This window comes from Salvelinus sp. IW2-2015, linkage group LG8 (genome assembly GCF_002910315.2).
Source record: "Salvelinus sp. IW2-2015 linkage group LG8, ASM291031v2, whole genome shotgun sequence".
Lineage (NCBI taxonomy): Eukaryota > Metazoa > Chordata > Actinopteri > Salmoniformes > Salmonidae > Salvelinus > Salvelinus sp. IW2-2015.
The window spans coordinates 35,442,104-35,514,192 of NC_036848.1; positions in this window are offsets into that span (position 1 = coordinate 35,442,104).

Here is a 72,089-nt window from a genome sequence, read left to right on the forward strand (position 1 = left end):
TCAATTCTTGCTCGTACAATATGCATATATTATTACTATGGATAGAAAACAATCTCTAGTTCTTAAAACCGTTTGAATTATGTCTGTGGGTGAACCAGAACTCTTTCTACAGCGAAAATCATGACAGGACATGCGAAGCTCTGAAAAATAGTCTCTGATCTCGGATCAGTTTTAAGCTCTGTGTGTGCCTATGGATCGAATGAACTGCACCCGCCTTCCCTGGATGTCAGTAACCAATGAGAAGTGGAATGGCGTCTCTACGTGTTTCTCAGAGTTTATAAAAGGCAATGGAGTGAGATGTCCCTTCTTTTCGACGCTCGCCAGGACGCAAGGGAGGCACTCAGAATGGCATGCTCAAAAGCTCTCGTTATTGACCAAAGATCTATCCGTCTGTGATTTAATTCGATATAGGTGTTAGAAACATCATAACGAAGTTATTTGAAACCGATTTATATCAGTTTATGCGAGTATATTGCTATTTTTCGGAATTTCCTTAGTATTGCGTTTGAGGATTTGGACATGTGTGTGCCGTGTAGCTACGTTAGCTGCTAGTCCGAAGTTGAAGAGGTCGTTACAACAAAGCAACGATTCTTTTGGACAAAAGACACATTGCCCAAGATACTGATGAGAGCTCGTCCAAAGTAAGAGCTATTATATTTTTTATCCGTATTTATGTGGAAAATGTAACGCAGTTGTCGGCCATTTTTTGCGGCACTAGTCTGGCTGTAACTCACAATGTATGTCTTGTAACGTTAATTTTAAAAATCTAAATCAGCGGTTGCATTAATAACCAATGCATCTTTCATTAGCTGTCCAACCTGTATTTTTAGTCAATCTAATCGATAAATAATCGTAAACATAGGTGCCTTTCCAAGATGGCGCCGTCCAGAATGCATGCCATGTTTTGACAGATTACATTGCATAACCACGATTTGTGATGCTAAATATGCACATTTTCGAACAAACTCTATATGCATTGTGTAATATGATGTTACAGGACTGTCATCTGAAGAATTCTGAGAAGGTTAGTGAAAAAAGTAATTATTTTGGTGGCGATAACGTTATCGCCCCTTTTGCATTGATTCAATGCTGGGGTGATGTTAGCTCATGTGGTATGCTAAATAACGATATATTTGTTTTTCTGCTGTAAAACCTTCTGAAAATCTGAATTTTGTCTGGATTCACAAGATCTGTGTCTTTCGATTGCTGTATGCTGTGTATTTTTCAGAAATGTTTTAGGATGAGTATTTTGGTAATTGACGTCGGTCTCTGTAATTATTCCGGCTGCTTCCAACGCTATTTCAGATTGCAGCTGCAATGTAGAACTGTGATTTATACCTGAAAAATGCACATTTTTCTAAAAAAACATATGCTATACCAAAATATGTTATCAGACTGTCATCTTATGAAGTTGTTTCTTGGTTAGTGGCTATATATATCTTTATTTAGTCGAATTAGTGATAGCTACTGATGGAGTAAAAAACTGGTGGAGTAAAAAAAGTGGTGTCTTTTGCTAACGTGGTTAGCTAATAGATTTACATATTGTGTCTTCCCTGTAAAACATTTTAAAAACAGAAATGATGGCTGGATTCACAAGATCTGTATCTTTCATCTGGTGTCTTGGACTTGTGATTTAATGATATTTAGATGCTAGTATTTACTTGTGACGCTATGCTAGGCTATGCTAGTCAGCTTTTTCACTGTGGGGGGTGCTCCCGGATCCGGAGATGAGTACCAAGTAAAAGTTAAATCAGAACACTTGAACAAAATAACAAAAAGAAAAACGAACATTCTGTAAGGTAACTAAACTATACAGAAAACAACTACCACAAACATAGGTGGGAAAAAGGCTGCCTAAGTATGATTCCCAATCAGAGACAACGATAGACAGCTGCCTCTGATTGAGAACCCCACCCGGCCAAACACAAAGAAATAGAAAACATAGAAATAAAGAAACTAGAATGCCCACCCTTGTCACACCCTGGCCTACCAAAATAGAGAATAAAAACCTCTCTATGGCCAGGGCGTGACAGAGATCCAAAACATAGCCTACTACAGTGAGATTCAGCATGCACAGCTGTCTCGCCAATAACAAAATAGGCCTATACAGGCCTGCTTCAAACACAAAAACTCATCCATTCGCCATGAGTCAGCAACACGTTGTGATGTAGCAGATACACTAGGTGAAACAAATTCAACCCATGTGTCACGTCCTGACCTTATTTCCTTTGTTTAGTCTTTGTTTAGTTGGTCAGGATGTGAGCTGGGTGGCATTCTATGTTTTGTGTTTCTATGTTGGGTTTGTTGTTTGGCCTAATATGGTCTTCAATCAGAGGCAGGTGTTTGCCATTGTCTCTGATTGGAACCATATTAAGTAGCCTGTTTTTCACTGTTTGTTTGTGGGTGATTGTTCCTGTTCCAGTGTTTAGTGTTCACGTTACGGACTGTATCGTCTTCGTTCCTTTTTGTCGGTTTGTGTTTTTGTTCGGTGTTTAAAACCTCTTGCCACTATAGGGGTGCTGTTTCAACTTCGACATTTATCGTTCCCAAATTAAACTGCCTCGTACTCAATTCTTGCTCGTACAAATATGCATATTATTATTACTATGGATAGAAAATAATCTCTAGTTTCGAAAACGTTTGAATTATGTCTGTGGGTGAAACAGACTCTTTCTACAGCGAAATTCATGACAGGAACTGCGAAGGTCTGAAAACGAGGCTCTGTTCTCAGATCAGTTTAAAGCTCTGTATGTATCCTATGGTCGACATGAACTGCACCCCCCTTCCCCTGGATGTCAGTAACCAATGAGAATAGATGGAGTTTCTACGCAGATCTCAGACCTATAAAGCCCCAAGGAACGGAGGATCTCTGTTTTTGACGTTCGTCATGACGCAAAGCAAGACCTCAGGATGGCATTTTGAAACGCTCAGTTATCGCCTTAGATATATCCGTCTGTAATTTAATTCGTATAGGTGTTAGAAACATCATAACGAAGTTATTTTAAACCGAGTTATATCAGTTTATGCGAGTATATTGTGATTTTCGGAATTTCCTTAGTATTGCGTTTGAACATTTGGGCATGTCTGCGCCACATAGCTATTGTTAGCTGCTAGTTCCAAAGTTGAAGAGGACGTTTTACAACCGAGCAACGATTCTTTTGGACAAAGACATCTTGCCAAGATTCTGATGGAAGCTCGTCCAAAAGTAAGAGCTATTATATGATGTTATTCCGTATTTATGGGAAAAATGAAAAGGATTTGTCCGCCATTATTGCGGCACTGGTCTGGCTGTAACGCACACTGTATGTCTATAACTTAATTTAAAAAATCAACACAGCGGTTGCATTAATAACTAATGCATCTTTCATTTGCTGTCCAACCTGTATTTTTTAGTCAAGTTTACGATTATTATCGATTATTAGTGCCTCTCCAAGATGGCGCCGCCAGAATGCATGAAATGCTGCTACTGATCACATTGTATAACCACGATTTGTGCTGCTAAATATGCACATTTTCGAACAAAACCTATATGCATTGTGTAATATGATGTTACAGGACGTGTCATCTGATGAAGTTTATCAAGGTTAGTCCAATTATATATCTTTTGCTGGATTGTTACGATCGCTAACATTGCTGCTGGTAATGCGGTTGTGTTCTTGGCTTTTGTGGTAAGCTAATATAATGCTTATATTGTGTTTTCGCTGTAAAACACTTAAAAAATCTGACATATTGGCTGGATTCACAAGATGTTGGGCTTTCATTTGCTGTACGCTGTGTATTTTTCAGAAATGTTTTATGATGAGTAATTTGGTATTTGACGTTGGTCTCTGTAATTATTCTGCCTGCATCGACGCTATTTCAGATTGCAGCTGCAATGTAGAACTGTGATTTATACCTGAAATATGCACATTTTTCGAACAAACATATGCTATACAATTAATATGTTATCAGACTGTCATCTGATGAAGTTGTTTCTTTGTTAGTGGCTTATATATATCTTTATTGGTAATTATTGATGGCTACTGATGGTAAAAAACTGGTGGAGTAAAAAAGTGGTGTCTTTTTGCTAACGTGGTTAGCTAATAGATTACATATTGTGTCTCCTGTAAAACATTTTAAAAAATCAGAAATGATGGCTGGATTCACAAGATGTGTATCTTTCATCTGGTGTCTTGGACTTGTGATTTAATGATATTTAGATGCTAGTATTTACTTGTGACGCTATGCTAGGCTATGGTAGTCAGCTTTTTTACTGATGGGGGTGCTCCCGGATCCGGGTTTGGGAGGAATTAGAGGTTAAGTATTTCCCATTAAATATGGATGATATTCACACTGCATCTTGGTCCTCCTCTCTTTCACCCGAAGACAGTCGTTACACCATGTAATCAATTCAGCAATGCCAGTCTACCATAAACACGTTTCCAGTACGTACAGTCACATTTACAGCAATGAAAACCAATAGGCTACCAAGAAAACCAAAATAGAATGTAGCCTATGTATTTCTATGGTGAAACGTATCGATATGTAGCTATAGATGCGCTAAAGAGGTCAATCGAACTCGACCAAAACAATCGAATTGCCATTGAAATGCGTTGGGGAAAGGGGCAAGGGTGAACGATCCTGAATCTCCTCATTGCCCGCCAGCAAAATGTGCTTACATTTATATGTGCATTTCACACTATGTTGAGGTAAAAATCGAAGTATCTTCACCAATCAACTGCATTACAGTTAAAAACAACTTTGACTATCAACACAGATTTCTGTATGCTAGCTATGCTACCAGCTTATACGAACTGGAGTTAGCAGTCACTTCTTCTAAATCTGAAAAGGGACAACTTGTAAATGTTAAGCAGTGAAAACAGCCAAATATACTCAGATTTGTTGAATGTGTGCCAGTCTGCTCAATGGTACGTCTGCATTCCATTGACTCCTTCACCCAAATCTGACATAACAAAGTGGATATTCGTCAAATCCGGGATGATCCGTGATGATTTATGCAATCTAGTGTGATTAATTAATAAATGCCCGATTTTAGTATATTTTGGCTGGCAGGGACTAAAATAATAAACAGAGGGGCGTCATTTGTGTTCTTGCATTGTAATTATATTGAATTATGCTTATATCACGCTATACTACAATAAACATACAAGTTCAAAAAATGCTTTTGACCAAGAAGTGACAGGTTCAATGACACAAAATCTGTCTATCAGCACCATGGACAGCGCCCTACACAATTGTTTCAATCTTACCTTTTCAAAAGAGTTGCAGCTTCCTTGATGCTCTGTGGAACCTCCTAAGTAATCAATCATTCCATTCATGAGTTCTCTCATGTAGCTGTGGACGCCCCAAAAAAGTCAGTCCATGTTTCAGTGCAGTAAGCACGGTGGGCATAGTGGAGAGAGGCCCAGAGGATCGTTGCAGGATATCAAGTCGAGCAACATTAAACTCAGCTTCCACCAAATCTGTTTTGCATAGATCCAGCAGTGTCTTCATCTTTTTCACGTCTAGAAAGTAATGGCTCTCTGGGTCAAGGGCACACAGGGCCTCCACCAGTTGGCTGTTGTGTTCGCTAAACATTGGATGCTGAACTGTCGTTCTGACAGTTCACCAATGACAGCATCCAATGTGCTGAAGAACACTATTTTACACGCAGTGTCTTCTCCTTTGTCCTGATGGCCTCCTGTACTGTCCAGTGGATATAGTTTCACATCCAGTAGGATCCTTGGTCCCATCTACCTTCAGCGTGTACCAAGATTCTCTGATTTCATTAACTATTTTCTTAGTGACAATCTCACTCATGAGCGCTATGAATATCGTGTGAAGTGGATGTGGCATTGTGGGGTATGGTGCTAAACACCTTCTTTTTTTTTTCAGAGACTATATTCCATCACAGACAGAAAAAGTCCACTGTCCCCCTCCCCTCTTGACTCTATTGCATCCAATGTCCCCCTCAGTAGTTGCTGGTTTGAAACAAGTGCAACTGGTAGGAAATACCTGTTTTTGTAGGGTTTTTCTCAGATCAGCCTTTGGAGGTTGAGCAACAAACAGAGCTGTGTCCCTGTTGCGCAACACATTTAACCTCACCACAGTACGAAGTAGTTGTGGCACCTTTCCTAATCGTATGAAGTGAAAAGTTAAGAAAAAGTCATTATTTACAGCCCCTCAGATTATGTGGTTAATAGCATAAAGCATCCACCTGCAATACATCCCAGTAACTTAGACAGGTTAGGCCCCCTACCCCAAGGCGATAGTAAAAAAAAGACAGTTCTGCTTTAAAATAATGAAAAAATATTGTCAGTTTTAGGCAACAACACAACAGGCACAATTTCACAGTTCACAGAATAGTGTACTTTGCCCTACCTCACGTGCAAGTGTAGTCTAGCTTGAAGACAACCAATGAAAACATAGCAATAGAACCTAGCAGTCGTAGCATTTACACTATATGGTTTATACAAAAGTATGTAGACACCCCTTCAAATTAGTGGATTCGGCTTTTTCAGTCACACCCATTTCTGACAGGTGTATAAAATTGAGCACACAGCCATGCAACCTCCATAGACAAACATTGTCAGTAGAAAGGCCTTACTGAGAGATCAGTGATTTTCAACATGGCACCGTCATAGGATGCCACCTTTCCAACGAGTCAGTTAGGCAAATTTCTGCCCTGCTAGAGCTGCCCCGGTCAACTGTAAGTGCTGTTATTGTGAAGTGGAAATGTCTAGGAGCAGCAACGGATCAGTCGCAAAGTGGTAGGCCACACAAGCTCACAGAATGGGACTGCAGAGTACTGAAGCTGGTAGCGCGTAAAAGTCGTCTGTCCCCGGTTGCAACACTCACTACCGAGTTCCAAACTGCCTCTGGAAGCAACGTAAGAACAGTTTGCCGGGAGCATCATGAAGTTGGTTTCCATGGCCGAGCAGCAGCACGCAAGCCTAAGATCACCATGTGCAATGCCAAGCGTTTTGCTGGAGTGGTGTAAAAGCTCGCCGCCATTGGACTCTGGAGCAGTAGGAACGTGTTCTCTGGAGTGATGAATGATGCTTCACCATCTGGCAGTCCGACGGACGCATCTGGGTTTGGCAGATGCCAGGAGAACGCTACCTGCCACAATGCATAGTGCTGAATGTAAAGTTTGGCGGATGAGCAATAATGGTCTGTGGCTGTTTTTCATGGTTCAGGTTCCTTTAGTTCCAGTGAAGGGAAATATTAACGCTACAGCATACAATGACATTCTAAACGATTCTGTACTTCAAACTTTATCGCAAAAGTTTGGGCATGAAAATGCCCCCATGCACAAAGCGAGGTCCATACAGAAATGGTTTGTCAAGATCGGTGTGGAAGAACTTGACTGGCCTGCACAGAGCCCTGACCTCAACCCCATCAAACACCTTTGGGATGAATTGGAACGCCGACTGCAAGCCAGGCCTAATCAGCCAACATCAGTGCCCGACCTCACTAATGCTCTTGTGGCTGAATGGAAGCAAGTCTCCGCAGCAATGATCCAACATCTCGTTGAAAGCCTTCCCAGAAGAGTGGAGGCTGTTATAGCAGCAGAGGGGGGACCAACACCATATTAATGCCCATGATTTCGTAATAAGGTTTGATGAGCAGGTGTCCACATACTTATGGTCATGTGGTGTATCTCAGATATCACAATAACAAACAAACAAACAAAAATAGAGAATGACACCCATTGCTGTGTTCATAGAAGGAGTATGTATGAGGGCTGGCAGGGATTAAAATAATAGAAATAGTTAAAGGCTAATTAGGTCTAAATGTTGATTATTAACAGTGTCCGTTCTTATCTTTGCCCTACTATGTAATGTCAAACAACTTAAAAGACCACAACTTTAGATGTCCTCTCATTCAGGACATAAACATAAAGTCCAATTACTTCCACGGCAAGTCTTTGATGCGATTGAACTCACGGCAATCTAAAGGACAAAATGAGTCAGGTGTTGGTATGGAACGATCCTCTTCCAGAGCTAGTACGCCCTTTTTCTTCAACGATACCCCAACGTAATTTACTTTCTGAATTCGGCTCCTCTCTACTCGTTATCAAGTCTCTCCTCCTTTTGCGTCACTCCTGCCCATACACTCACTCGCGCCACCTCTCCCCAGGACCTTTTAGAGCCGGCCGTGACGTCACCTGGCTCCTAGTAGTCTTGCAAAGTCCCTGAACAGCACAGCAAAACCTCTAGATTCTGCCACACAAGGAACTCAATAATGTCCATAATTGCAGACAAATACATGCGATTTCTTGCCAGCTGCCCATCATTAAGAAGTGTTGACAGTGACACGAATGTTCCTAATAGCACTTTAAACAAATATTTCTTTCCGCAGTGCATTTAAAATGTTCTTTACTTGATGCCTGCCTTGCAAATCCTTTGGTACCATCAGTAGCATTCTTCCGATTAGAATACCTAGCTTGGGTGAAGGCCTTGTCTGCGTTAGCATTGGACCCAGCACAGAACTTTTGACATGGAAAACAAAATGCAGTAGCTATCTGCAGTAACCGATTACTCCAGCCACTCTCTTCCTATGAACCAGTTGCTATTAAATGAGAATTTTTGGACAGAAAACCTGTGCCAAGGGAAGGATTCTAGGCTAACCTGGGCCGGCTCTTTAGTTCCAAGATCATCAGGAACATCGCTCTCCTTCTCCTTCGTTTGGGTACTTTGACGAAGCCAATTTCTGATATCCATCGTGGCAGATTAGCTGGTTCGAGCTAGCTAAATAGGCTTAAGCTAATAACACTAAGGCTTTTTTCCATCTATAGCTGAGAGTATTTGACCCCAGCCTTTTAAATAAAAATCAATTATTACAGGCAGAGATATATCACATATCACAGCCTACCACAGAGATGAGATGAGAAGTGTTTTTTCCCGCTTTTTATGGAAACCAGAGACTCATTTCAGCCTGAGACTAATTTTTCTTGGCTCATTTTCTGTGAAGAACATGTAAAATAAGACATTTTCATTGAGTGCACACTGTGCAGCCCCCTACACATTTATATTACATATGTGGTGTTCGGTCCACTTCGATACATTGTCAAAAATTCTGTATTTTCCCACACTCTACCACAGCCAGGTGCAAACTAGGGGAGGGACACAACAAATTCATAGCTTTGCATGTATGACTCTTAACCACCGTCAATCAGTATGGCAAAAATAATCTCTGCTCAGAGTGCCTTAAAAATATTTTTTGCAAAGAGAGAAGATAGTGTGGAAGGAGCGTCTTTCACTTGGAAGATTAGGAGTCTGACAGTGAGTTGCAAGAAGAGGATGAGATTGACCCTCAGCCAGCCCCAGGACCAGCCCGTCAGCAACCAGCCCCAGGACCAGCCCGTCAGCAACCAGCTTATCAGCAGCCTGCAGGAAGAGAAATATGGATGTCAAAAAAATTGTGAAACTGAATGGTCTTCTTGCCCAAGGAATGAGCCATCCCACATGGCTGCCAATGTGATAAGGATGCAACCAGGGCTGACGTGGATGGCGGTTACTCATGTACAGGACATAAAGTCTTCTTTTGAAATGTACATCCCAGACACCATCCAAATCATTCTGATTGCATTAATTCGGAGGGAAGGCGTGTTTTTGGAGAGAGATGGAAAGAGATGGACCAAACTCATTTACATGCATACTTTGGGGTTCCTATCCTCGCTGGTGTTTTCAGATCCAATGGGGAATCGGCAGAATCCATGTGGGATACAGAAACTGGCAGAGAACTTTTCCGTGCAACAATGTCTCTGAAAAACTTACACATTATTTCCAGGATTATCTCCTTCGATAACCGAGACACCAGACCAGCTCGGCGGCAGAGAGACAAGCTAGCTGCAATCAGGTCAGTGTGGGACAAGTGGGTGGACCGCCTTCCCCTGTTTACCAATCCTGGGCCCAACGTTAATGTTGATGAGGCAGCTTGTGAAATTTAGGGGCCACTGCCCCTTCAGGCAGTACATACCATCTAAACCCACAAAATATGGAATCAAGATCTGGGCTGCCTGTGATGCTTTTTCATCATATACGTGGAACTTGAAAGTGTATACAGGGAAGCCAGATGGAGGAGCCCCTGAGAAGAACCAATTGATCCGGGTTGTCCTGGACATGACACAGGGACTCCGTGTCCACAACATCACATGCGATACATGTTTTACTTCGCACAAGCTAGGACAGGAGCTCCTCAAGAGGAAGCTGATGATGGTAACATCCTATCATAACTCTGAATTGTTAAGGTTAGGATTAAGTTCAGGCATTAACTCCAAATTCTTAAGGTTAGGCATTACTGTATTTTCTATTTATTTTATTTAACCTTTATTTCACTAGGCAAGTCAGTTAAGAACAAATTCTTATTTACAATCATGGCCTACCAAAAGGCAAAAGGCCTCCTGCGGGAACGGGGATTGGGATTAAAAATACAATTTTGAATGGCTGAATGGTTAAGGTAAGGGTTAATGTTTGGGATAGGCTTAAAACCAAAATAACTTTCTTTCATTGGATTCAAATTTGCAACCTATGGAATCAGAGGTAAATTCTTACACCCATCTCCTATCCCTGTCCACAACACCATAGTAAAACCGAAACATACCTGAAAGTAACAGCGCTCATTGTTGCCCCTAGTGGCCAGTTTCCATGTCATCTCCCTACGTCCTCAGATATGGATGGATCCGACGTCCTCAGATATGGATGGATGTCGAATAATGACTTGTTTCTCAGATAACCTGACAGTATCTTAAGATGAACGCACCAATTGTAAGTCATTCTGGATAATACCATCTGCTAAATGACATTTTTTTTTTATGTAAATGTAATTAAAAGGATTATCACAACACAGATTTACAGTGTCGTTTTGCTAGCCACAGAGTGAGTGGGTGTGGGTGTGTGTGTGTCTTGTGTGTGAGTGCACTGAGTGCATTTTACGCGTCACTCACCTCTTTGTGCTTGACTCGAGTGAGTCGGCTACAGCTACTCCAAAAAGTTTGACATCACCACATATGACTAAAGATTCAGGGATTGAATATCAATTAATTAAAACCTACAATGAATTGAATGCCAAATGTAATTATTTGTTAATATTCACTCATGGCTTGGTCAATTTCAAGTGTGGCGAATCATGACAATTATATTTTGCTTTTCAATAAATGTTTCCATTTCACATGAAAACTTTAATAACATTCTCACGGTGAGTTTGTCCCTGAACTCGGTGTGCTTTATCCTGTTGCCTAGGCGACACGCAAACACACACACACACAAACACACTTTCCCTCAATGTTGTTACCTTCTTACCGCGCGCGACATCATCACGTTTGATAAGCTCCTAGACAAGAGGAAATAAAATATACTTGACAGGAAGTTACAGGCAATGACTCAATTCACAAGGACTATATACACCATCAGCCAATGAAACGGCAGACTGTGGTGTCTATGTTATGCTGGCAGTACCTTGACAAAACGCAGATGGATCAATAGCCGTCCCAAGCTCAAGGCCCAATCCACAGATGACAGGAGTGATAACTATCACCATCAAAGCTGCAGCAGCGTCTTCACAGAAACAGACTTCATGATACATTGATAAGGCCTCCAGGCCATTCTGAGTGGATGAAACCCCCAGTCAATAAATTAGGCTGTCTGGTATGGTCTGAAAAGATTTGCGTCACAGGTAGATTTCAGCCATGATTTGAGCCCTGGCAATGAGATTGGAGCTAGCATTTTGTGTTGTTTTCTCTCCCTGGTTCTGAGAAATCCCACGCACCACGACTAAGGCAATAAAAAAAAGAACAAGAAAAATAAAAAGTAATTAATTTCCTGTGGCTGTCTGATGACGTACCTGTGGTGTTACTTGTCCATGTCCCTGACTGTGAAATGATTAGCCCACATCAGAGGAGCTTATTTTGGGGAGTGTGTGTGTGATTGTGTGTGTGTGTGTTTGCCCAAGCAAACTCTGCAATGACAGACACTGAATACAACAAAAAAAATCTAAAATCTCCATGCATCCACCCAGTCAGCGCTCAAACTCAGCTTGCAGGTTATTTGGAGGTCTTTTTGTCATATTGTGCAGTGTATTAGGGAGTGATTTTGTCAAAGGGCTATTTTGTAGTTACTTTCTGAGGGATTTCCTTGTATATTTTGGTTTCTTTGATATGAGAATCAAGGATAGAGTACTTGCCATTTTCAATTAGAAATTAATTCTATTCAATGTCCCGAAAGAGACGGTCTCATTAGGATTTGGACATTGGGTTAAACGCTTTCAAATGATAATTTGTAAGTTTATGTGATATTGCAGTGAAGACCATGGGTGAAATACACGAGTTCATTCATTTTAAATACTTGTGGTGCACTTGGTGTAGCTTGTCTGGTACAGTAGGTAGCCCAGCGGCTAAGGAGTTGGACCTGTAACCGAAAGGCCGCCTGTCAATACTGGACTAGGCACTGGAAAAAAAGGGGGGAGAAATTGATCTGGCAATTGGAGGGCTGCTGGACTCATAACATTTACATTTAAGTCATTTAGCAGACGCTCTTATCCAGAGCGACTTACAAATTGGTGCATTCACCTTATGATATCCAGTGGAACAACCACTTTACAATAGTGCATCTAACTCTTTTAAGGGGGGGGGGGGGGGTTAGAAGGATTACTTTATCCTATCCTAGGTATTCCTTAAAGAGGTGGGGTTTCAGGTGTCTCCGGAAGGTGGTGATTGACTCCGCTGACCTGGCGTCGTGAGGGAGTTTGTTCCACCATTGGGGTGCCAGAGCAGCGAACAGTTTTGACTGGGCTGAGCGGGAACTGTACTTCCTCAGAGGTAGGGAGGCGAGCAGGCCAGAGGTGGATGAACGCAGTGCCCTTGTTTGGGTGTATGGCCTGATCAGAGCCTGAAGGTACGGAGGTGCCGTTCCCCTCACAGCTCCGTAGGCAAGCACCATGGTCTTGTAGCGGATGCGAGCTTCAACTGGAAGCCAGTGGAGAGAGCGGAGGAGCGGGGTGACGTGAGAGAACTTGGGAAGGTTGAACACCAGACGGGCTGCGGCGTTCTGGATGAGTTGTAGGGGTTTAATGGCACAGGCAGGGAGCCCAGCCAACAGCGTGTTGCAGTAATCCAGACGGGAGATGACAAGTGCCCTAACAACAGTCTCATACTGTTGGGTCACTGAGCAAAGCCCTTAACCCTACAACATGCTCTCCATTCAGCGGTGCTGCACTGCAGTTTGACCCTGTGCTCCTCTCAACTGTGTGTCTGCGGGGGGTTGAGAAATGAAGATGGGAGAAGACATATTTCTGTTGTTCGCTGTAACTATGGTCAATGAAGTTGTATTGTATTTGAGAGGTCCCAAAAAGACTAACTCCTGCTCAGCTTCATGCCAACAAACATGCAGTGTATTCGGAAAGTATTTCAGACCCCTTGACTTTTTCCACATTTTGTTACATCACGGTCTTATTCTAAAATGGATTAAATCGTTTTTCCCCTCATCAATCTACGCACAATACCCCCGAATGACAAAGAAAAAACACATTTTTAGAAATAAAAAACTGAAATATGACATTTACATAAGTGTTCAGACCTTTTACTCAGTACTTTGTTGATGTACCTTTGGCAGCGATTACAGCCTTGAGTCTCCTTGGGTATGACGCTACAAGTTTGGGACACCTGTATTTGGGTAGTTTCTCCTATTCTTCCCTGCAGATCCTCTCAAGCTCTGTCAGGTTGGACGGGGAGCATCAAAGCACAGTTATTTTCAGGTCCCTCCAGAGATGTTTGATCGGGTTCAAGTCCAGGCACTGGCTGAGCGCCTCAAGGACATTCAGAGTCTTGTCCCGAAGCCACTCCTGCGTTGTATTGGCTGTGTGCTTAGGGTGGTTGTCCTGTTGGAAGGTGAACCCTCACCCCAGTCTGAGGTCCTGAGGGCTCTGGAGCAGGTTTTTTATGAAGGATCTCTCTCTACTGTACTACTCTGTTCATCTTTCCCCCGATCCTGACTAAATCAAATCAAATCAAATTGTATTTGTCACATACACATGGTTAGCAGATGTTAATGCGAGTGTAGCGAAATGCTTGTGCTTCTAGTTCCGACAGTGCAGTAATAACCAACAAGTAATCTAACCTAACAATTCCACAACTACTACCTTATACACACAAGTGTTAAGGAATAAAAGATTGTACATAAAGATATATGATGAGTGATGGTACAGAACAGCATAGGCAAGATGCAGTAGATGGTATCGAGTAGAGTTATACATATGAGATGAGTAATGTAGGGTATATAAATATAGTGGCATAGTTTAAAGTGGCTAGTGATACATGTATTACATAAAGATGGCAAGATGCAGTAGAATCTACTGAGTAGATGATATAGAGTACAGAGTATATACATATGAGATGAGTAATGTAGGGTATGTAAACATTATATTAAGTGGCATTGTTTAAAGTGGCTAGTGATACATTTTCACATACATTTCCATCAATTCATTATTAAAGTGGCTGGAGTTGAGTCAGTATGTTGGCAGCGGCACTTAATGTTAGTGGTGGCTGTTTAACAGTCTGATGGCCTTGAGATAGAAGCTGTTTTTCAGTCTCTCGTCCCTGCTTTGATGCACCTGTACTGACCTCGCCTTCTGGATGATAGCGGGTGAACAGGCAGTGGCTCGGGTGGTTGTTGTCCTTGATGATCTTTATGGCCTTCCTGTGACATCGGGTGGTGTAGGTGTCCTGGAGGGAGGTAGTTTGCCCCGGTGATGCGTTGTGCAGACCTCACTACCCTCTGGAGAGCCTTACGGTTGTGGCGGAGCAGTTCCGTACCAGGCGGTGATACAGCCCGACAGGATGCTCTCGATTGTGATCTGTAGAAGTTTGTGAGTGCTTTTGTGACAAGCCGAATTTCTTCAGCCTCCTGAGGTGAAGAGGGGCTGCTGCGCCTTCTTCACAACACTGTCTGTGTGGGTGGACCAATTAAGTTTGTCCGTGATGTGTACACCGAGGAACTTAAAACTTACTACCTCTCCACTACTGTCCCGTCAATGTGGATAGGGGTGTGCTCCCTTGAGCTCAATTTCGAGTTCTATAGCAAGGGTCTGAATACTTAAATTCTTGTTGGAAGGTTACCTTGTATTCAGACCCTTTATATATATACACTACCGTTAAAAGTTTGGGGTCAGTTAGAAATGTCCTTGTTTTTGTCCATTAAAATACATAAAATTTGATCATAAATACAGTGTAGACATTGTTAATGTTGTAAATGACTATTGTAGCTGGAAACAGCTGATTCTTTTACAGAATATCTACATAGGTGTACAGAGGCCCATTAATAGCAACCATCACTCCTGTGTTCCAATGGACGTTGTGTAGCTAATCCAAGTTTATAATTTTAAAAGGCTAATTGATCATTAGAAAACCCTTTTCTAATTATTCTAGGCGAGCTGAAAACTGTTGTTCTGATTAAAGAAGCAATAAAACTGGCCTTCTTTAGACTAGTTGAGTATCTGGAGCATCAGCATTTGTGGGTTCGAATACAGGCTCAAAATGGCCAGAAACAAAGACCTTTTTTCTGAAACTCGTCAGTCTATTCTTGTTCTGAGAAATGAAGGCTATTCCATGGGAGAAATTGCCAAGAAACTGAAGATCGCGTACAACACCGTGTACTACTCCCTTCACAGAACAGCTCAAACTGGCTCTAACCAGAATAGAAAGAGGAGTGGGAGGCCCTGGTGCACAACTGAGCATGAGGACAGGTACATTAGAGTGTCTAGTTTGAGAAACAGACACCTCACAAGTCCTCAACTGGCAGCTTCATTAAATATTACCCGCAAAACAACAGTCTCAACGTAAACAGTGAAGAGGCGACTCCGGGATGCTGGCTATCTAGGCAGGGTTCCTCTGTCCAGTGTCTGTGTTCTTTTGCCCATCTTAATTTTATGTTTATTGGCCAGTCTGACATATGGCTTTTTCTTCGCAACTCCAGTGTGCCTTGCTTTCAAATGAATTGTAGAGTTATGCTAGCTTACATAGTTATGTGTAATTCCTATTGGAATCCTGCCAGAGTGGGGATAGCCAACATTTTGAGTTTTTATTCACCCGTACCCTGCATTCAGAATGATTGTCAGGTTGGGAAAACTATCCTATTAGACTACCTAAACCATCTAAACTAGAACAACAATTTCAGTAATGGGTGCAATAGGTCCAAATAACATATTGTATTAGTTTAGAAAAATGTATGTTATTTATATTAGAGTAGCATTAGATTAATAAATCTATCAATGTATATGCAAGAAACAAAGATGTTGAAACAAACAATTCTAAAAATCAACCTGCAATAGAGCATGCTGGGAAATCTGATAATGATCGGTGTGGTTTCGGTTTAACACTCGGTTCTTCTAATCCGATGAGTGTTAGCTGAACACTTAGAGTTCATTTAAAACTGAATCAACACTAGAAATGTTGCACTGAAAAATCAACACTAGTTAACACTGTCCAATTTATTGTGTAGACAAATTCAGATGTAAGTTCTGTAGTGGTTCCCTCTCTGTCCCCAAGGGACCCACATATTTGTGCAAAGAGTGTGCAAAGCTGTCATCGAGGCAAAGGGTGGCTATTTGAAGAATCTCAAAGAAAAAATATAATATGATTTGTTTAACACTTTTTTGGTTACTACATGATTCCATATGTGTTATTTCATAGTTTTGTTGTCTTCACTATTATTCTACAATGTAGAAAATAGTCAAACTAAAGAAAAACCCTGGAATGAGTAGGTGTTCTAAAACTTTTGACCGCTAGTGTATGTGAGCAGAAATCTGAGCAGAGGGAGCTGTGTGTCAGAGATGTGCTTCTCATACCAAGCCATCTGCCTGGAGCCACAGATAAAAGGCTGGGCCTGCACAAAAACCTGCTGGGTCTGCCTCTGCTCTCTCTCTCTGTGTGTGTGTGTGTGTGTGTGTGTGTGTGTGTGTGTGTGTGTGCATGCGTGAGTGAGTGCGTGCCCTATATTTCAAGATATTTAATTGATATTTATTTGATAAGATAACTTTGCTGCATACAAAATAGTTAACAAACATTTTGGATAGTTAGGTCCACTATTGATGTTCTGTATGTCAATGTCTTTCTGTCTTTTAAGTAAACAAATCTAAGGGGTTTTATAACAAGACCCTATATCCTTCCCTCCAAATATCTATAGCCAGCATGTCTACACTGCACATTGTGATATACTCACCTAGTTAGGATCCAACCAGCCCAGTTACAATTTAACCAGGTTCACCTGTAATCATACTGGAGGAAACTGTATGCTATGGGAATCCGACCATGACAGGTAGTCACACACAACCTAGCACCTGCACCATGCGACAGCTGCATAATTAACAGCCGTAGGGGACAACCATTACTGTAACCCGCCCCCTTCCCTCACACAGCCCCCCTCTCTCTCACACACACACACACACACATTAGCATAGATTGCAGATGTTTTTAGGTCATATTATATGGTTATGAAGAATTCTGACCCCTGTTTCACTATCTCCTCCACGTGTGGAGCCTACTTCCTGGTTAACCCATTAAGAGGCAGACCAAGGGGACAGGAACACTTCTGCTGACTGTGTGATACTACAGTAGAACTAGGGTTGTAGATGCACGAGAAGCCGTCGTGGCACCAAAGCCACAAACACCTTTTATGATTTAATCTTAGTGGATAAGAATGCCACTACATGTTGCTTGGGGTGAGCTGGCTCAGATGTCATGGGAGATACAGTGGTTAAAGTAAATCCCATTTGTGAGTTATTTATTCATTTACTGAACCTCCTATGTTACCAGGTACAACAACTGAGAACACATTCTTATTTCCAGCAATGACCTTGTGAGATCACAGAGATGACCAAATGGATTGTTTATAATACCATTTGAACCTTTGTCTCCACTTCTCTGTACTCTGCAGTTCAAACTATGAGAAACTATTGACAGATTGAATGGAATCGAATGGACTAGGGGAGAGTTAGCTAGTTTTTCTACATTCTGTACTATCGGTGGTATTTCTCTGCGCTGTAGCCACAACGGCCTGGTTGATTGTATTTTGTCACTGGAACTCCAAGGGGAGTAGTTCAACCTGGAACGACTGACTGCTGAGGGAGGCAAAAACAGAGGAGGAATGGAGAGAAAGAGGTCTGGGTGTATCCACTAAGTGTGCATCGGAGAAAGAGAGTGAGTGAATGTGTGTTCTGTGCTATGAGGCAGGCAAGGAGGGATGGAGGGAGGAGAGAAGGGGGTAGGGATGACATTGAGACTGATCATCTGCCATTTATCATGTAACGGGGGACTCAATATAAATGTTCCTCCTCGACTGAGTGGGAAGATAAATGGCGTGCAGCCGGCCTGGCTCAGAGGGATGGAATTATAAACACAGCCTCAGGTAACACAAACACACTTGTAAATACTACATTAATGTCCGCAAGAACTCTACGGTCCGCAAAAACACACAAAAAAAAATATATATTTGATATATACTACAGTTTTCTTTTACTGCAGTAATTATACTATAGTTAACTGTAAATTCTACGGTATACTACACACAACCCCAAAAATATCTGCAAAAACACAATAGTGAATATTATACTATTTATGCCATACTAGAGTCGCTCATGGGCATTAGGGACTTTTTTGCATTAAGGACTCAAAGTAGCCTGTGAGGCAGCGCTGTCTCCCAGGCTAATGCTTAACTTCTTGACGCTAGGGGTCAGATTTGTTTTTATTTTTAAAATAACGTTCCCAAGGTAAACAAACTATTTCTCAGGTCCAGATCGTAGAATATGCATATAATTTACGGATCAGGATAGAAAACACTCCAAAGTTTCCAAAACTGTCAAAATATTGTCTGTGAGTATAACAAAACTGATTCTGCAGGCGAAAACCTGAGAAAATATAACCCGGAAGTGATGATTTTTTTTTTTAAATCTGTGTTTCCTGGCCAGTCTTTCTTCCATTTAAAGGGGTATCAACCAGATTCCTTTTCCAATGGCTTCCTCAGGCTGTGACCAGGTTTTAGACATAGTTTCAGGCTTTTATTTAAAAAAATGAACGAGATTTTTCAAAAGTAGTCAGGTGTCCTCTGAATAGTTCCTGCGCGCGAGAGGGGAGCTCTCCATTTTCCTTTTCTCTCTTATTGAATAGGTTACGGTCCGGTTGAAATATTATCGATTATGTTTGTTAAAAACAACCTGAGGATTGATTATAAAAAACATTTGACATGTTTCTACGACCATTACGGATACTTTTTGGAATTTTCGTAGAACGGAACGAGGCTGTAGTTTCCTCAACATAACGCGCAACCCAAATGGCGTTTTTTTGTTATAAAAGTAATATTTATCGAACAAAAAGAAAATTTGTTGTGTAACTGGGAGTCTCATGAGTGCAAACATCGGAAGATTATCAAAGGTAAGCGATTAATTTTATTGCTTTTCTGACTTTCGTGACCAAGCTAACCAAGCTAATATAAGGCTAACTGTTCTAGCATTGTTTGATACACTCACAAAAGCTTAGATTGCTTTCATTGCAAAGCATATTTTAAAAATCTGACACGATAGGTGGATTAACAACAAACTAAGCTGTGTTTTGGTATATTTCACTTGTGATTGCATGATTATAAATATTTTTAGTAATATTTTTGTATCTGATACGTTTCGGAATTTTCTTCTGCCTTTCAGCACCGGAACGAGGCTGTAGTTTTCTCAACATAACGCGCAACCCAAATGGCGTTTTTTTGTTATAAATATAATATTTATCGAACAAAAATAACATTTATTGTGTAACTGGGAGTCTCGTGAGTGCAAACATCCGAAGATTATCAAAGGTAAGCGATTCATTTTATTGCTGTTCTGACTTTCGTGACCATGCTAATTTGGGGCTAGCTGTTGTAGCATTGATTGATACAGCTTGGATTTCTTTCTCTGTAAAGCATATTTTCAAAATCTGACACGATAGGTGGATTAACAACAAGCTAAGCTGTGTTTTGGTATATTTCACTTGTGATTGCATGATTATAAATATTTTTAGTAATATTTTTGAATTTGGTGCCCTGCAATTCAGCGGTTGTTTAGGGAAATGATCCCGTAATCGGGATCTGTGCGCAGAAAGGTTAAACATCTCTGCCCATTCTTCCCATCATCAAATGTCACGACTTCCACCGAAGGTGGCTCCTCTCCCTGTTCGGGTGGTGCTTGGCGGTCGTTGTCGCCGGCCTACTAGCTGCCACCCATCTATTTTTCCTTTTTGTTTGTGTCTGTCTGTTTTGTTTACACCTGTGTCCTATTAGTTTATTTCGGTGAGTTTATTAACCTCTGCTGCCTGCTAGTCATTGTGCGGGATTGTTTGCTGTGGTTACTTTGTTAGGGGTGCGTGTCTGCACCACAGGGTTTTCTTTTCTCACGGCAGTTGTACCGTTTTGGAATGTGTTTAGGAGTAGAGGTTTCTCCTCCGTGTGTAGCGTTTATTTCCCTGTGTGTGGCGACCTCGTTTGGGCGTGTTCCCCCCCATGTTGTTGTTGAGTTGGGACTACTGAATAAACGATTGTGCCACTGGGACTTCCTTGCTCTCCTGCTCCTGATTCCTGCACCTCCCTCCTTCTAGGAAGCACGTAACCTCAAATTAAATTAGCAAACGTGCAAGCGTGCTCCATCAAGAACAACCTTTTTCTACAGTGCCATTCACTGCTAGCACCTCTAAAAGGTAAGCATATGGCATCCAAAAACACAAAAAAGCCATATTATACTGGCTAACATATAAAACACTGAAATGGCAAGACTATTTCCAAATTATACAGGCTGAAAAATACTGTAGATTTTTAAAGATGCTAACTTAGCTTTTTGAGAATAACAACTATTAGATTGATGACAATAATGTGATAGTTAATCATAATGGATTTCTGGAGGTAGTCCATTTAAAGAATAAGCAATGCAGTTGGTGAGGTAACAGCCATGGTGAGGTATGTGTTGGCCTCACACTTTCCAACATAATTGAATGGCAAAAGTCAAGTCCTGATAATGACAACATTGAATGTGCATCCATTTGCAACCCCAACATGAATTTACAAGACCTCAGTGTGAGGGAAATTAAAGGAATAGAGTGACAGCAGTGAATACAGAGACTGTCCACAATTGATTGCTGAAACATGAACACCAACCTGCCTTTGGGAAATTCATTTTCACAACCAAGAGAAGGAAAATACACAGACTACATGCATATAGGAAGAACATTGAAAATGCTGAACACAGAGTTGTAGCCATGCAATGATTTAGAGTGACAAACCTAAACAAGACAGCTTTGCAGACATATAGACCTGACTCTACATTCAAAGTTCACCCCCCAAAAAAGAGAGAATCTGCCTTTTAGAAAACCTCAAAATAATGGCAAAACAACAGTGGAAACATCTTGAACCAACAGTGTTAAAGGGGCAATTTGTAATTCAAACTATAACAAAAAGTTTAGGGACAGAGCTCGAGCAATGTAACCACTTTCAAGAAAGGGCTATGGATGCAAGGATCCACCATTCATGAGATAAAAATGAAGGTTTAAAAAATGTTTTGAACCTTAGTACTTCAGTTGTGCAAAACCACCGTTTTATCAGCTGTCCGGGTGGCTGGTCTCTTCACCTGCGGGATGATTTGAGACCAGACACCCAGGCAGCTGATGAATTTGTGGGTGTGCACAACCAAAGCATTTCTGCACAAACTGTCAGAAAACATCTCAGGGAAGCTCATCTGCGTGCTCGTCGTCCTCACTACCGGCCCAATGATCTGCCACTGGCATAAAACAAAGCCTGTGTGTCCATGTATGCTAATGACTCAACCATATACTGCACGTGTCAACAACCACAGCTAATGAAGTCACCGAAACCCTTGAGGGAATTGCCGTCAGCTTTGGAATGGGTGGCCAGTAATACATTGATCCTGAACACCTCTAAAACTAACATTTGGTACAAATCATTCCCTAAACTCTAGACCTCAGCTAAATCTGGTAATGAATGGTGTGGCTTTTGAACGAGTTGAGGAGACTGTCATGGTCAAAACATATAGATTCAATGGTTGTAAAGATGGGGAAATAATAAAGAGATGCTCTGCGGAGTCCTGCAGAGTTTTGTCATCTTGATTATTGTCCAGTCAAGTGATCAAGTGCTGCAAAGAAATACCTAGTTAAGCTGCAGCTGGCATAGAACAGAGTGAGAAGTCTTGCTCTTCACTGTAATCAGAGGGCTAATATAAGTACTATGCATGCCAGTCTCTCTTGGTTATTAAGAGTTGAGTAGAGATTGACTGCATCACTTCTTCCTTTTATAAGAAACATTCATGTGTTAAATTCCAAATTGCTTGCGTAGTCAACTTACAAACAGCTCTGACACACACACTTACCCCACAAGACATGCCACCAGGGGTCTTTTCACTGTCCACAAATTCAAGAAAGCATACAGTATTGCACACTGTAGAGCAACGATTGCATGGAACTTATAGTGCTCAAATAAACAGCAAACCTGGTTCTAAAAAACAAATAAAGCAACACTTAACGAACAGCACAACGCCTCTCCCCTATTAGATCTAGATATTTTGTGTGGATGTATTGATATGTAGGCTATGTGTGGCATTTTTTTATTAATGTAGTTCTGTCCTTGAGCTGTTCTTGTCTATTAATGTTCTGTATTATGTCATGTTTCATGTTTTGTGTGGACTTCAGCAAGATTAGCTGGTCCTTTCGCAACACCTAATGGGGATCATAATAAAATACCAAAAATATCCAGCAACTTCGCACAGCCATTGAAGAGGAGTGGGACTACATTCTACAGGCCACAATCAACAGCCGGATCAACTATGTGCGGAGGAGATGTGTCGAACAGCATGAGGCAAAAGGTGGCCACACCAGTTACTGACTGGTTTTCTGATCCACGCCCCTACCTTTTTTAAGGTATCTGTGAGCAATAGATATATATCTTTATTCCCAGTCATATGAAATCCATAGATTAGGGCCAAATGAATTTATTTCAATTATCTAGCTAGCTTCTTAGTTTGGATTCCGCGATGCAGTTGGCATCAGTTGTTGGGACTGCTTGTCTCTTTCCAGTGATCCTGCCAACCAAGGATGGTTCTGAAGAGCTATTTGGCGTCGCAGCTAGCCTAGCTGCTAGCTAGCTGCATATTAAGCTAGCGGGGTGTTCTTGAATGCAGCCTGTGACACGGTTAGCCATTATGGCTGGGACCACGGATTGCCCTGGGTTTGTGGCTCTCTAGATCTCTGCTGTTTGTTGTTTTCAATCTTCCCGGTGACCTTTCCTGTCTGGAACTGCGAGGAGTAACAGCATAACCTATATTGCTAGCTAACATGACAAAGACCAAAGCGGGCGGGAGTACCGTTGAGGACAGTGGTGTCTCTCTATCACACGTGAAGGATCTTTTAATCAAACAAAAAGAGTTACAAGCAGTTGTTACAACAACAAGAAAATAGCTTCAAGTGTTTTGTCCAAATACTTGTGGATTCTACTAATAAAAGAATGGACGACCTGACCAGAGAGTTCCAGGACCTGAAGAAGAGTTTGCAGTTCTCCCAGGGTCAGCTCGATGAGTTGAAACAGGAGAACGGCAAGATGACAGCAATCTGTAAGTTATTGAGAGAGGACATCAGTTCTGTTTGTGAATCCATGAGGAACAATCAAGGCGGAACAAAAGGTTGTGGATGGAATTGCAGAATCTCCACATGAGACCTGGACGGAGTCTGAGGACAAAGTGAATGACATGATCTCTGAGAAATTGAAGATGGACCACAGGAAGATTGAGTTGGGGCGCTGCCTACAGGACTGGAAAACCCACCACCAGCCCAGGTGATAGGCCCAGGCCAATAGTGGTCAAGTTCCTGAGGTTCAAGGACAAGGTAGCTGTTTCGGAAAGAGCCAAGACCTTGAGAGGAACGTATATCTTCCTCAACGAGGACTATCCTGAAGCTGTGCACCAGACGAGGAAAGAACTGAACCCAGCCATGAAAGCTGCCAGAGCTCGTGGGGACATTGCTTACATCCGCTACAACAGGCTCATTGTCCACCCTCCCTCCCAGAAGCCTGGAAGGGATGAGAGTGCCAAGCCTATGGGTTCGTAGCTTCAACCATGCAGCAGATACACACACACCAATTGATTAATGGACTGCTGAATGTATATTTTTTTCTCTTGCTTTGTTTGCTCTTTTCATCATTATGTCTATCTCTGATAAGCTACCCAGAAAAGGGCTGAAAGTAGCCCATATTAATGTGCAGCCTTCGAAATAAGGTTCATGAAATCACATCCATCAGATAACATTCATATATTAGCCATTTCTGAGACTCACTTAGATAGTTATTTTGATGATACATCAGTAGCAAACAAGGATATAATATCTATAGAAGAGACATAAATGCTTATGGGGAAGGTGTTGCCATATCCCTGTAATATTTAGAGAATATCTTTCAAGTTTTATTGTTGCCATATCCCTGTAATATTTAGAGAATATCTTTCAAGTTTTATTGGTGTTGTGGTTGCAGTTTCACTCGGCACATCTATAGCCTTTTCTATTGGGGTGTTGCTATAGGCCACCAAGTGCTAGCAGTCAGTATTTAAATAATATGTTTGATATGCTTGATAGTGTATGTGATGCAAACAGAGAGGTCTACTTTCTTGGGGACCTGAATATTGACTGGTTCTCATCAAGCTGTCCGCTCAAGAGGAAGCTTCTTACTATAACCAGTGCCTGTAATCTGGTTCAGGCTATTAATCAACCTACCGGGGTGTTTACAAACACTAAAGAAAGAAGATCATCCACATGTATCAATCACATTTTTACTAAAACTGTAGAACTTTGTTCTAAAGCTATATCCATACCCATTGGATGCAGTGATCACAATATAGTGGCTACATCCAGGAAAGCCAAAGTTCCAACATTTGGGCATAAAATAATATATAAGAGATCATACAAAAGATTTTGCTGTGACTCTTATGTGGATGATGTTAAAAATATTTGTTGGTCTGATGTGATAAATGAGGAGCATCCAGACACTGCACTTGATGAATTTATGAAATTGCTTCTTCCAATTATTGATAGACATGCAACTGTTAAGAAACTGACTGTTAGAACTGTTAAGGCTCCATGGATTGATGAGGAATTGAAAAACTGTACAGTTGAAAGAGATGGGACAAAAGGAGTGGCTAATAAGTCTGGCTGCACATCTAACTGGCTTACTTACTGCAAATTGAGAAATGATGTGACTAAACTCAACAAAAAGAAGAAGAAACTGTATTATGAAGCCAAGATCAATGATATAAAGAATGATGGAAATAAACTTTAACTGAAATTATGGGCAGAATGACAAATTCAACTTCATATTTCATTGAATCAGATAGCTTATTCATTACAAAACCATTTGATGTGGCCAATTATTTGTATTTGTCTATTGATGTTCTGTATTATGTCATTCTGTATTATGTTTTGTGTGGACCCAAGGAAGAGTAGCTGCTGCTTTTGTAACAGCTAATGGGTATTCTTATTGTCACGAACGTTGGTTGAATGATTGGACCAAGGCGCAGCATGCGTAGAGTTCCACATGTTTTAATAAATGAAACTCACCAAAACAAATACAGGAACAAACGAAACGTGAAGAGATGGTGTGCTCACAGGCACTACACAAAAACAAGATCCCACAAACAACAGGTGGGAAAAGGCTGCCTAAGTATGATCCCCAATCAGAGACAAAGATAGACAGCTGCCTCTGATTGGGAACCATACCAGGCCAACAAAGAAATAGAAAACATAGATTGCCCACCCTAGTCACACCCTGACCTAACCAAATAGAGAATTAAAAGGATCTCTAAGGTCAGGGAGTGACAGTACACCCACGAAAGGTGCGGACTCCCGGCCGCAAACCTGAACCTATAGGGGAGGGTCCGGGTGGGCATCTACCCTCGGTGGCGGCTCCGGTGCGCGACGCAGACCCCGCTCCGCTCGTGGCTCCGCCAACTTCGGTGGCACCTCTGGTGGGGGGATCGTCGCCGGAAGCTCCGGACCGTGAATCAATGCCGGAGGAATCGAACCGTGGATCATCGCCGGGGACTCCGGACCGTAGATCGTCGCCGGGGACTCCGGACCGTAGATCGTCGCCGGGGACTCCGGACCGTAGATCGTTACCGGTGACTCCGGCCCGTAGATCGTCGCAGATGGCTCCGGACCGTAGATCGTCACCGGAGGTACCGGGCCGTGGATCGTTGCCGGAGGAACCGGACCGTGGATTGTCGCCGGAGGCTCCGGACCGGGAACCCCCGCAGGAGGCTCTGGACTAGGAACCCTCGCTGGAGGCTCTGGACTGGGAACCCTCGCTGGAGGCTCTGGATTGGGAACCCTCGCTGGAGGCTCTGGACTGGAAACCATCGCCGGAGGCTCTGGACTGGAAACACTCGCTGGAGGCGCCGGACCTTGGATAATCGCTAGAGAATCTGGGCCATGGATCATCACTGGAGGCTTCGGGCCATGCGATCATCACTGGAGGCTTCGGTGGCCACTGGATCATCACTGGAGGCTTTCGGGCCATGGTATCATCCCTGGATGCTCCCGGCCATGGATCATCACTGGAGCCTTCGGGCCATGGAACATCACTGGGGGCTTCGTGCCATGGATCAACACTGGAGGCTCTGGACTGCAGACCCCTCGCTGGAGCTCTAGAGTGCGTATCACCGCAAAACATGGTGCCTGACCGGTCCACACGCTCCCCACAGTGAGTACGGGGAGTTGGCTCTGGTTCAAACCCTGGCTCCGCCAACCACCCCGTGTGCCCCCCCACATTTTTTTTGAGGCTGCCTCTCGGGCTTCCATTGTGCCGCGAACACCCGGTTTCGTCGTTGTTGCTCCTTCGCTGCTTCTGTCTGCCTCCATGGCAGGCCTTCGTATCATTCCAAGACTTCCTGCTAGAATCCTGACTAGAACCAAGAAATGTGATCATATTACTCCAGTGCTAGCCTCCCTACACTGGCTTCCTGTTAAGGCAAGGGCTGATTTCAAGGTTTTACTGCTAACCTACAAAGCATTACATGGGCTTGCTACTACCTATCTTTCCGAGTTGGTCCTGCCGTACATACCTACACGTACGCTACGGTCACAAGACGCAGGCCTCCTAATTGTCCCTAGAATTTCTAAGCAAACAGCGGGAGGCAGGGCTTTCTCCTATAGAGCTCCATTTTTATGGAATGGTGCCTATCCATGTGAGAGACGCAGACTCGGTCTCAACCTTTAAGTCTTTACTGAAGACTTATCTCTTCAGTAGGTCATATGATTGAGTGAGTCTGGCCCAGGAGTGTGAAGGTGAACGGAAAGGCTCTGGAGCAACGAACCGCCCTTGCTGTCTCTGCCTGGCCGGTTCCCCTCTCTCCACTGGATTCTCCGCCCCTAACCCTATTACAGGGGCTGAGTCACTGGCTTACTGTGCTCTTTCATGCCGTCCCTAGGAGGGGTGCGTCACTTGAGTGGGTTGAGTTACTGACGTGATCTTCCTGTCTGGGTTGGCGCCCCCCCCTTGGTTTGTGCTGTGGTGGAGATCTTTGTGGGCTATACTCGCCTTGTCTCAGGATTGTAAGTTGTGGTTGAAGATATCCCTCTTGTGGTGTGGGGGCTGTGCTTTGGCAGAGTGGTGGGGTTATATCCTTCCTGTTTGGCCCTGTCCGGGGGTATCATCGGATGGGCCACAGTGTCTCCTGACCCCTCCTGTCTCAGCCTCCAGTATTTATGCTGCAGTAGTTTATGTGGCGGGGGCTAGGGTCAGTTTGGTACCTGGAGTACTTCTCCTATCTTATCCAGTGTCCTGTGTGAATTTAAGTATGCTCTCTCTAATTCTCTCGTTCTCTCTTTCTTTCTCTCTCTCGGAGAACCTGAGCCCTAGGACCATACGTCACGGCAAACCGGGCATGATGACTCCTTGCTGTCCCCAGTCCACCTGGCCTTGCTGCTGTTCCAGTTTCAACTGTTCTGCCTGCTGTTATGGAACCCCTACCTGTTCAACTCTTAATGATCGGCTATGAAAAGCCAACTGACTTTTATTCCTGATTTTATTTGACCATGCTTGTCATTTATGAACATTTTGAAATCTTGGCTCTCTCTAATTCTCTCCTTCCTTCTCTCTTTTCTTCTCTCTCTCGGAGACCGGAGCCCTAGGACCATACGTCAGGACTACCGGCATGATGACTCCTTGCTGTCCACAGTCCGCCTGGCCTGCTGCTATTCCAGTTTCAACTGTTCTGCCTGCGGTTATGGAACCCCTACCTGTCCCAGACCTGCTGTTTTCAATTCTTAATGATCGGCTATGAAAAGCCAACTGACATTTATTCCTGATTATATTTTGACCATGCTTGTCATTTATGAACATTTTGAAAATCTTGGCTCTCTCTAATTCTCTCCTTCTCCTCTCTTTCTCTCTCTCGGAGGACCTGGGACCGTGCGTCGGGGCTGCCGGGCGTGATGGCTCCTTGCTGTCCCCAGTCCACCTGGCCTTGCTGCTATTCCAGTTTCAGCTGTTCTGCTCGCGGTTATGGAACCGCACCCTGTCCCGGACCTGCTATTTTCAACTCTTTGATGATCGGCTATGAAAAGCCAACTGAAAATTATTCATGATTATTATTTGACCATGCTTGTCACTTATGAACATTTTGAACATCTTGGCATAGTTCTGTTATAATCTCCACCCAGCACAGCCAGAAGAGGACTGGCCACCCCTCATAGCCTGGTTCCTCTCTAGGTTTCTTCCTAGGTTTTGGCCTTTCTAGGGAGTTTTTCCTAGCCACCGTGCTTCTACACCTGCATTGCTTGCTGTTTGGGGTTTTAGGCTGGGTGTCTGTACAGCACTTCGAGATATTAGCTGATGTACGAAGGGCTATATAAAATAAACTTGATTTGATTTGATATTTGGGGAGTTACTCCCATTCTTCTCTTCATATCTTCTCATGCTCTGTCAGGTTGGATTGGGAGTCGCTGCTCCGCTATTTCCAGAGATGTTCGATTGGGTTCTGGCTCTGGCTGGGCCACTGAATGGCATTCAGAGACTTATCCCAATTCACTCAACCCACATACAGCAAATGTAACCCAACGCGGTTTTGCTTTGACTGCTCTACAAACTCTGTGTATTGCTGTACCATGTGGGCGATGCTGAAATATTTGGCAAGGCAACTGTGTAGAGCCCTAAGAAGTGTCTGCCTCGCATTGAAGAGATGTATCTATGTCTTTGTTGCAATCCCTGGCCATCAAGCCGTACATTTAATCAAGGAGGACTTTTACAGAATTTCAGGTACAGTGGGTTGCGGTCAGTTGACTGCCAGCGATGCTTTGCAAATCTCAAATTTATAAACCTTACCCACATGATACAAATTATAAATAGCATAATTCATGTCGCAGATTTTCCAAATGTCATTGGTGCTATTGATGGGACACATATCCTCCATTCAAAAACCCTCTTTACCAAATGAAGGAGTCTACGTGAATATAAAACATTTTAACAGCATACACAAACAAGTAACTATTGACTACTGTAGCCTACACTTTCACCAAAACTAATCGTTTTCAGAAACAGTCATTCAATTCAATGATTTTCCTTACTTATTTTGTCATATGATCTGTGACTCCCATGGGGTTACAACTAAACATAGAACACATTGTTGCCCATGTTGTCATGAAAAGCTCTCTATGAATTCAATAAATTATTATTCATCCTACATAGGCAATGGAACGGTACTACTATTGCAGTGGTTCCAAAACTTTTTAAAGTCCCGTACCCCTGAACACATTCCACCTCCAGCTGCATACCCCCTCCAGGACCAGGGTCAGCGTACTCTCAAATGTTATTTTTTTGCCATCATTGTAAGCATGCCACACACACACTATATGATACATTTATTAATAAATCTTCTTAGGACTAGCCCCCTTTTTTCTCAACTTCCACCTGAATGACGTGCCCAAAGTAAACTGCCTGTTGCTCAGGCCCTGAAGCCAGGATGTGCATATAATTGGTACCATTGGAAATAAAACACTTTGACGTTTGTTGAAATGTTAAAATAATGTAGGAGAATATTACACAATAGATATGGTAGGAGAAAATCCAAAGAAAAACCAACCAGAATTTTTTTGAGAGAGAGACCATCCTCTTAGAATGGCAAGTATAAGGTCATACTGAAAAGTAGCTCCCTGGATGCAATTCCTATGGCTTCAACAGGGTGTCAGCAGTCTATATTCAAGGTTTCAGGCTTGTAACTTCAAAAACGAATAAGAAATATAAGTTTTAGTACAGGGACACAGTCTTGGAAATTTGTGTTTGCCCGCGCCATGAAGACAGGACACACCTGCTAAAATTGGTTTCCTATTGAACGTACTTCTTTCCGTAAGAAATATTATAGTTTGATTACATTTTAGGGTATCTGAGGAGCAAATAGAAACATATTTTGACTTGTTGAAACAAGTTTAGGGGTAGATTTTCGGATTCCTTTCTCTGCGTGTTGAACGAGTGGATTACTCAAATCGATGGCACCAACTAAACAGACTTTTTGGAATATAAAGAAGGATTTTATCTAACAAAACGACACTACATGTTATAGCTGGGACCCTTTGGATGACAAATCAGAGGATTTTCAAAAAGTAAGTGAATATTTAATCGCTATTTGTGAATTTATGAAACCTGTGCCGGTGGGATTTTTTTTTGATGTGGGGCGCCATCCTCAAACAATCACATGGCATGTTTTCGCTGTAATAGATACTGTAAATTTGACAGTGCAGTTAGATTAACAATAATTTAAGCTTTCAACCTATATAAGACACTTATATTTACCTAAATGTTTAATATCCATAATTTTTATGATTATTTATTTGAATTGCGCGCCCTCCAGTTTCACCGGAAGTTGTCCCACTAGTGGGACGCCTAGCCCTAAAATTAAACATAAGAATGAGTGTGAGATTTTGTCTCAACCCGGCTCCTGGGAAGTGACAAAGAGCTCTTATAGGACCAGGGCACAAATAATAATATAAAAATAATCAATCATTTTGCTCTTTATTTAGCCATCTTACATATAATACTGGGAAGATTAAACTTCCAACGGGACATTAAAAACTGTAACATCTTATGCTTCACGGAGTCGTGGCTGAACAACGACAATATCAACATACAGCTGGCTGGTTATACGATGTACCGGCAGGATAGACCAGCGGCATCTGGTAAGACAAGGGGCGGCAGTCTATGTATTTTTGTAAACAACAGCTGGTGCACGATATCTAAGGAAGTCTTGAGCTATTGTTCGCCTGAGGTAGTTTCTCATGATAATCTGCAGACCACACTACCTACCGAGAGAGTTTTCATCTATATTCTTTGTAGCTGTTTACATACCACCACAGTCAGAGGCTGGCACTGAGATCGCATTGAATGAGCTGTATTCCGCCATAAGCAAACAAGAAAACGCTCACCCAGAGGCGGCGCTCCTAATAGCCGGGGCCTTTAATGCAGGGAAACTTAAATCAGTTTTACCGAATTGAGGGAAAAGAACTATGGACCACCTATACTCCACACACAGAGATGCATACAAAGCTCTCCCTCACCCTCCATTTGGCAAATCTGACCACAATTCCATCCTCCTGATTACTGCTCACCAGCAAAAATTTAAGTAGGAAGCACCAGTGACTAGATCAATAAAAAAGTGGTCAGATGAAGCAGATGCTAAGCAACAGGACTGTTTTGCTAGCACAGACTGGAATATGTTCCGGGGTTCCTCCAGTGGCATTGAGGAGTACACCACATCTGTCATTGGCTTCATCAATAAGTGCATCGATGACATCATCCCCACAGTGACCGTATGTACATACCCCAACCAGAAGCCATGGATTACAGGCAGCATCCGTACTGAGCTAAAGGCTAGAGCTGCCGCTTTCAAGGACCGGGAGTCTAACCCGGAAGCTTATAAGAAATTCCGCTATGCCCGCCGACGAACCATCAAGCAGGAAAAGCGTAAATACAGGACTAAGATCGAGTCGTACTACACCGGCTCTGACGCTCGTCGGATGTGGCAGCGCCTGCAAACCATTACAGACTACAAAGGGAAACACAGCAGAGAGCTGCCCAGTGACACGAGCCTACCGGACGAGCTAAACTACTTCTATGCTTGCTTCGAGGCAAAAAAACACTGAATCATGCATGAGCGAACCAGCTGTACCGGAAGACTGTGTGATCACGCTCTCCGTAGCCGATGTGAGTAAGACCTTTGGACAGGTCAACATTCACAAGGCCGCAGTGCACTGCGAGCATGTGCTGACCAACTAGCAAGTGTCTTCACTGACATTTTCAAACTCCTGGCTGAGTCTGTAATACCAACATGTTTTAAGCAGACCACCATAGTGCCTGGGCCCAAGAACACTAATGTACCCTGCCTAAATTATTACCAATCCGTAGCACTCACGTCTGTAGCCATGAAGAGTTTTGAAAGGCTGGTCATGGCTTACATCAACACCATCATCCCAGAAACCCTAGACCCACTCCAATTTGCATACCACCCCAACAGATCCACAGATGATGCAGTCTATGTTGCACTCCACACTGCCCTTTCCCTATGTGAGAAAGCTATTCATTGACAACAGCTCAGCGTTCAACACCATAGTGCCTTCAAAGCTCATCAATAAGCTAAGGACCCTGGGACTAAACACCTTCCTCTGCAACTATATTCTGGACTTCCTAACGGGTCACCCCCAGGTGGTAAGGGTAGGTAACAACAAATCCGCCACGCTGATCCTCAACACAGGGGCCCCTCAGGGGTGCGTGCTCAGCCCCCCCCTTGTACTCCCACTTCACTCATGACTGCATGGCCAGGCACGACTACAACACCATCATTACATTTGCTGACAACACAACAGTGGAATGCCTGATCACCGACAACAACTAGACAGCCTATAGGGAGGAGGTCAGAGACCTGGCCGTGTGGTGCCAGAACAACAACCTCTCCCTCAACGTGATCGAGACAAAGGAGATTATTGTTGACTACAGGAAAAACAGGACCAAGCACGCCCCTATTCTCATCGACGGGGCTGTAGTGGAGCAGGTTGAGAGCTTCAGTTTTCTTGGTGTCCACATCACCAACAAACTAACATGGTCCAAGCACACCATGACAGTCATGAACCGAGCACAACAAAACCTATTCCCCCTCAGGAGACTGAAAAGATTTGGCATGGGTCCTCAGATCCTCAAAAGGTTCTACAGCTGCACCATCGAGGGCATCCTGACTGGTTGCATCACTGCCTGGTATGGCAACTGCTCGGCCTCCGACCGCAAGGCACTACAGAGGGTCATGTGAATGGCCCAGTACATCACTGGGGCCAAGCTTCCTGTCATCCAGGACCTCTATACAAGGCGGTGTCAGAGGAAGGCCCTAAAAATTGTCAAAGACTCCAGCCAACCTAGTCATAGACTATTCTCTCTGCTACCACACGGCCAGCGGTACCGGAGCACCAAGTCTAGGTCCAAGAGGCTTGCAAACAGCTTCTAACCCCAAGCCATAAGACTCCTGAACATCTAGTCAAATGGCTACCCAGACTATTCACATTTCCCCCCCTCCCCTCTCCACACCACTGCCACTCTCTGTTGTCATCTATGCATTGTCACTTTAATTAACTCTACCTAGATGTACATACTACCTCAACTAAACGGTGCCCCCGCACATTGACTCTGTACCGGCACCTCCCTGTATGTATTGCTGTTTTTTTCTGCTGCTCTTTAATTACTTGTTACTTTTATCTCTTATTCTTATCCGTATTTTTTTTAAACACTGTTGATTCGGAGCTCGTAAGTAAGCACTTCACTGTAAGGTTGTTGTATTCGACGCATGTGACCAATACAATTTGATGTGATTTGAAAACCTTATTTGTTCATCAACAATTGTGAATAACTCACCACAGGTTAATGAGAAGGGTTTGCTTGAAACGATGCAAATATTGTTGTATTGGATTGGAGAGAGTCTCAGTATTAAATAATTTTCCACACACAGTCTGTGCCTGTATTTACTGCTACTGAGGGCAGAGAATCCACTCTCACATAGGTACGTGGTTGCAAAGGGCATCAGTGTCTTAAAAGCGCGATTTTCCAAGGCAAGAACATCTTAGCGCAGCCCTATCCAGAAATCTGGCAGTGGCTTCTGATTAAATACATTTTTCGCAATTTCGATGAGGCTCCCTTGTTCAGATATTGGTAAGTGGACTGGAGGCAGGGCATGACATGGATAACTAATCCAGTTGTTTGTGTCATCCGTTTCGGGAATGTACCTGTGTAATTGTGCACCCAGCTCACTCAGGTGCTTTGCTATATCACATTTGACATTGTCCGTAAGCTTGAGTTCATTTGCACACAAAAAAACATACAATGATCGAAAGACCTGTGTGTTGTCCTTGTTAATGCAGAAAGAAAAGAGCTCCGTCTTCTTAATCATAGCCTCAATTTTGTTCCACACATTGAATATAGTTGAGGAGAGTCCCTGCAATCCTAGATTCAGATCATTCAGGCGAGAAAAACATCACCCAGATAGGCCAGTCATGTGAGAAGCTCGTCATGATGCAAGCGGTCAGAAAGGTGAAAATGATGGTCAGTAAAGGAAACTTTAAGTTCGTCTCTCAATTAAAAAAAAAAAGTTCAATAGTTGCCCCTTGAAAACTAGCGCACATCTGTCTGTTGTAAAAGTGTTACATGGTCGCTGCCCATATCATTGCTTAATGCAGAAAATACACAAGAGTTCATGGGCCTTGCTTTAACAAAGTGAACAATTTTCACTGTAGTGTTCAAAACGTAAGAGCCTCTCGGTGGATGCTGCAAAGCTCCAAAGTTTCACACCCTGGCCATAGAGAGGCTTTTATTCTCTATTTTGGGTAGGCCAGGGTGTGACTAGGGTAGGCATTCTAGTTTCTGTCACGCCCTGACCTTAGAGATCCTTTTTATGTCTCTATTTTGGTTTGGTAAGGGCGTGAGTTGGGGTGGGCATTCTATGATTTGTGTTCTATGTTTTCTATTTCTGTGTGTTTGGCCAGGTGTGGTTCTCAATCAGAGGCAGCTGTCTATCGTTGTCTCTGATTGAGAACCATACTTAGGTACCCTTTTCCCACCTGTGTTTTGTGGGTAGTTGTTTTCTGTTTTTGTGTCTACACCAGACAGAACTGTTTCAGTTTCGTTCGTTCTCTTTGTTGTTTTGTTATTTAGTGTTCAGTTTTCTTAATAAATCATGAACACTTACTACGCTGCGCTTTGTTCCACTCCTTCTTCTTCATGCAACGATGGCCGTTACAGTTTCTTTATTTCTATGTTTTCTGTTTCTATGTTTAGGCCGGGTATGGTTCTCAATCAGGGACAGCTGTCTATCGTTGTTTCTGATTGGGAATCATACTTAGGCAGCCTTTTTCCCACCTTAGTTGTGGGTAGTTGTTTTCTGTATAGTTTATGCACCTTACAGAACTGTTTCGGTTTTCCCTCTTGTTTATTTTGTTCGAGTGTTTTGTGATCAAATAAAATCATGAACACTTACCACGCTGCGCTTTGGTCCGATCCTCATTACGACGAGAGCCGTGACACCAAGTGGCGTCGGGAGCAATTGCTTGCACGCACGTTACCCCTCCACTATGTTTCCCTGTCATGGGTTTTGCGCCATCAGTACAGATACCAACATTTCTTGACCACCAAAGTCCATTTGATGCCACAAAGTTCCTCAGTACCTTAAAAATATCCTCTCGTGTTGTCCTGGTTTCCAGTGGTTTGCAGAAGAGGATGTCTTCCTTAATTGACGTCCCATAAACGTAACAGACATACTGTATACCAGGAGCTGTGCCACTCCCGCCACGTCTGTTGACTCATCCAGCTGTAACGCATAGAATTCACTGGCTTGTATGCAAAGCAGTAATTGTTTCAAAACATCTCCTGCCATGTCACTGATGGGTTGTGAAACAGTGTTGTTTGATGAAGAGATTGTCTGTATAGTTTTTGGGCCTTTTACCCCTGCATTGTCCCAGCCATATGCACAGCAGCAGGAAGAATTAAGTCCTCCACAATAGTATGGGACTTGCCTGTCCTAGCCACTCGGTAGCTCACCATATAAGACACTTCTAGCCCCTTCTTATTAATGGTATCTGTTGCTTTTATACATGTCTTATTACTCGAAAAACGTCTTTATTCTCGCTCAAAAAACTCCTGTGGCTTATTTTTTTTAAATTGTCATGTTTCGTTTCTAAATGTCTGTGCAAGAGTGAAGGTTTCCCGCAAGAGAGTAATGGTTAATATGATTGGATGTTAATTATTTGACTAGGCTACCTGTATTTGACAATGTGTTGCTATTTTGCTGAACACTAGATGGTTTAATTTTATTTCTGGCAGTGAAACGAGGCTACTCAGGTGAGAACAAAACCTCAGCCAGATGTATAGCCCCGTTGGAAAATACAAATGTACTGTTTGAAATTTTGAAGATTATAAAATAAAATAAAAATAAATGTATTTAAAATTATTAATTAAAAAAATGTGAATCACATTTTTATTTGGCGTACCCCTGACGGCATTGCGTGTACCATTGGGGTTACGCATTCCCCAGTTTGGGACTACCTGTACTATTGCAGTTGTGACATAGGCTACTATAACTTACATATTAGGCAATAGCCTTGACACTTAATATCACCAGCGTTGCAATAAAAGAGCTCTATAAGAGCTCCTGAGTGGCGCAGCGATCTAAGGCACTGCATCTCAGTTCTAGAAGTGTCACTACAGACCCTGGTTTGATTCCAGGCTGTAGGTGACCAAGAACCCGATGGTCACTCTGACAGAGCTCCAGAGTTCCTCTGTGGAAATCGGAGAACCTTCCAGACTGTGCAATCGGGGAAGAAGGGCCTTGGTCGGGGAGGTGGCTAAGAACCTGATGGTCACTCTGACAGAGCTCCAGAGTTCCTCTGTGGAGATGGGAGAACCTTCCAGAAGGACAACCATCTCTGCAGCACTCCACCAATCAGGCCTTTATGGTAGAATGGCAAACAGAAGCCACTCCTCAGTAAAAGGCACATGACAGCCCGCTTGGAGTTTGCCAAAAGGCACCTAAAGGACTCTCAGACCATGAGAAACAAGATTTCCGGTCTGGCAAGATTGAATTCTTTGGTCTGAATGCCAAGCGTCACGTGTGGAGGAAACCTGGCACCATCCCTACGGTGAGCATGGTGGTGGCAGCAATATGCTGTGGGGATGTTGTTCAGTGGCAAGGACTGGAATACTAGTCAGGATCAAGGGAAAGATGAACGGAGCAAAGTACATAGAGATCCTTGATAAAAACCTCAGACTGGGGCGAAGGTTCATCTTCCATCAGAACAACGATCCTAAGCACACAGCCGAGACAACGCAGGAGTGGCTTCAGGACAAGTATTTGAATGTCTCTTGAGTGGCCTAGCCAGAGCCCGGATTTGAACCCAATCTAACATCTCTGGAGAGACCTGCAAATAGCTGTGCAGTGACACTCCCCATCCAACCTGACAGAGATTGAGAGGTTCTGCAGAGAAGAATGGGAGAAACTCCCCGAATACAGGTGTGCTGAGCTTGTAGCATCATACCAAGAAGGCTGCAATTGCTGACAAAGGTGCTTCAAAAAATAATATTTAACATATTTGCAAAAATGTATAAAAACCTGTTTTTACTTTGTCATTATGGGGTATTGTGTGTAGATGTGATGAGGGGAAAAAACGATTTAATCCATTTTAGAATAAGTCTGTAACGTAACAAAATGTGGAAAAGTCAAGCGGTCTGAATACTTTCCAAATGCACTGTAAGATAGGCCTATTAGATATTGGAATCGTGCCCCTTCACATGTGCAATTACTCTGTCTGCAAAATTCTAGTGGTGGATATATTACTTTTTTGGGCAAATATGTGAACATTTTCATTGTATGTTGTTACAATTGTTTCTTGTCCTAGACTCATGAAATATCGGACTCTGTCTTTTGACTCCATATCGACATGAGGACCTTTTTGAATGTTGTGTGCACACGACAGTTGTCAGATCAACCAATCTGCACTTTGCTTAGTCTTATGACTTCAATGCGAAGCAGCCGTTCTGGAACCAAGAAATCCTGGACTCCCTCATATGTTCATGAAATCCAGAATTTGTTAATTAAACCATCTTTTTGGATTACCCCTCTGCTCTTTCAATGACATAGACTGACCAGATGAATACTGGTGAAAGCTATGATCCCATATTGATGTCACCTGTTATATCCACTTCAATCAGTGCAGATTAATGATTGTGTATGTGTGCCATTTTGATGGTGAATGGGCAAGACAAAAGATTTAAGTGTCTTTGAACGACGTATGGGAGTAGATGCCAGGCACACCGATTTGAGTGTGTCGAGAACTGCAACGCTGCTGAGTTGTTCTCACTCAAGTTTAGTAGCTGTACTTGCTGCATTATGTAGATTAAATAAAGTCCCTTATGCCGCTCGCATGGGCTGTCTCAGGGAACAAGAGGGGCTGGTTTCTGGGTCGAGACAGGCCCCTGTAGCCCCTCTCTGGTTCTGGTTGGCAGTGGTAATGAGAAAGATAGGCCTGCTGGTGCAGCTGCATAGGACGTATGACCCTCACAAAACATACGGAAATACCCACACACACACACACAAATGTGCATACAGTATCTGTGTCTTTTTCTCTGATCTATATCAGTCTTTCTCTCTCACCCTAACTTACGCACCACACACACATACACACACTGACAGAGAGAGAGAGAGGGGGAGAGAGGGAGAGGTGCCTGGTCAGGCAGATCTAATGCAGTTCTGCAGAATACAGTAATCAGTGTCAGGGTTGTGGAGCGTGATGAAATCCTCACCACTGAAACCTCAATCACGGGATGGGATCTGATGGTGCAGTGAAGGAGAGGGCACAGCAACTGTGTGTGTGTGAGAGAGAGCTTCTGTGTATATGTGCTTGTGTGTGTATGAGAGAGAAAGAGAGACAGGAAAATATTTTCAGTATATGATGTCACACTTCAGTTGACCTAGTTGTGTGATCATGCATGTTCTTTGTGTATATAAGTGTGTATAGATAAACACGTCTCCTCCCTACCTTTTATACTCCATTATAGTGAGGCATATTGCTGGAAACCAGACAGCACATCCATTCTCGTTCGATGCATATTAAAAACAAGACTATTGGATAACAATAAATATGTGTTCTTTACTGTTTCTGTCCTCTCTTCCGGGTCAATAACACCATTTAACATCCCTGAACAGGATCCATTATGGCTGCTGAGGAGTCGATATTACGACCAGGAGATGTAAAACATATTGTCTGCTCCTGGGTAATTTAAGAGGAGCATCAGAGACCATCCTGTGCCCACAACTCAGTAGAGGGAGGCTGTGTGTGTGTATGTGTTTCTATGTGTGGGTGGAAGTATGTATGTATGTGTGTGTGTTCATAAATAATCTATGTGTGTATATGTATGTCTCTGTGTGCACGCCTAGAGAGAGACCTTCGAGAATACCGCAGGCCATTTGATTTTCAAGCTGCAGATGTAACCAGATCCTCCAGGGCCCCATGTGGTTCCCACCATGTTTATCCCAGGCCTAGTCCAGGTCTAGCCCCTGTCTCTGTTAATAACTGGCCCTGTATGGATCCAGCTCCACCGAGCTGCATTGGAGCATACAGTCTCAATCGGGCCTTTCCTGTAAAAACACTCAACACACACTCCACATGAGTTGCACGAAAGTGGGTTTTACTCCCTCTTGTTTCTTTCTTTTCACTGGTGTTGTGTGGTGTGTTTGTGTATGTCTGTTTGGGGGTGTGTGTGATCACAAATTTGGGTAGGTGGGCCAAGCCCCAAAAAATTATATTGTCTAAACATTAACAATGATTCCTATATTTGTTCATATTTAAGTGCCATTTGCGTTAAATTTGGGTTTTAAAACATGTTCCAAGGTCAAATAAATGCCCCCAATAAGAATCACTGTATATGGAATGCAGCTTGGCTTAGAGCAAGAACTATTCCTGGTGCTGCAATAAAAGTATTGTAAGGAATACTCAGTAGGGTCTGTAGAATGTATGTATGGTGTCAGTTCATGAGGAATTGAATAACACAGAGTGTTGCTGGCCTTTTACTCCACCTATTCCATTGGCGGCTGAATCACCTCACATGCGCTCATACTGCACAACAGAAAACCTGCTAACCAAACAACAGTGCAGGGCATGCTCACTGAATTAAAGGGAAACTACACTCAAAGATTTAAGTTTCTTTGAATTTTCCCATACCTCTATGCAACCAAGAGGGAAAGATGTTGGGCCTTCCTATAAATGTTTTAGTGAAATAGAATATATAAAATTTAGCTGATGCTTTTCTTCAAAGCAATTTACAGTCATGAATGAATAGATTTTTACACATGGGTGGTCCCTGGAATCGAACCCAATATCCTGGCATTGCAATGCTCGACCAAGATGCATAACAGAGTTATAAATGCTTTGTGAAGCCTCAATTGAATATGATTTATAAGGCCTTCATTAAGCGGTGCTTATGCCACCCTTTTTTAAGCACAGGTTTATGTCATATTTGACATAGTGGATTAGGTCAGATTTGGCATTGGTGATAATGTCACACAGTTATGCCACATTTGTGAACTCTTCATCAAATCAAATGTTATTGTTCACATACACATATTTAGCAGATGTTATTATGGGTGTAGCGAAATGCTTGTGCTCATAGCTCCAACAGTGCAGTAGTATGTAAGAATTCACAACAATACACAAACATCTCAAAGCAAAATAATGGAATTAAGAAATATATAAATATTAGAGCGAGCAATGTGGCATTGACTAGAATACAGTATATACATATGAAATGAGTAAAACAATAAGTAAACATTATTAAAGGGACCAGTGTTCCATGTCTATGTACACAGGGCAGCAGCCTCTAACGAGCAGGGTTGAGTCACTGGGTGATAGCCAGCTAGTGACAGTGACTAAGTTCAGGGCAGGTTACTGGGTGGAGGCCTGCTAGTTATGGCTATTTAACAGTCTGATGGCCTTGAAATTGAAGCTGTTTTTCAGTTTCTCGGTCCCAGCTTTGATGCACCTGTACTGGCCTTGCCTTCTGGAAGAAAGTGGGATGAACAGGCCATGGTTCCGGTGGTTGATATCCTTGGAGATCTTTTTGGCCTTCCTGTGACATCGGGAGCTGTAGGTTTCCTGGAGGGCAGGCAGTGTGCCCCCGGTGATGCGTTGGGCAGACCGCACCACCCTCTGGAGAGCCCTGTGGTTGCGGGTGGTGCAGTTGTTGTACCAGGCGGTGATACAGCCGACAGGATGCTCTCAATGGTGCATCTATAAACGCTTGTGAGGGTCTTACGGGCCAAGGCAAATTTCTTCTGAAGTTGAAGAGGTGCTGTTGCGGCGCAGTCATGGGTGAACAGGGAGTACAGGAGGGGGCTGAGCACGCACCCTTGTGGGGCCCCTGTGTTGAGGATCAGCGTAGGGAGGTGTTGTTTCCTACCTTCACCACCTGGGGGCGGCCCGTCCGGAAGTCCACCACCCAGTTGCACAGTGCGGGATTCAGAACTAGGGCCCCGAGCTTAATGATGAGCTTTGAGGGTAATATGGTGTTGAAGGCTGAGCTGTAGTCAATGAACAGCATTCTTACATAGGTATTCTTCTTGTCCAGATGGGATAGGGCAGTGTGCAGTGCGATGGCGATTGTGTCGTCAGGTGATCTATTGGTGCGGTATGTAAATTGAAGCGGGTCTAGGGTGTCAGGTAAGGTGGAGGTGATATGATCCTTAACTAGCCTCTCAAAGCACTTCATGATCACATAAGTGAGTGCTACGAAAGTAATTTAGTTCAGTTACCTTTGCTTTATTGGTCACAGGAACAATGGTGTACATCTTGAAGCAAGTGGGGACAGCACACTGGGATAGGGAGAGATTGAATATGTCCCTAAACACTCCAGCAAGCTGGTCTGCGCATGCTCTGAAGACGCGGCTAGGGATGCCGTCTGGACTGGCACCCTTGCGAGGGTTAACATGTCTTTAAAATGTCTTACTTACGTCGGCCACGGAGAACAAAAACCCACAGTCCTCGTGAGTGGGCTGCTTCGGTTGCACTGTGTTATCCTCAAAGAGGATGAAGAAGGTGTTTACTCTAGCTTGTCCAGGAGCAAGACTTCAGTCTGTGACGTGGCTGGTTTTCCATTTGTAATCATTGATTGTCTGGAGTCCCTACCACACACATCTTGTGTCTGAGACTTTGAAATGTGACTCCACTTTGTGTCTGTACTGACGTTTTGCCTGTTTGATTGCCTTACGGAGGACATAACTGCAGTGTTTTGATTCAACCATATTCCCAGACACCTTGCCTGTGGTTAAATGCAGTGGTTTGTGCTTTCAGTTTTGCATGAATGCTGCCATCTATCCACAGTTTTTGGTTTTGGTAGGTTTTAATAGTCACAGTGGGAACAACATCACCTATACACTTCCTGATAAACTCAGTCACCGTGTCAGTGTATACGTCAATGTTATAAATCATGACATACAGTTATAGATGATTTGTAACACATTTATGTAGTGTTTATGAAGGCTTTATAAGCTGCACGCCATTTAAAGTGTGATTGAAAATGTACTACTTTGATATGAACATTGTGATCTCTATACATCTCTATGCCCAGTTCCGACTGACACAGGAACTTGTACAGACGAGAGGTAGTTGCTGGAACCATAGAGATGTATAGAGAACTCTAGTACCCAAAACCCAGTTTTGGCATGGGCAGTGCCATTGAGAACCTTCCCCATTTTGAGGTAGTCAACTGGGTGTAACTTCCTATGGGTTAAGGAAAGATCACATGATTCTATCCAGGTCATCAGGAGCGATTAGCCAATGAATTATACTCTCGAGCAAATATTCCATAACTGCAGGTTGCAGTAAATCGCCAACCTTGGCTTTATACCGGTTTAAAACACACTCCAGGTGGCAGTATGCACTCTTTCAGTTTGGTTACCAACTCATATAAGTAACAGAAGAAGAACATGGACTACTTCAAAATGGAGATGGCCTAAATATCTATGCGCTCAAATGTTCCTCTGTCGAACCGTCTGGTTTCCGAACACCTCAGAATTGGAAGCCTATGGCAACAAGTCAATTCGTCAAATGTCTGCCCTGCTAGAGCTGTCCTGGCCATCTCTCAGTTCTGTTATTGTGAAGTGGAAATGTCCAGGAGCAACAACGGCTCAGCCACAAAGTCGTGGGCCACCGTTTGCTGAAGTGTGTAGTGCGTAAATATCGTCCTCAATTGCAACACTCACTACCAAGTTACAAACTGTCTCTGGAAGCATCATCAGCACAAGAACTGTTTGTCGGGAGCTTCATGAAATGGGTTTTCATGGCCGAGCAGCCACACACAAGCCTAAGATCACCATGCACAATGCCAAGCGGCGGCTGGAGTGGTGAAAAGCCTGCTGCCATTGGACTCTGGAGCAGCGCGTTCTCTGGAGTGATGAATCACTCTCAACCATCTCGTAGTCCAACGGATGAATCTGGGTTTGGCGGACGCCAGGAGAACGCTCCCTAACCGAATGCATAGTGCTAACTGTAAAGTTTGGTGGAGGAGATATAATGGTCTTGGGCTGTTTTTCATGGTTTGGACTAGGCCTCTTAGTTCCAGTGAAGGGAAATCTTAATGCTACAGCATACAATTACAATATAGACGAATCTGTGATTCCAACTTTATGGCAACAGTTTGCAGAAGGCCCTTTCTTGTTTCAGTATGACAATGCCCCCATGCACAAAGCTAGGTCCATACAGAAATAGTTTGTCGAAATCAGTGTGGAAGAACTTCACTGGCCTGCACAGAACCCTGACCTTAACCCCATTGAACACTGTTAGGATTAAATAGAACGCCGACTGCGAGCCAGGCCTAATCGCCAAAACATCAGTGCCCAACCTCACTAATTATCTTGTGGTTGAATGAAAGCAAGTCCCCGCAGCAATGTTCCAACATCTAGTGGAAACCTTTCCCAGAAGAGTAGAGGCTGTGCTAGCGGCAAAGGAACTATCAACTTCATATTAATGCCCATGCTCATTTTGGAATGAGATGTTCCACGAGCAGGTGTCCACCTACTTTTGGTCATTCGCTCCTTTTCAGCAATTATTATGAGCGGTCCTCCCCTCAGCAACCTCCTGTGGAGGCAACACGTCTGTCTAGAGAGTAGATAGCTAGTGATAGTGATGCACAAGCTAGGCCTGTTTGAAACATCATCATATCCTGGCAGCATTTACCTGTCAGATTCAGAAAGTCGAAAACCTCATTTGAAAAAAAGCTTGAAAACCTAATTAGATTGTTGCCCAAAGTTTAGAAGAGACAAAACTAAAACGTAACATCATTTCTGATGGTTTTGATTTTAGTTAGTTTTGCAGTCAAAGAAACATTTTTTGTATAGGTTTTGTTTTTCAAACAGGTTTCTTAATTATTTTATTTCTGTTTACTAAATCGTTTTTCATGATTGTTTTAGTTTACTATGATAACCTTGGTAGAAACAAGTTCTTCCTATACTCTATACTGCTGCAGGCTGCTCCACCTGGGAGCTGTATGGTGGAACTCCACTCCGCAAAGTGAACTGAGGAAAGGCCACTGGTACTACAGAGACTTGTCATTATACAGAGTGTTAATTAAGGTGAAAACTCTGGGCGGCTCGTGAGGAAGTGTGGTCTGTTTGAACAATTCCTCATGGTTTTTTCACAGTACTTTTCTCCTCATTCAATTCAACTTTGTTGGTTGACCTTTTGTTTGGTGAAAAACATTGCTCCTTATTATCCCCCTCATAGCCTCCCATCCATTCCAACCATCAGGCTAACAATTATTGGAAACGGTGTTACCAAAGTCTTCTCTTAAACACATAGAGGGGAAGAGAGAAACAGAAACCAACAAATGCTCAGGCTCTTGTCAAAGGAAGGTATGACGTTGGCCATTTAATAATACAATATGGTTGCCATTGTTTTCTTTCAAAGCACTAGCTCCCCTACCTGATTTTATGGCCATACACAACATTGTTTTTTATGATATTCTTAACTGAATGATCGTGTGTAGAAGGTTATTCACTCACTCATCTACAAGCTCTCACAGTCTCACGTCAGAAATAGACATTCATCCATGTTTCTCAAACATAAAATGTTGAAGTTGTTCTAAATGTCAAATTTCTAAGTGTTTAAGGTTAAATTCGGCATTAACTCCCAATTCTTAAGGTTAGGCATCGTCTTTGAATGCTTAGGGTAAGGGCTAAGGTTTGGGATAGGCTTAAAACAAAAATATCAAAAACAACTTTCTATTGCTGGATTCGGACATGCAACCTTTGGAATCAGAGGTAGATAGTTACGTACAGCTGCCATTTTCCCACAATAGTTTTTTAAAAATATTGCGATATGCCTGGCTCGGCCTATCTACTTTTCACTGAGTCGCAACAATCATTTATTTATCATTCCGACTGTAGGCAATGCAATTTAAACAATCCACAACTTATTTTTTTTAAGGCCAGGGGAAGCTAATGATCCTCTGTGGCCAAAACATGCCTTAGAAGTATATTTTCAATGAATTGATTTATTTCTGTATAGACAGGAGTAGACTACTATAATTTTGACAATGTAATTACATTTACTTAGGGAAAGATCAGCTTCTCCTAGCCTTATTTCCACACTAATAGGTTGGAATAATACTGTGACATTTTTTACCTAATGATAATGCCCTTTTAGTGTAAGAGCTGTTTTAAACGACTGCCTAAAATATTAGCCTTTTTTGGTGGGATGGAATTTTTGCCTTCCATGGTGACATCACCAAGCCGTAAATGAGTTAATAGACCAATAGAAAAGAGACATCCAAACCTCTCTGCCAATAACAGCAAATTTTCGGTTTCCCCCTCCAGACTCAGACCACTCCCAGACAGTATAAGCAAACTGCTTGCTTGAGAAATTGCATTTTTGCTAAGAGGAATAATTTTTCTGCTTGAATGCTAATTTCCTGCAATTCTAAACATTTTATAAGAACTAATGACATAGGTCAGGGACCCTGGGCAATTTTAGATAGGTGGCAAGATTAACTACCTACGTATCAAAACATTGTTAGGGGACATTAGCGTTGAATAGCGGGAACCAGGTTTACTGCCCAAACCTCCTCCCTTTTCCCAGTATCAATAAATATAAGATAAATTACAAGAAATAATTTATATGGACAGCATTACGTGAAGTAAAACTGTTAAATTACAGTACCAGTCAAACATTTGGACACACCTACTTATGTAACGTTCGTCATATTCCGCCTCCTCGGACGAGGAGCATGGATCGGACCAACACGCAGCGAGGTATGTAGACATAATGAATTTAATTGAACAGACGAACACTGACACGAAATACACTTGAATAAACTATAAAACAACAAACGACGTTAAACAGACCTGAACATGAGAACTACATAAAAACGAAATACGCACGAACAGGAAAAACGAATGAGACATACCGTGTGGTGCAACAAAACACAGACACAGCGACAATCACCCACAAACAAACAGTGAGAACAGCCTACCTTAATATGGTTCTCAATCAGAGGAAACGTCAAACACCTGCCTCTAATTGAGAACCATATCAGGCAACACATTAACCCAACATAGAAAATAACACATAGACAACCCACCCCAACTCACGCCCTGACCAACTAAATAAATACAAGAAAAAGGAAAAACAGGTCAGGAACGTGACAACTTATTCAAGTTTTTTTGTTATGTTTACTCTTTCTACCTTGTAGAATAATAGTGAAGACATCAAATCTATGAAATAACATTATATGGAATCATGTAGTAACCAAAAAAGTGTTAAACAAGTCAAAATCTTTTTTATACTTGAGATGCCTCAAGGTAGCCAACTTTTGCCTTGATGAAAGCTTTGCACATTCTTGGCATTCTCTCAACCAGCTTAATGATGTAGCCACCTGGAATGCATTTCAATTAACAGGTGTGCCTTGTTAAAAGTTAAATATTGGAATTTCTTTCCTTCTTAATGCATTTGAGCGAATCAGTTGTGTTGCGACAAGGTAGAGTTGGCATACAGAAGATAACCCTATTTGGTAAAATACCAAGCCCATATTATGTAAAGAACAGCTCAAATAAGCAAAGAGAAACGACATCATTACTTTAAGACTTGAAGGTCAGTCAATGGGGAACATTTCAAGAACTTTGAAAGTTTCATCAAGTGCAGTCGGAAAAACCATCAAGCACTTTGATGAAACTGGCTCTCATGAGGACTGCCACAGGAAAGGAAGACCCAGAGATACCTCTGCTGCATAGGATAAGTTCATGAGAGTTACCAGCCTCAGCCTCAGAAACAAACACATCTCAACATCAACAGTTCAGAGGAGGCCTGAATCAGGCCTTCATGGACAAATTGCTTAAAAGAAACCACTACTAAAGGACACCAATAAGAAGAGACTTGCTTGGGCCAAGGAACACAAGCAATGGACTTTAAACCGGTGGAAATCTGTCATCTGGTCTGATGAGTCCAAACCGCTGTGTCTTTGTGAGATGCAGAGTAGGTGAACGGATGATCTCCGCATGTGTGGTTCCCACAGTGAAGCATGGAAGAGGAGGTGTGATGGTGTGGGGGTGCTTTGCTGGTGACACTGTCAGTGATTTATTTAGAATTCAAGGCACACTTACCCAGCATGGCTATCATAGCATTCTGCAGCGATACACCATCCCATCTGGTTTGTGCTTAACGGGACTATAATTTATTTTTCAACAGGACAATGACTAAAAACACACCTCCAGGCTGTGTAAGGGCTATTTGACAAATAAGGAGAGTGATGGTGCCGCATCAGATGACCTGGCCTCCACAATCACCTGACCTCAACCCAAATGAGATGGTTTGGGATGGATTGGACCGCAGAGTGAAGGAAAAGCAGGTGCTCAGCATATGTGGGAACTTCAAGACAGTTGGAAAAGCATTCCAGGTGAAGCTGGTTGAGAGAATACCAAGCGTGTGCAAAGCTGTCATCAAGGCAAAGGGTGGCTACTATGAAGAATCAAAAATCAAAAATATATTTTGATTTGTTTAACACTTTATTGGTTACTACATGATTCCATATCTGTTATTTCATAGTTTTGATGTCATCATTATTACTCTACAATGTAGAAAATAGTAAAAACCCTTGATTGAGTCGGTGTTTCCAAACTGTTTACTGGTACTGTATATATTAGGTGTATATAATGTATACATAATGAGTACACCAAACATTAGGAACACCTTCTAATATTGAGATACAAGTGACATCAGTAAGGGTCCATAGCTTTCACCTGGATTCACCTGGTCAGTCTATGTCATGGAAAGATGTTTTGTATACTGTATATACAGTTGAAGTCAGAAGTTTACATACACTTAAGTTGGAGTCATTAAAACTAGTTTTTCAACCACTCCACACATTTATTGTTAATAACAAACTATAGTTTTGGCAAGTCGGTTAGGACATCTACTTTGTGCATGACACAAGTCATTTTTTCAACAATTGTTTACAGTCAGATTATTTAACCTATTACTCACGGTATCACAAGTCCAGTGGGTCAGAAGCTTACATACACTAAGTTGACTGTGCCTTTAAACAGCTTGGTACATTCCATAAAATGATGTCATGGCTTTAGAAGCTTTTAATAGGCTAATCGACATCATTTGAGTCAATTGGAGGTGTACCTGTGGATGTATTTCAAGGCCTACCTTCAAACTCAGTGCCTCTTTGCTTGACATCATGAGAAATCAAAAGAAATCAGCCAAGACCTCCTAAAAAAATTGTAGACCTCCAAAAGTCTGGTTCATCCTTGAGAGCAGTTTCCAAACACCAGAAGGTACCACGTTCATCTGTACAAACAATTGTACGCAAGTATAAACACCATGGCATCACGCAACCGTCATACCGCTCAGGAAGGAGACGCATTCTGTCTCCTAGAGATGAACGTACTTTGGTGGGAAAAGTGCAAATCAATCCCAGAACAACAGCAAATGCCCTTGTGAAGATGTTGGAGGAAACAGGTACATAAGTATATTTATCCACAGTCAAACGAGTCCTATATCAACATAACCTGAAAGGCCGCTCAGCAAGGAAGAAGCCACTGCTCCAAAACCTCCATAAAAAAATCCAGACTACAGTTTGCAACTGCACATGGGGACAAATATAGTACTTTTTGGAGAAACAAAAATAGAACTGTTTGGCCATAATGACCATGGTTGTGTTTGGAGGAAAAAGGGGGAGGCTTGCAAGCCGAAGAACACCATCTCAACCGTGAAGCACGGGGGTGGCAGCATCATGTTGTGTGGGAGCTTTGCTGCAGGAGAGACTGGTGCACTTCACAAAATAGATGGCATCATGAGGGGGGAAATAATGTGGATATATTGAAGCAACATCTCAAGACATCAGTCAGGAAGTTAAGGCTTGGGTCTTCCAAATGGATAATGACCCCAAGCATACTTCCAAAGTTGTGGCAAAATGGCTTAAGGACAACAAAGTCAAGGTACTGGAATGGCCAAAACAAAGCCCTGACCTCAATCCTATAGAAAATATGTGGGCAGAACTGAAAAAGCGTGTGCGAGCAAGGAGGCCTATCAACCTGACTCAGTTACACCAGCTCTGTCAGGAGGAATGGGTCAAAAGTCACCCAACTTATTGTGGGAAGCTTGTGAAAGGCTACCCGAAACGTTTGACCCAAGTTAAACAATTTAAAGGCAACGCTACCAAATACTAATTGAGTGTATGTAAACTTTTGACCCGCTGGGAATGTGATGAAAGAAATAAAAGCTGAAATAAATCATTCTTTCTACTATTATTCTGACATTTCACATTGTTCAAATAAAGTGGTGATCCTAACTGACCTAAGACAGGGCATTTTTACTATGATTAAATGTTAGGAATTGTGAAAAACTGAGTTTAAATGTATTTGGCTGAGGTGTATGTAAACTTCCGACTTCAACTGTATAATGTTTATAGAGAGATAGATGTCCTAGCCTACCTCACTCAGGTAATACATTCAATGCATTATTAGCCCTATATTTATCTAAGGAATGATGGGTTATGCATCAGCTTCTAATTTATAGCCTCTGTCTCTTGTGCAATACGCACCTGTGCTCTGCTGGCCTCTCTTCTTAAAACACCCTCCTTAGGACTTGGAGTCTCAGGAGAAGCTAGACTAGAATAGCTTGCTGGATCATTTTATGTTTTTGCATTTCTTATACTAATAGACTATTTGAAGAGGGATGCAGGAACTTGTTTGCTTGATGTTAAATACAGCAACCAGTAGAACTCACAAGGAGTTTGAAAGAAGAGTGAAAGTGTGATGATGGTAGTCAGTTATTTATTCAGACCCATAACCATTCAATCTTTGTGAAGAGAAGTGATAGCTATCTGCATCTTATTCTAGTCCTATATTATTCAAGCATGTCATTACAATGATGAATGTCATGACTGTCCTTCGAGGATCAGAATGGGCAGATCAGACTGATGGTGGGGTGACAGTAACCAGGCCTCTCTCTCCCACAGATGCGAGAGGGGGAGCTGCTGGATGGTCACCATCACACCCTGTCTTAAATCAAGCAGGAGAGAAGTATCTCTGGCTCTCTAGTATCTAGGATCGGAATGTCTTTGTCTGGAGAGAGACTTTTGCCAGCCAAAAACTTGAACGTTAAAAAATTGAACTTTGGAACAAATATTTCTTACATCCGAATTTGGGAAATGGTCAGAGATGGTCTATGGAACATTAATGTCTATTTTGTGATGTCATTAAAAATGGTATAAAAATTGTATAACAAAAATACTGTAACTTGGATAGTGTATACACTGTTTATGTCAAGTTTCCATCCAATATGTGGTGTAGCCAATATGAAAAAGAATGAAACACTTTTTGTTAACATAGGAATGTGATTTTAGTTTTCTAACAAGATCATAGTTTTGATTATACTTTGCACAGTAACTAACCACGCCCCGAATGAGGTCAGAGAGCTTGTCAGCGTGTTGGAACCGCCCTTTTTGACCAGAGTGCTTAAAAGTAATGGGTAACAATTAACAAATCAGTCCAAAAGACGTGAGACATTGGTCCACACGTTGAAATGGTTGAAACTATCAACCTCAACGCTAAATTAGAAGATAATCTCACCTACCAGACCAGAAAAGCATGAAGCGTTAGCTACATGTGGGAAATGGTTGAAACGTTGAACCAACACGAGGTCAAGAAGATAAACTCACCAGACTATACTCGAACATGAACAGGCTGCAGCTGTCTGTGTAAAATGGGTTCAAACTCTGACTATCCACACGAGCTAAGAACAAGTTCTGAACAAAGCACATTTGAGACCGGACAACTAAGAAGAAGGACATTGTGACCTCTGGTTGACAATCAGAGCATGTACAAGAGGGCCGCGGAAAGGCCAACAAAAACCCCTTTCAAGAATGTTTGGTTTCAACAGAGACAGACGACGAACGACGGCATTCAACACGAAAATACTGTAATGGAAATGTTTATGTTTGTGCTTATACCTAATTTCTGTGTACTATTTATGTGCTGTTCTATAAACCAATTTATGTGTTCTTGCAAGTGGTTGACTGTACAAATCATATCAGTATCTGTAATTTGGCAGTACGCCCAGACCGTGTTTTGCGAACGAACGACCGTGTTTTGAGAACAAATTAAAGATATCTCAGTTTCAAGGTCTCAGCTTAGAGAGGAGTAGCCTTGTGAGGTGTTGGTCTGTCACATGTTATGAAACATTATTGGTCGGTCACATGAATGAAACAAAAAGGTAATGATTCATTAATAATGCTAAATTATGCAAATACAGCCAATGCCATGATTACTGTATATATGTGATAACCTTTGAATGCTGCAATGCGCAATGATGGAAAAGTACTGGGTAATGGAGATGTACTGCTTTAAGTCTCAGGCTGAGAGCTGCCTGTTCCGAAAGTAGCAAAGCACCTGAGACTACAGAGGTGTGGTTGATGGCTTATAGTAGAGTGAGAAACCACAGTCAATACATGTTTTTCTCATATCAGATACTTTGTATCTAATCCAAAGCAACAATATTAAGGTATGATTGACGGTAGGTTGTCCACACCAACTAGTATAAAGAGTGTTGTCTCCTGTTTCGCCACACATATCTTTACTATAGACTACTGAGCAATTCTGTATGTGAATCTGTATGAGGTATTCTGTATGTGAATCTCTGCATTGGCATTTTATTACTAAAGAGTTTTATACCAAGGCTCCTGTGTCTGTGTCATCTATCTGGAAGACTGATTGTTGAAGGAAACATCACCCCATGCAAAGGACCAAACAACAATATGCTTTAGAATGACACTTCTGGTCTTGGCGGGAAATATCAAATCAAATCCAAGGTTATTGGTCACATACACATAGTTAGCAGATGTTAATTTGAGTGTAGTGAAATGCTTGTGCTTTTGGTTCTGACAATGCCGTAATATCTAACAAGTAAATCTAACAAATTCACAACAACTATCTTATACACACAAATGTAAAGGGATGAATAAGAATATGTACATATAAATATATGGATGAGCGATGGCCGTGTGGCATAGGCAAGATGCAGTAGATGGTATAGAGTACGGTATATACGTTTGAGATGAGAAATGTAGGATATGTAAACATTATTAAACCTTTTGTCAATAGGGGGGAGCTGTTTTCACTTTGGAAAAAATCGTGCCCAAATTAAACTGCCTCGTACTCTATTCTAGATCGTACAATATGCATATTATTATTACTATTGGATAGAAAACACTCTCAAGTTTCTAAAACTGTTTGAATTATATCTGTGAGTAAAACAGAACTCATTTGGCAGCAAACTTCCAGACAGGAAGTGAAAAATCTGAAAACGATGCTCTGTTCCAGGGCCTGCCTATTCAATTGCCTAATTTCTATGGATTTGCATGCACTGCATACGCCTCAACAGGCAGTGGAAGGTGGAATGGGGTGTCTAGCTTGATCTGAGGCCGAACAAGAGCTTTTGGAGTGACGTGACCACAATTTCCTTTCTCTACCAAGGCGCGGGAAGGACATCGACATTGGCTTCTGAAAAGCTTTCGGTATACACGGTAGATATCTCCGGCTCTGATTTTATTTGATATATGTGATAAAAACATCATAAAGTAGTTTTTTTCAACCGAGATGTATCAGTTTATTCAACGTTTATTGCGAGTTTTGGAATTTTCCTTTCTTTGCGTCAGGAGAATTTGGGCATGGTCGCGCCACATGGCTAGCTAAGGTTGCTAATTCGACAGGAGAAGAGGACATTCTAAAACCAAACAACGATTTATTCTGGACCAAGGACTCCTTGTACAAGATTCTGATGGAAGCTCAGCAAAAGAAGGAACCATTTATGATGTTATTTCGTATTTTTGTGTGAAATGTGTAGTCCTATTCTCCGCCCTTTTAGCGGGCGCTGTCTCGCAATAACGCAAGCTGTATGTCGTACTAAAGTTATTTTTAAAAATCTAACACAGTGGTTGCATTAAGAACTAGTGTATCTTTCATTTGCTGTACAACATGTATTTTTTAGTAAAGTTTATGATGAGTTCTTTGATTAGATTAGGTGACTGTCCAAAATATCTCCGGAGAATMTTGTGCATTTTGGCTACGTATTCACATTGTAAAACCACGATTTGTACCTCTAAATATGCACATTTTCGAACAAAACATATATGTATTGTGTAACATGATGTTATAGGACTGTCATCTGATGAAGTTTGTCAAGGTTAGTGAATAATTTTATATCTTTTGCTGGTTTATGCGATCGCTACCTTTTGCTGATGATAAATGCATTTGTGTGTTTGGCTATTGTGGTAAGCTAATATAATGCTATATTGTGTTTTCGCTGTAAAACACTTAAAAAATCTGAAATATTGGCTGGATTCACAAGATGTTTATCTTTCATTTGCTGTACACCATGTATTTTTCATAAATGTTTTATGATGAGTATTTATGTATTTCACGTTGCTCTCTGTAATTATTCTGGCTGCTTCGGTGCTATTTGTGATTGTAGCTGCAATGTAAAACTATGATTTATACCTCAAATATGCACATTTCTTGAACAAAACATAAATGTATTGTGTAACATGTTATAAGACTGTCATCTGATGAAGTTGTTTCTTGGTTAGTGACTAATTATATCTCTATTTGGTCGGTTTTGTGATAGCTACCTATGCAGTAAAAAAATTGTGAAAATATGCGGTTGAGTCTTTTGCTATTGTGGTTAACTAATAGAAATACATATTGTGTTTTCGCTGTAAAACATTTTAAAAATCAGAAATGATGGCTGGATTCACAAGATGTGTATCTTTCATTTGCTGTATTGGACTTGTGATTTCATGATATTTATATGCTAGTATTTACTTGTGGCGCTATGCTAGGCTATGCTAGTCAGCTTTTTACTGATGAGGATGCTCCCGGATCCGGGATGGTGATGAAGTAGAGGTTAAAGTGCCGTTATTTAAGTGACTAGTGATACCTTTATTAAGTAAATTTATTAAAGTGGCCAGAGATATGAGTCTGTATGTTGGTAGCATCCTCTTTATGTTAGTGTTGGCTATTTAACAGTCTAATGTCCTTGAGATAGAAGCTGTTTTTCATTCTCTCGGTCCCAGCTTTGATGCACCTGTACTGAACTCGCCTTCTGGATGATAGCGGGGTGAACAGGCAGTGGCTCAGGTGGTTGTTGTCCTTGATGATCTTTTTGGCCTTCCTGTGACATCGGGTGCTGTAGGTGTCCTGGAGGGCAGGTAGTTTGGCCCCGGTGATGTGTTGTGGCAGACCTCCCTACCCTCTGAAGAGCCTTGCGGTTGAGGGCGGTGCAGTTGCCGTACCAGGCGGTGATATAGCCCGACAGGATGCTCTTGATTGTGCATCTGTAAAAGTGTGTGAGTGTTTTAGGTGACAAGCCAAATTTCTTCAGCCTCCTGAGGTTGAAGAGGCGCTGTTGCGCCTTCTTCACCATGCTGTCTGTGTGGGTGGACCATTTCAGTTTGTCTGTGACGTGTCAGCCGAGGAACTTAAAAACTTTCCACCTTCTCCACTACTGTCCCGATGATGTGGATGGGGCGGTGCTCCCTCTGCTGTTTCCTGAAGTCGACGATCATCTCCTTTGTTTTGTTGACGTTGAGCGAGAGGTTATTTTCCTGACACCACACTCTGAGGGCCCTTACCTCCTCCCTGTAGGCCGTCTTGTCGTTGTTGGTAATCAAGCCTACCACTGTACTGTCGTCTGCAAACTTGATGGTTGAGTTGGAAGCGTGCATTGCCACGCAGGCATGGGTGAACAGGGAGTACAAAAGAGGGCTGAGAACGCACCATTGTGGGGCCCCAGTGTTGAGGATCAGCGGGGTGGAGATGTTGTTTCCTACCTTCACCACCTGGGGGCAGCCCATCAGAAAGTCCAGGACCCAGTTGGACAGGGCGGGGTCAAGACCCAGGGTCTCGAGCTTAATGGCAAGTTTGGAGGGTACTATGGTGTTAAATGCTGAGCTGTAGTCAATGAACAGCATTCTTACATAGGTATTCCTCTTGTCCAGATGGGACAGGGCAGTGTGCAGAGTGATGGCGATTGCATCATCAGTGGACCTATTGGGGCAGTAAGCAAAAACTAAGTTGAGACCCAGACTGGGGGGGTGAATTGCTCGATCATGAAGTTGCTGTCTAAATTCATCTATACAGTGACAAAGGCAAAGAAAACCAACTCCTCTGCAATGTACGTACAGTAAATGTTTATACAGCCTATACACAGTTCCAAATTTTGTTCAGTGCTTTTTATCGTCAATGTTCACCGTAGTATTATTCCCCTGGATACATAGGCATACTTGTAGACACTGTATGACTCAACGGTGTATCTTGTGTGTATGACAGCAGCCATCTACACCACACGCCTCGCAGTAGATTAAAATGTTTAGGAGATACATTGTCCAGTCTTTATTATTGTCCAGTCATATGGTCAAATGCTGCAAAGAAGGACCTAGTTAAGCTGCAGGTGGCCCAGAACAAAGTGTCACGTGTTGCTCTTATTTGTAAATCAGAAGGCTAATATTATGCCAGTCTCTCTTAGCTAAGAGTTGAGGAAATACTGACTTCATCGCTTCTTGTTTTTGTTTTGGAAATCCCAAACAGATTGCATAGTCAACTTAACCACAGTACTAACATACACACCTACCCCACCAGACATGCCACCACCATGCCATCTTTTCTCAGTCCCCAGGATCAGAACAATTTCAAGGAAATGTATAATATTGTAGAGAGCCATGATTGCATGGAACTCCCATCTCATATAGCGCAAATGAACAGCAAACCTGGTTTAAAAAAATGAATAAAGCAACACCTCAAGGCACAACACCTCTCTCCCATATGACCTACTTTTTGTGTGTATGTACAGTACTAACATGTCCTTATGTGTAACACATAAATACACTCACGCACACACACACACACACACACACACACACACACACACACACACACACACACACACACACACACACACACACACACACACACACACACACACACACACACACACACACACACACACACACACACACACACACACACACACACACACACACACACACACACACACACTATATGTAGGTAGCCTAGTGGTTAGAGCGTTGGGACAGTAATTGAAACGTTGCTAGTTTGAATCCCGAGCTGGCAAGGTGGAAAAATCTGCTGCACTGCCGTTGAGCCAGGTAGCTAAGCCCCTCAACAACTGCTCACAAGATGCTGATGATGTGAATTACGGCAGACACTGCACCTCTGTGATTCGTAGGTGTTGGGTTAAATGCGAAAGACACATTTCGGTTGACTGCATTCAGTTCTACAACTGACTAGGTATCCCCTTTCCCTACATGTTAATGTATGCCAATGGTGTAGTCTTTTGTCTGTAATGTCCTATTTGTTAGTCTGGTATCTGAGTAAGACTAGTTGTCGCCATTGGCGTTGGCTAATGGGGACGCTAATAAAAACATCTTTTTTTTATCCTCCTTTCAAGGTCTGGTTCCATATGTAAATTCCCCCACTCGACTCCCCCACTTCACACTAAACTAGATTAAAGTTCCCCTACACTGCGCTTGCTGAGGAATTGCTCCAGGTCACCGCTATTTTACATGGGAGCAGATGAATGATTTAGCTCGCTCCTCCGAGTTGCAGGGCCGTGGCAAATGTATCACGTGGAGAGAATACAGACATCCATAGCATGCAGGGGAGAGACAAGGTTCTGGTTGCCAGCACATTCAATCACTTCGCTGGAATAGACCCGTCTCTATTGTTTCTTCATCACTCAGATGCAAATAAAATACATAAATCAAGCAGTCTGACAGCCCTCAGCAGATAACTAATTGCTAGCATAATGATTGCCTTGCAGACACAACTCACACAACTTATGTATTTTCAGGGGCTCGCTGCTGGCTAGCCGCCTGGTCAGTGTATGCGTTTGTGTGTATGTGTACATAATGCATTGTGTGTGTTATCTCTGTTGTATTTGGGTCAGATATTTTATGCTATCATATCCCAAGCCTGCATCAGTCAAGAGCTATATTTTGGGCAGTCCACCAAAACAGCAGAAATGACAAATAAACCTGTCTAACCCAGACAACAAAAACACTAGATCCACACCAAAGACTTCACAATTTACATACATTTAAAAACATGAACATGTAGTTTGTGTGTTTTGCATCTATCAGTTACATATACATGTCAGTACATATCTATAAAAATAGGCTAACTAAAAAACAGCTGCTCAGTTATAACTCCCTCCCTCTCTCCCTCCCTCCCTCCCTAGTCTCTTGCTCCAGGTTATCTCTTATCCCTTAACATTATTAGCTAGTGAGTTTACAGTGCAGAGTGGAGAGGTTTCTCTGTGCTCTCTATCTCTTTGGGAAATCTCTGAGGGACCAATCAGCGCCCAGATAATCCCACAGTCTAAAATGAGCTTCTGTCTTCTCTCTGCAAGTGCATCGCTCCTCCTCTCCTCCTCTTCCACGATCTGTGATTCAAAAGCATTTAGAGGAATGGAAATGCTGATAGTTGCTCGGTTTTTTGTTTTCCAAGCTGATATTCACATCTCTGCCTCACGATATCACTCTTTCATGAAACTCTCTCGCAATATCTCCTTTACTGCAACTGTCTTACACTATCTTACCTAGCAACAACACTAAAACAAGACAGCTTCTACATGTCAATGTAAACACACAGTGAAAAATGCTCTGTGATAATCCACCATGAATCATGTATGACTGATTTAATTGGACATTCCTCTAATTGGTCTCTCATGTTTGTGACTGTCCTGTTTTATTCCACAGTTATTGGGTATGAACGCTTTCATCCTTCTCCTGTGTTTTTGTCTTGGGAGAGCTGGTTGATCTGGCTGGCAGTGGTATATTGTTGGACTTTTTGGCACTGGGCAGTTTTGGCACTACGGTTATTTACTGTTGTGGTTCCCAGGGTAAAGCCTGTCACATGCTTCCCAGTTGAAACAGTTTGTGCATATATTTTGAAGAAAAAAAATGTATCTTGTTTTTCAAGGTAAGGTATTTAGGGAGTATGTGAGCACGTGTGTTTGTTTCGCCGAGCCGAGCTCTGCTAGCAGCAAACCTGAACCCATGCATGCGGACGCCTTTAGCAGAAGGCTCTGGAACTCAAAGATGCTGGACCATTGCTACTATAGAACCCACTGGCTAGCTGGGCATCACATCCTGTGAGCAAATTTGACAGGGCTGCCACTGAGGCTCTCTGCCACCGGGCAATGGCCAGCCTCACACTTCCAAAGACAGGCGTGCCTGAAGATGACATAGTATATCAGAGATAGCTCACAGGTTGATGCTCCTGGCACAGCGACGTCACCTTCTCAGCAACCTCAGGTACTGCAACTGCTGCTTGAGGCCAGTAAAATAACGTATTTAAAAAATGTTTTATAGTGTAGTAGGGGTATGTAAAATGGAATGTGTTTTGAACGGTAAGGAAGAACAGATGCAGTGTCTAAAATAACAATGAACAAACTAGACACCAGCATAGAGACACACAAACCTGAGCCTGAACCCACAGAATGAATGTAAACAGTAACTGAAATCTACAACCATGCAATGGAGATGTTTGTATCACTTGTTCTGTGGTGGAGCTGGCACGGGAACAGGGAAATAGATCCTGCTTCTCCGGCAGGGTTATTACCCATTGTTGGTCTTGAGTAGATGGTATGTAACGGCCAGCCCTACAAAATGAGATTTATCTATTTGGAATGGAAAAAGACAGTTGTTGTTTTTTCTACCTCCCCCCTCTCTCCAAGGGTGTGGGGAAGTAAGCACGAGTGAATTTGCTGAGTGTTCAGTGGAAAAAATAAGTGAAAAGAGAAGACAGACACACCAGGGAAATTATTTATTCTTCATTGTAAGTTGGACAATTTAATCCTGTCATAAAAAGAACCCTGGAGAACTGTTGAGGGGAAAGACATCACTAAGTCTGTGTGATATCGAAGTAAATGAAAGTGCACAAATACAAACTACTGAAACAACATCCATATAATTGGTTTATGTGGTGAGATTCAATCAAAATAATTGGAGGGAGGGACAAAGCTACAGGCGCGTGTTGTCTAGAAGACCTTGAGAGGAATTAAGTTGGTGACCAATTTAGAATGGGATGCTCGTTATTTCTTAGTAAGGCATTGCCATAGCAACGGAAGTTAAATGGTCTAAGTCGCAATGTTTTTTGTCCTTCATATAAACCAGTTCGGCAGCTCTACAAGTTATCTACAAAAGGGGGTGGGGGTTCTTGATTCCTTCACCTGACTTCTCTGTGGCAGGCATATTCAGTCTTACTCCTGTTTCTATCAAACTTTGAGAATGAGCGACACCTCTGATCCAACCGGGTGACTGTTGATTAGGGTATTGTGTGTGAGATCATTGCCTCCACTTGGACAGTGATAAAGTGGCTTCAGTTTCTTCCTGAGCTGTTTAGGTGGTGGAGCCAAGACCTTGAAGAGCCAGGAGGGAGGGTCAGTTGATGTGCAATAGAGGATCAACAGATTCTCTATGACCTGTGCCATTTCATGACTGTTATGTGCACTGGTTCACACAAAGTCTGCAGGACACTTGATATCATGTGGCCACAGGTGGTATTATCACAAGAACAGTGAAACACAGCATTGCATTCAAGGGTTGAATTGAGATTTTGTGACTCATATCTCTCAACCTTATTCCCACCCAAGTTTTACGCGAACGATGAAGATGCCGCTAGAGGTGCCATGAGTTGACATTTGATTACTATTATCCACTTCCTGTAGGACTATGTTTCACTTTATATCGCTGTTTTCACTTCCTGGTAGATAAATATGCAAGGCCTGCGATGGCTTGAGCTGTAGTGTCAGTGTATCTCGCCGAAGGCTTTGACATTGTCTAAACATTTCAAAACCATACTGTATTTCAGAACCAAATAGGTTAGTGAAGTGGCGTGCTTACTTTGGTTTATAAGCTGATACGAAGTACTACAGAGATGAAAAACACTGGTGCGGCGATAAATGTATTATTTCGAACAACGGCAATATATAATAATATAACTCACTGATGCATTGGTAGCAGCTTGGCATGCACAACAGTCCCGCTTGTATTACAAAGTCTTAGAAAGAAAGCCTCTGTTTTCGTGTTTGTGTGTACGATTCCCTCTGCCCTCTCGAGGGCGTCAAAAAACAAGGATTTTTTTTCTCCTGCAAACCTCAGCAGCCATTTCTCCTCTGACTAATTAAAAATCATACTTGGCCTCCCCTTCACCTCTACTCATATAACTGAACACAACTTCAGCAGCAATGTAGGTGTATTGTTCCAAATAGATAACAAAGTTATGATAGTTAACTATGCGATCAAAGGTTGTAATTTGGACGGTACACTTGTCAGGCCCTGGCCTATTGAGACCTCATTACATGTACTAGACCTATGCATAAAGAAAATAGATACAATACCAGTCAAAAGTTTGGACACACCTACTCATTCAAGGGTTTTTCATTATTTTTACTATTTTCTACATTGTAGAATAATTGTGAAGACATCACAACTATGAAATAACACATATGGATTGATATAGTAACCAAAAAAGTGCTAAACAAATCAAAATATATTTTATATTTGAGATTCTTCAAAGTAGACACCCTTTGCCTTGATGACAGATTTGAACACTTGGCATTTTCTCAATCAGCTTATTGAGGTAGTCACCTGGAATTCATTTCAATTAACAGGTGTGCTTTGTTAACACTTGTGTGGTGTTCATGTTTTTGTTATTCACCCAATGTTCGCGGGTCTGATGGACCCACAACATTTTGGGTTTTTTAAAACAATGAAACCATAAAAATGTACGAAAAAATACTTAATACTTAGACGTTGACTTATATCAATTACAAGCCATATAAACAGCATACATGGTTAATATTTGCCATTTACCTCTGCTAGATCACATCAATAACAGCACTATTCGTTTTTTTTTTTATAAAATTTGATTTTTGTGAACAAAAATCTATAATAATCAAGACATACAGTTGAAGTCAAAAGTTTACATACACCTTAGCCAAATACATTTAAACTCAGTTTTCAAAATTCCCAACATTTAATCCTAGCAAAAATGCCCTCTCTAAGGTCAGTTAGGATCACCACTTTATTTTAACAATGTGAAATGTCAGAATAATAGTAGAGAAAATTATTTATTTCAGCTTTACTATCTTTCATCACATTCCCAGCGGGTCAGAAGTTTACATACACTCAATTAGTATTTGGTAGCATTGCCTTTAAATTGTTTAATTAACTTGGGTCGAACGTTTTTGGTAGCCTTCCACAAGCTTCCCACAATAAGTTGGGTGAATTTTGGCCCATTCCACCTGAAAGAGCTGGTGTAACTGAGTCAGGTTGGTAGGCCTCCTTGCTCGCACACAATTTTTCAGTTCTGCCCACGCATTTTCTATAAGATTGAGATCAGGGCTTTGTGATGGCCACTCCAATACCTTGACTTTGTTGTCCTTAAGCCAATTTGCCTCAACTTTGGAAGTATGCTTGGGGTCATTGACCATTTGGAAGACCCATTTGCAATGAAGCTTTAACTTCCTGACTGATGCCTTGAGATGTTGCTTCAATATATCCACATAATTTTCCTGCCTCATGATGCCATCTATTTTGTGAAGTGTACCAGTCCCTCCTGCAGCAAAGCACCCCCACAACATGATGCTGCCACCTCTGTGTTTACGGATGGGATGGTCTTCTTCGGCTTGCAAGCCTCCCCCTTTTTCCTCCAAACACAACGATGGTCATTATGGGCAAATAGTTCTATTTTTGTTTCTTCAGACCAGAGGACATTTTCCAAAAGGTACAATATTTGTCCCCATGTGCACTTGCAAACTGTAGTCTGGATTTACTATGGCAGTTTGGAGCAGTGGCTTCTTCCTTGCTGAGCGGCCTTTCAGGTTATGTCGATATAGGACTCGTTTGACTGTGGATATAGATACTTTTGTACCTGTTTCCTCCAGCATCTTCACAAGGGCCTTTGCTGTGGGATTGATTTGCACTTTTCCCACTAAAGTACGTTCATCTCTAGAAGACAGAACGCGTCTCCTTCCTGAGCGGTATGACGGCTGGTCCCATGGTGTTTATACTTGCGTACTATTGTTTGTACAGAGAAATGTGGTACCTTCATGCGCTTGGAAATTGCTCCCAAGGATGAACCAGACTAGTGGAGTCTACAATTTTTTTCTGATATCTTGGCTGATTTCTTTGGATTTTCACATGATGTCAAGCAAAGAGGCACTGAGTTTGAAGGTAGGCCTTGAAATACATCCACAGGTACACCTCAAATTGACTCAAATGATGTCAATTAGCCAATCAGAAGTTTCTCAAGCCATGACATCATTTTCTGGAATTTTCCAAGCTGTTAAAAGGCACAGTCAACTTAGTGTATGTTTACTTCTGACCCATTGGACTTGTGATACAGTGAATTGTAAGTGAAACAATCTGTCTATAAATAATTGTTGGAAAAATGACTTGTGTCATGCACAAAGTACTTGCCCTAACCGACTTGCCAAAAACTATACTTTGTTAACAAGAAATGTATGGAGTGGTTGAAAAATGAGTTTTAATGACTCCAACCTAAGTGTATGTAAACTTCTGACTTCAACTGTTGGTGGAATAAATCATGTTTATCTTGAACAAATATAAATGAAACAAGGTTTTCATCTCTATTGATGTGTATTGCTTTGAACTGAACACATTGGAAGGACATATTTACATACAGTATTTTATGGAAATGACAAATAAGCCCCATTGCACACAAATTAAGGCCGGTCTACACACCACATGAAGGACATAGTTTTACTGTGCGTGTGTTGCAAATGTATTTCTTGCACTTGATGCATGTGTACTGTGTCTTCCTGTATTTCTTGGGTCCATAAACATTGCAGCGTTTCTTCTTGTTGCTACCGGCTGCAATCTAGAATGATGAAAACACTTAGCTCAGGAATTTTACTAACATCTCACTCACTCACATACAGTGGGGAGAACAAGTATTTGATACACTGCCGATTTTGCAGGTTTTCCTACTTACAAAGCATGTAGAGGTCTGTAATTATTATCATAGGTACACTTCAACTATGAGAGACGGAATCTAAAACAAAAATCCAGAAAATCACATTGTATGATTTTTAAGTAATTAATTTGCATTTTATTGCATGACATAAGTATTTGATACATCAGAAAAGCAGAATTAATATTGTGGTACAGAAACCTTTGTTTGCAATTCAGAGATCAAGACGTTTTCCTGTAGTTCTTGACTAGGTCTTTGCACACACTGCAGAGGATTTTTGGCCGCACCTCCTCCCTACAGATCTCTCCAGATCCTTCAGGTTTCGGGGCTGTCGCTGGGCAATTACGGCACTTTTCAGCTCAACTCCAAAAGATTTTCTATTGGGTTCAGGTCCTGGAGACTGGCTAGGCCACTCCAGGACCTTGAGATGCTTTTTACAGCCACTCTTAGTTGCCATGGCTGGTGCTTCGTGTCGTTGTCATGCTGGATAGACACACGCACCCATACTTCAATGGCTCTTACTGAGGGAAGGAGGTTGTTGGCCAAGATTCTGCGATACATGGCCCCATCCATCCTCCCCCTCAATAACGGTGCAGTCGTCCTGTCGCCCTTTGCAGAAAACATCCCCAAGAGAATGATGTTTCACCTCCATGCTTCACGGTTGGGATGGTTCTTGGGTTGTACTCATACTTCTTGGTCCTCCAAACACGGCGAGTGGAGTTAGACCCCAAAAGCTCTCTTTTTGTCTCATGCAGACCACCATGCACGCTTCTCCATTTCCTCCTCTGGATTCATCCAGAATGGTCATTGGGCAACTTCAGTACAGGCTGGACCTGCCTGGCTTAGAGCGGGGACCTTGCGTGCGCTGCAGGATTCTTAATCCATGACGCGCGTAGTGTGTTTACTAAATGGTTTTCTTTGAGCTGTGGTCCCAGCCTCTCTTCAGGTCATTGACCAAGGTCTGCCGTGTAGTTCTGGGCTGATCCCTCCCTTCCTCATGTTATCATTGGATCCCCAACGAGGTGAATCTTGCATGGAAGCCCCAAGACCCGAGGGTGAATTGACCATCATCTTGAACTTCTTCCATTTCTAATAATTGGCGCCAACAGTTGTTTCCTTCTCACCAAGCTGCTTGCCTATTGTCCTGTAGCCCATCCAGCCTGTGCAAGGTCTCATAATTTTATCCCTGATGTCCTTACACAGCTCTCTGGTCTTGGCCATTGTGGAGAGGTTGGAATCTGTTTGATTGTGTGTGGACAGGTGTCTTTTATACAGGTAACGAGTTCAAACAGGTGCAGTTAATACAGGTAATGAGTGGAGAACAGGAGGGCTTCTTAAAGAAAAACTAACAGGTCTGTGAGGCCGGAATTCTTACTGGTTGGTAGGTGATCAAATACTTATGTCATGCAATAAAATGCAAATTAATTATTTAAAAGTCATACAATATGATTTTCTGGATTTTTGTTTTAGATTCCGTCTCTCACAGTTGAAGTGTACCTATGATAAAAATTACAGACCTCTACATGCTTTGTAAGTAGGAAAACCTGCAAAATCGGCAGTGTATCAAATACTTGTTCTCCCCACTGTATATAGTTACAAAAGGCCAAGGTAGGAGAGTCACACACACACACATACAACAACATCACTCACACTTACTTCCAGTATTAGGGCTGTTGGTTCTGTGGGTCGAGCAGATGGGGCACCAGCATCCTTCTCCTGAACCATCCTCACGATGGCTTCAGAAGCTGGGGCTCCTCCATTTGACTTCCCCTAATACACTTGCAAGTTCCACGCATATGATGAAGCAGCATCACAGGCAGCCCAGATCTTGATTGCATATTTTGCTGGTTTAGATGGTATGTACTGCCTGAAGGGGCAGTGGGCCCTACATGTTTATTTAAAAAAAAAAAATTTTACCTTTATTTAACCAGGTAAGCTAGTTGAGAACAAGTTCTCATTTACAACTGCGACCTGGCCAAGATAAAGCAAAGCAGTGCGACACAAACAACAACAGAGTTACACATGGAATAAACGAGCGTACAGTCAATAACACAATAGAAAAAAAAGAAAGTCTATATACAGTGTGTGCAAATGGCGTGAGGAGGTAAGGCAATAAATAGGCCATAGTAGCGAAGTAATTACAATTCGGCAAATTAACACTGGAGTGATAGATGAGCAGATGATGATGTGCAAGTAGAAATACTGGTGTGCAAAAGAGCAGAAAGGTAAATAAAAAAAAATTGGGAATGAGGTAGGTAGATTGGGTGGGCTATTTACAGATGGGCTATGTACAGCTGCAGCGATCGGTTAGCTGCTCAGATATCTGATGTTTAAAGTTAGTGAGGGAAATATAAGTCTCCAGCTTCAGCGATTTTTGCAATTTGTTCCAGTCATTGGCAGCAGAGAACTGGAAGGAAAGGAGGCCAAAGAAGGTGTTGGCTTTGGGGATGACCAGTGAGATATACCTGCTGGAGCGCGTGCTACGGGTGGGTGTTGTTATCGTGACCAGTGAGCTGAGATAAGGCGGAGCTTTACCTAGCAACAACTTATAGATGACCTGGAGCCAGTGGGTCTGGCGACGAATATATAGCGGGTGCCAGCCGACAAATGGCATAAGCTGCTCATCAACAGTAACGTTGGGCCCAGGGTTGTAAAACAGGGGAAGGCGGTCCACCCACTTGTCCCACACTCACCTGATTGCAGCTAGCTTGTCTCTCTGCCGCCGAGCTGGTCTGGTGTCTCGGTTATCGAAGCGGATAATCCTGGAAATAATGTGGAAGTTTTACAGAGACATTGTCGCACTGAAACGTTTTCTGCCAGTTTCTTTATCCCACAGGGATTCTGTGGATTCCCTATTGGATCTGAAAACACCAGCAAGGATAAGAACCCCAAAGTATGCATGTAAATGAGTTTGGTCCATCTCCTTCCATCTTTCTCAAAAAACATGCCGTCCCTCCAAATTAGTGCAGTTCAGAATTTTCTGGATGGTGTCTGGGATGAACAGTTCAAAAGAAGACAATGTCCTGCACAAGAGTATCTGCCTCATCACATTGGCAGCCATGCGCGGTGGCTCAATCCTTGGGCAAGAAGACCATTCAATTTCAATTTTTTACATTCATATTTCTCCTTCTGCAGGCTGCTGATAAGCTGGTGCTGACGGGCTGGTCCTGGGGCTGGTTGCTGAAGGGCTGGTCCTGGGGCTGGCTGAGGGTCAAGCTCATCCTCTTCTTCCAACTCACTGTCAGACTCTGAATTGACAGAGACATGATCCTCATATTCATGAAATTCTTTATCTTCCAAAGTGGAAGACTCTCCTTCCACACTAGCTTTTCTCTCTGCAAAAATTATTTCTAAGGCCTTCTGAGCAGAGATGATTTTTGATAAACTGATTGATTTTGGTAAGGAGCCACACATGCAAAGCTATTTATTTGTTGCGTCCCTCCCCCAATTTGCACCTGGCTGTGTTAGAGCGTGGGAAAATAGAGATTTAAAAAATAAAATGTATCGAAATAATTTATTGCAATAACATTGTGACGGTTCCCGCAAGATATTGTGTAGTTTCACATACTGCAAAGGGTAAAGAGTGCGAGAAAAGCGGGAGACAGGCAGACAGGCAGGGAGACAGATAGGTTCTTGGTGCTATGTTGAAACAGCAGGCCCAAGGAGGAGGAAGATAGAGGGATGGCACACAGCAAACCTTTTTGTTCCATTTTTACATGTTTTCCCCTACACACACTTTTCCACACTATTATTACCCTCGGGTCCGGTGGACCCGAACAACACATATATAATATACATATGTAGGGGGCTGCACAGTGTGCACTCAATGAAAATGTCTTATTTTACGTTTTATTTTATGTTATTCATCAAAAATATGCCAAGGCCAACGAGTCTAAAGTTGAAAAAATTATTCATTGCATAATTTTTTTGTTTGTTAACATTGAAAATGGGTCCCACAGACCTGAAAACCTCACAAGGGTTTAAAGTTAACTTGTGGAATTTCTTTCATTCTTAATGCGTTTGAGCCAATCAGTTGTGTTGTGACAAGGTATGGGTGGTATACAGAAGATAGCCCTATTTGTTAAAATATCATATTATGGCAAGAACAGCTGAAATAAGCAAAGATAAATGACAGTCCATCATTACTTTAAGACATGAAGGTCAGACAATCCGGAATATTTAAAGAACTTTGAAAGTGTCTTCAAGTGCATTCGCAAAAACCATCAAGCGCTATGATGAAACTGGCTCTCATGAAGACGGCCTTTGGAAAGGAAGACCCAGAGTTACCTCTGCTGCAAAGGATAAGTTCATTAGAGTTAACTGCACCTCAGATTTCAGACCAAATAAATGCCTCACAGAGCTCAAGTAACAGATACATCTCAACATCAACTGTTCAGAGGAGACTGCGTGACTCAGGCCTTCATGGTCGAATTGCTGCAAAGAAACCATTACTAAAGGAATCCAAAAAGAATAGACTTGCTTGTGCCAGGAAACACGAGCAATGGACAGTAGACCGGTGGAAATCTGTCCTTTGGTCTGTCCAAATTTTAGATTTTTTGTTCCAACTGCCGTGTCTTTGTGAGACGCAGAGTAGGTGAATAGATGATCTCCGCATGTGTGGTTCCCACAATGAAACATGGACGAGGAGGTGTGATGGTGTGGGGGTGCTTTGCTGATGACACTGTCTGTGATTTATTTAGAATTCAAGGCACACTTAACCAGCATGGCTACCACAGCATTCTGCAGCTATACGTCGTCCCATCTGGTTTGTGCTTATTGGGACTGTTATTTGTTTTTCAACAGGACAATGACCCAACACACCTCCAGGCTGTGTAAGGGCTATTTGACCAAGAAGGAGAGTGATGGACTGCTGCATCAGATGACCTGGCCTCCACAATCACCCGACCTCAACCCAATTGAGATGGTTTGGGATGAGTTGGACTGCAGAGTGAAGGAAAGCAGCCAACAGGTGCTCAGCATATGTGGGAACTCCTTCAAGACTGTTGGAAAAGCATTCCAGGTGAAGCTGGTTGAGAGATTGCCAAGAGTGTGCAAAGCTGTCATCAAGGCAAAGGGTGGCTACTTTCAATAATGGTGAGATTTGTTTAAAAAAAAATTGGGTTACTACTTTCACGCCCTGACCATAGTAAGCTTATTCTCTGTGTTGGTTGGGGCGTGAAAGTGACTTGGGTGGGTCATCTAGGTGAATTTGTATGTCTATGGTGGCCTGATATGGTTCCCAATCAGAGGCAATTGTTTATCGTTGTCTCTGATTGGGGATCATATTTAGGTAGCCATTTCCCCTTGGTTATTCGTGGGATCTTGTCTACGGATAGTTGCCTGAGTGCACAACAGTAGCATCACGTTTCGTTTGTGCTTGTTTGTTTTGTTTTGCTGAGTTTCAGTTTATTAAAAATATGTGGAACTCTACTCACGCTGCGCCTTGGTCTATTCATTACGACGAACGTGACAACTGCATGATTCCATATGGGTTATTTCATAGTTTGGATGTCTTCACTATTATTCTAAAATCTAGAAAATTGTGAAAATAAATTAAAACCCTTGAATGAGTAGGTGTGTCCAAACTTTGACTGGTACTGTACATACAGTACATACAGTAGACTGTGAGATGCACATTCATTTATAAAATGTTGTGAGAAAACAAATATAACTTTGATATAAACATGTGTAGGGGCATTGTAGAAGAGTAGTAATAATATTAATAATAATAATAGCAACGTTTGCTTTCACATGCTATACTAGCCATTTCCTCTCCTATAATTTCAAATACTGACTACTTCGAGTTATGACCCAATTAGCCATATTCATTTTGAACAAAGACAGTAAAATACAGTAAATCCATCAGATTTCTGCTAATCTGGCTGCTCTCAATCACAGAGCCCTGTGTACCCAACCACAGGCTCTCTAGAACCACATCCATAGACATAGTACAAAACATACAGGATTCTTCAATGAAACTTAATAATAACTGCCTCTTTTTTAATAACAATGTCCGTTCTATTCTATTTTTGTTTGTAATTTGTATGTCCTATTCTATTGTTATTTATTATATCCTATGCAGAATATTGTTTCTATATATAGAGCTGAACAGGAGAGAAAGCACAGCTAATGTATTCAGCTGATGTCCAGTACACCTGATGTCCCTTTCCTTTTACCTTTCACATTCAATAACCAGATGTGAGAATAAAGCTGATAAGAGAATTTTGTTCTCCAGTTACATAACCCAATTTAATTGTATTACTCAGTCTGCAAACCAGAATTTGTAAGATCCTGGTCGAATGAAACAGACGGAGGCCCGGCTACAATAGATAGTCAAAAAGGTTTATTCACGGGAACGTCCTAAAGTCAAGAATACAAAACAATTCATTTTATACTGACTTCTCACGCCCACACATTCACACAACCATACATACACACAAACAGACGCACACACACACACACACACACATGCACACAAACAGACGCAGACACATGTCCTGCTACCCAGCGACAGAGATTAGTGACCTTGTCCTTGAGACATACTCCCTGTTCTCTCCCAAATCTCTAGTCAGGTCGGCACCAAGCTCAGACAGTCTGTGTTTATAATACCATAAAGACATATTGTCTTTACCCTAATTCTGACTAGACTACACATTTTTGATTATGATGTTATACATTCTAATCACTTGCATACAATTATATGTTTCAGGGCGGAATATTCTAATCATTCAACTAACCGATAGTTCTCACCTAACAAAAGCCGACCCTCAGCACTATTCTTCTTTCAAAAAACACATACCATCACTAGGGTGACCAAACTAAAAAGACCCCAAATCCGCTCATTGGGATGATTTTGTGGGACATTGTCCGGGAATGCATTTTACACAACTATAGCATCCGTACTACCAGAGGAGCTGAGGTACTCTCCTCTAGAGCCTCCACCTCTCCCCCTCCTGCGGCTCTGTTTGTATTTCACCACTGAGTGGTGTTTTCTCCTGCCAATGTAGCCCCAGGCATGCTTTCAGGGGCGTTGGGCCCATGCTTTGAAGCATGCTGGGAGAGCATAAACAACTGTGGGTCTGCCACTGAGAGAGCTACACTGATACACTGATAAAAGATGACTGGGTTGAGAACTTTCCAAAAACCTGTCAGGAGTAGTTTCACATGCGATTGATTTATTCCTGTTGACATTGTGAGGAGGGGGGAGGTTTTGGAATGCGAAGTGCGATGTGATGTTGGTGAAAGTTCCACAATCCCAAAAAGGTTTTTGTTTTGTTTGATGTGATGAATGTGATTCTTTATCCTGTGGAAACCTGTCACATTTTATTTAGGGAGGTGTCACAGCAAAGTAAACATGTTAAAATGTGTGTCATAGTCAGTGTGCATGCCAATGAATTATAATACTTTTTCTATGCTGTCTCTATACACTGAGTAATCCTACCCCCCCGGCCCCCTTTAGCCCTCAGAACAGCCTCAATTCGTCAGGCATGGACTCTACAAGGTGATGAAAGCATTCCACAGGGATGCTGGCCCACGTTGACTCCAATACTTCCCACAGTTGTGTCAAGTTGGCTGGATGTTCATGGGTGGTGGACCATTCTTGATACACACGGGAAACTGTTGAGCGGTGCTGTTCTTGACACAAACTGGCAACTACTACCAAACCCGTTCAAAGGCACTTAAATCTTTTGTCTAGCCCATTCACCCTCTGAATGGCACACATACACAATAGCCCTTGCACTAGCCACGTTTCCTTTGGGGAATCCGTATCGAAACCGGATGCAGTTTGATTGCCATCTTAAGTGGGGGTCCAATGATATGACTCACAATTCAATGCAAACTGTAGTCACGTGTCAATATATAGATTGGCGGGTGGCGCAGTGGTCTAGGGCACTGCATCGCAGTGCTAGCTGCGCCACCAGAGTCTCTGGGTTCGCGCCCAGGCTCTGTCGCAGCCGGCCGCAACCGGGAGATCCGTGGGGCGACGCACAATTGGCATAGCGTCGTCCGGGTTAGGGAGGGTTTGGCCGGTAGGGATATCCTTGTCTCAGTATGTAAAAAAAAAAAAAAATGTAATAAAATGTATGCACTCTACTGTAAGTCGCTCTGGATAAGAGCGTCTGCTCTTGGCCGGTAGGGATATCCTTGTCTCAGTATGTAAAAATGTAATAAAATGTATGCACTCTACTGTAAGTCGCTCTGGATAAGAGCGTCTGCTAAATGACTAAAATGTAAATGTAAAATGTAGATGACATTGATTTTAGTGTTGGCAAAAGGGAATGACGCTCAGAATTGGCTTAGACTCGTAGTGAGGAGCCTATAAAACTTAGCTAGCTTTCATGAACATATTTTGGGGGAATTCTGAAATGTATTGGAATAAATGACCAAACTATAAAACTAGCTAGCCAGATATGGGTAACTGTAGCAAGCTACGTTCACTTGCTAGGTACATTCATAGTTTTAAGTTG